General features: G+C 37.4%; 1 protein-coding gene and 1 long non-coding RNA gene across 2 annotated transcripts; both read left to right on the top strand.

The window, feature by feature from the left end:
• Positions 1-31100: 31100 nt before the first annotated feature.
• Positions 31101-46217, top strand: LOC133664268 (uncharacterized). Its single transcript, XR_009828564.1, has 3 exons — positions 31101-31208; positions 35619-35927; positions 46047-46217. It is a non-coding gene; the product is annotated as an uncharacterized LOC133664268 (long non-coding RNA).
• Positions 46218-56840: 10623 nt separating this feature from the next.
• Positions 56841-68298, top strand: spi1b (Spi-1 proto-oncogene b). Its single transcript, XM_062030879.1, has 5 exons — positions 56841-57181; positions 57634-57721; positions 59270-59466; positions 64257-64401; positions 66316-68298. The coding sequence occupies exons 1-5, from the start codon at positions 57140-57142 to the stop codon at positions 66627-66629; spliced, it is 786 nt and encodes a 261-aa protein (XP_061886863.1). The 5' UTR covers positions 56841-57139; the 3' UTR covers positions 66630-68298.
• The last annotated feature ends 3791 nt before the right edge of the window (positions 68299-72089 follow it).

Below are 72089 nucleotides of genomic sequence, written 5' to 3'. Positions count from 1 at the left end.
GCAGAGGAGAAAAGAAAAGAAACGTCAGATCAACTGGTCTAAAAAGGGAGTCTATTTAAAGGCTAGAGTATACAAATGAGTTTTAAGATGGGACTTAAATGCTTCTACTGAGGTAGCATCTCTAACTGTTACCGGGAGGGCATTCCATAGTATTGGAGCCCGAATAGAAAACGCTCTATAGCCCGCAGACTTTTTTTGGGCTCTGGGAATCACTAATAAGCCGGAGTTCTTTGAACGCAGATTTCTTGTCTTGTCTTGACTTAGACTTTAACATCAATGACTTGTGACTTCACTTGGACTTGAGCCTTTTGACTTGACATGACTTGCTACTTTCCCCCAAACCCAAAGATTAAAAAGTTATTCAGGAGCGCTCCGTTCCTTTCATTTTGTACGTGTCTGTCTATCTATCAGCGTGTGTGCTGCTTGTTAGCGTGTGTGCTCGCAGTACAATAGCCAATCAAATTAGATCGACGTTGTTTTCGTCCCACAGCATTCATCCAATCAAATTGCAGGACAACCACCGAACTAGAGTTGTCAAACAACGCGGCAGTGAAAAAAATGTATACCAAAGTTTCTTTCGTTCGGGTATAAAAACTATGACTTGGTCAACAAAAAACAAATTGCAGTATGCTAAACATGCAGTTTGAATATTACATGCGGAGACGTAACAATTTCCAACTTTGTTTGATATTTGAAGATGCACAAAGAAGAGTAAGTTTTCAATGTAAGCTAACGTTTATTGGCTAAGTAACGTGACTTTTATTTGCTGTGTAGTTAAATCAGTGAGGCTGTAAACTCACGCTAACTTTATAACCATAGACATCTTATAAGTAGACGCAGCATCGAGTGCTAGTGCCTACTGGCGCTGACGAGTCGTAGGGCCGCCATCTTGGAGTGGTGATCCGCTCCATTCAGTGCAATTCATTTGGCAGGAGCAATGAACTGTCAGCGCATTTAATTCATTTTACCTCACTGAATACCACTAATTTTCAAGCGTTTTTTTTGTTATACGTGTAGCTATGATAAAAGACACATGTTTTGGTGTGTTTTATTATTAAGATTAAGATTAAAGATTAAAGTACCAATGATTGTCACACACACTAGATGTGGTGAAATTTGTCCTCTGCATTTGTCCCATCCCCTTGGGGAGCAGTGGGCAGCAGCGGCGCCACGCCCGGGAATCATTTTGGTGATTTAACCCCCAACTCCAACCCTTTGTTGCTGAGTGCCAAGCAGGGAGGTTATGGGTCCCATTTTTATAGTCTTTGGTATGACTCGGCTGGGATTTGAACTCCAACCTACCGATCTCAGGGCGGACACTCTAACCACTCATAGTTTGCTTAACAGTAATAGAATAATCTTATATGCTATAAGTGACCAGACGTCCGAGATCAAAACTGGGAATATAATCCCAGAGAGGGGGAAAAAAACGGTCAGCTATTTTTAAATTGAAGAAACAATATGATTAGGTTATATATACATGCGTATATCCTACATAAACAATGTACAAATACATTAGATATCTATATATCTTAGGGACATATAGACTGTATTTCTGTTGCTGCAGCAGCAGAGAGTTTATTCTGTCTTGACACTTTGTATTGATATTTTGTATTACATTCTTCCCTTAAATGATAATGTTTACAGTGATTGTTTTATATGTATTTTTTATGTATGTCGCTTTGGATAAAAGCGTCTGCCAAATGCTTAAACATAAACATATATAAACACCTGGAAGTCTTTATATCAGCTAAAACCACCAATCTGTTTCACTGGATTCAGAATAAAACCAAATTCTGTCTTACCCAACAATGTTAGTATTTGAATATTGTTACTTGAAGACTTATTCCTGGTTACAATTATTTTGTCTTATATTTTGCCTAAAATGAGAATGCATCATAATCAGTGGCGGCTGGTGAATTTTGTTTTAGGTGGGGCTGAAAGTTTGTAAACCAAACCCCTTTAGGGGCGTCATCCTCCCCAAGAAGATTTATTTGTGATTTTCACATACAAATATTGAAGATCTTTGCTCCTTCTCAACTCGGTGGTAGTATTCTTTTCACAAAATACGAACAATAGTACGTTAATGTTAAATCTTACTTGTGAAAAGTAATCCCCTGATTCCTATTTTCAACAGTCCGCTCATTTGAGCAGGAAAACGCTGAACACCATCTTTGTTTTCTACCTGTCAACTGTCAGTTTAGGCTGCTCGCCGGCTCCTCATCACCACTTCAAGATGGCGGCCAAATTGCTCCCGTCACAGCAGCCAATGCTGCGTCTACTTATAAGATGTCTATGGTTATAACGTCATTGCAAACACGGCAATCTGTTGCGTCCACTGCAGTTCGCTACCTTATTCATACTTTTTGCCAAGTGATTTTTTAAGCAGGGTTGCATGAGGTACCTTTACATAACATTACGTTAGTCAATGTATCACACACAGTAACGTAACGTTAGACGGCGGTCAGCAGCACCGTGTATTTTAGCCACCTACAAAAAGACAAACATAGTCAAATAAAGGTCAGTTAAAATGTATACTATATTAAGAACATGTGTACATATTGCATAGGGCCCTGACATCTAAAAAGTGCAACTCTGTTCATTGTTATGTTCATGTATTTATTATGTTTTTCATGTGTACGCACACATCAACACACATACAGTATGAGATGAGATCAATGAGATAAGGTAAGAACAAGATAGAAACTGCTGTGGAACCATTTACAATGCAATATGCTATGGAAATACAATGTTAACACTTTTGTGCAAATAAGTACAGTTGCACTTGTTTTTGCAAATGTATTTATTCTGTAAAGGAATGAGTTAAATGTTTAAAATGACTGGTTAATAATGCTATTGTGAAGTGCAATGTCAGCACTATTTTTTTTCCCTGCAATTTCAAATGCACTTGTTTTAATAAATAAATACTGCGTTTTAAAAGCATACACAATCTGTGTAAATATATTAGTCTGTGGTTAAAATGACTTGAAAGGACTCGAAACTTAAAATGCAGGACTTGGGACTTGACTTTTCAATCTTGACTTTAGACTTGACTCGGGACTTGCCTGTCTTGACTCGGGACTTGACTCGAGACTTAAGGGCAAAGACTTGAGACTTACTTGTGACTTGCAAAACAATGACTTGGTCCCACCTCTGCTAATTTACATGTTAATAAGCAACTAATTAATGATGAATATGTGTTCCCCATACTAAAGTGTTGCCAAAAAATCTTACGGTACATTAAACATATCTTTCTTATTGCAAGTTTGTCCTTAATAATGAACATACATGACAACTTGTCTTTTATAAGTAAGTAAGCAAACAAAGGCTCCTAATTTAGTCTGCTGACATATGCAGTAACATATTGTGTCATTTTCCATTCTACTATTTTGTCAAAATTATTAAGGACAAATGGTAGAAAATGAATTATTAATCTACTTGTTTATTTACTGTTAATATCTGCTTAATTTTTCTTTTAACATATTCTATCTACACTTCTGTTAAAATGTAATAATCACTTATTCTTCTGTTGTTTGATACTTTACATTAGTTTTGGGTATCAATCCGATACCAAGTTGCTACAGGATCATACATTGGTCATATTCAAAGTCCTCATGTGTCCAGGTACATATTTCCTGAATTTATAAACATAATTTTAATATAAAAAAAAAAAAGAAGATGTTGTGATGGCAAAATATATTGACGTAATCATGGTAGTATCGACTAGATACACTACTGTGTTTGGTATCATTACAGTGGATGTTAGGTGTAGATCCACCTATGGCGTTTGTTTACATTTTGACACCGGTGAGCTACGGTGTGTAGTGAAGCATGTTTAGCTATTCCTCGTCCTGCAGGGATGATACTCATACTTGCCAACCCTCCCGAGTTTTCCGGGAGACTCCCGAATTTCAGTGCCTCTCCTGAAAATCTCTCTGGACAACCATTCTCCAGAATTTCTCCCGATTTCCAGCCGGACTTAAGGCACGCCCCCTCCAGGTCGGTGCGGACCTACGTAAGGACAGCCTGTCGTCACGTCCGCTTGGCCAACCAAAAAGTAACCACATAACACTATAGTGTTCTGTGGTTACTTTTTGGTTGGCCAACGGTTTACGTTGTATTGCGCACCCTGACGGCAAGTGTGGGAGTCGGTTCTGAAGTATGAAGTAAAGAAACGTAACTTCATCACCTCGCCTGGTTATTGACTCTAACCCAGAATATTACACTGCCCATACCTGCGCTCCTTCAAAGGCTGTGCTACTGGCTGCAAAGCATTGCACATTCAAATACAACGATGAGTAGAGGAGTGTTATGTGTGTGTATATGTGTAAATAAATGAACACTGAAATTCAATTATTTCTTTTATATATATATACATATATATATATATATAAATATATATATATATATATATATATATATATATATATATATATATATATATATATATATATATATATATATATATATATATATATATATATATATATATATATATATATATATATATATATACAGGTATATAGCTAGAATTAACTGAAAGTCAAGTATTTATTTTATATATGTATATATATATATATATATATATATATATATATATATATATAAATTACTTAAATTTCAGTGAATTCTAGCTATAAATATACTCCTCTCCCCTTAACCCCGCCCCCCCGACAAGCTGTGCAGTAATCAGTTGACATACTCTTACACTTTTCCACCACCGCAGTAATGACAATATCAAACAAACAGAAGAATTATTAAGCTAAAGTCAAAGTTTAAGCGCAAAAAATATGACTGAAATGGTAAAGCTGCATTCTCATTTGCACTTAAATTTTGACCATTAATTAAAAAAAATATATATTATTATTATTATTAATTTAGTTAGACTATATTTATGTAACACTGCGTAATTGTATGTAAATTTACTTTTCATCAGATTTTATGACTATTTTCTTTTGGTTTCATGGTTCATTGGCAACACTAAATTGGCCCTAGTGTGTGAATGTGAGTGTGAATGTTGTCTGTCTATCTGTGTTGGCCCTGCGATGAGGTGGCGACTTGTCCAGGGTGTACGCCGCCTTCCGCCCGAATGCAGCTGAGATAGGCTCCAGGGACCCCCCGCGACCCCGAAAGGGACAAGCGGTAGAAAATGGATGGATGGATGGGTTCATGGATTCTTATCATTTGACGTGGTTTATCCTGTTGAAGTGTAAGTACTATAGGTTAGATATAATTATGGAATACGATTAAAATCAAGAGTAAAATTACTAATTCAGTGTTAATATTTTAGTGGGCCTCGGGACCCTCCAGTGGAAAACTTGGGCCCTGAGGTCAAAAATGTTCAAAACCTCTGATGTAGGCCACAAGGAAGTGTTATAAATGTAGAAAAAAAAATCATACAATGACCCCGTTAAATATAAATCTTAGCTGCTCAACGCAACATAATAAATACAAACATATTTCTTTAACAGAAGTCTGTCCTACTTAACTTAACCCTTGTGTGGTGTTCTTATTGTTGTTACTCAGCCAGTGTTTGTGGGTCTGATGGACCCGTTGCATTTTGTGGCTTTTAATGCCTCACAATCAAACATTTTTATGTTAAAATACTGACTTATCCCAAAAAACATCTGTAATGAAGTGCTTCGAGAGGCTGGTAAAGGAATACATTGTCTCCGGACTTCCCCCCACATTCAACCCATACCAGTTTGTGTATCGCCCTAACCGCTCCACAGAGGACGCCATCTCCTAGAGAGCCTGCTGACCAACAGCATCTCTGTCTGGACTGGAGCCTGCAGTGCCTCAGACTGGAAGTCTCTCCAGAGAGTGGTGAGGACGGCGGAAAAGATCATCAAGACTCCTCTTCCTCCCATCCAGGAGATCGCAAAAAGCCGCTGCCTGACCAGGGCTCAGAAAATCTGCAAAGACTCCTCCCACCCCCACCAAGGACTGTTTTCACTGCTGGACTCTAGAAAGAGGTCCGCAGCCTCCGTAGCAGAACCTCCAGGTTCTGTAACAGCTTCTTCCCTCAGGCCGTAAGACTCTTGAACGCATCATAATAATCCCCTCAATTCCCCCCAAAAATGGATGAACTCGCTGGAATATAAAGACAATATAACATACATCCATAAACATGGATGCATATGTAAAAGTGCAATATATTTATCTTTACAGTAATCTATTTATTTATATCTGCACCTCATTGCTTTTTTATCCTGCACTGCCAACCAGCTAATGCAACGAAATTTCGTTCTTATCTGTACTATAAAGTTCAAATTTGAACTACAATAAAAAGTAAGTCTAAGTCTAAGACCCACAAACACTGGCTGAGTAACAACAATATGAACGTTGCATGGAAATTTCTCTGCCAGTTTCTGCATCCCACAGGGATTCTTCTTTTGTGTTTCTGCACCTGCGGTTCCCACACAAGGTTGCAACATTGTTTGTCAACACTGTCTGCTCTCATTTTGTCGCACATTTGACCCTCTGATGTTCTGTGTAGTGAAGTGAAGTGAATTACATTTATATAGCGCTTTTTCTCAAGTGACTCAAAGCGCTTAACATAGTGAAACCCAATATCTAAGTTACATTCAAACCAGTGTGGGTGGCACTGGGAGCAGGTGGGTAAAGTGTCTTGCCCAAGGACACAACGGCAGTGACTAGGATGGCGGAAGCGGGGATCGAACCTGCAACCCTCAAGTTGCTGGCACGGCCGCTCTACCAACCGAGCTATACCGCCCCCACAGACAGAGTGTACCTACACTCTGTCCTCCCCGTCTAAGCCTGCTGTGTGTGTGTGCGTGTGTGTGTGTGTGTGTGTGTGTGTGTGTGTGTGCGCGTGCGTGTGCGTGTGCGTGCGCGTGTGGTACACAGAACATCAATTTCCACACTTCTATTAGCCCCGGGTCCAGTGGACCCCGGACATCTTATATGTAATAGAAATGTGTAGGGGGGGTGTATGGTGTGTGTTCATTAAATATGTATTCTGATATATGTTCTTCACAGAAAATGAGCCAAAGCCAGTGAGTCTCAGTTTGAAAAATTAATTAATTGTATCATTTTTCTTTTAATAAAAATCGAAAACGGGTCCCACAGACCCGAACACCACACAAGGGTTAAAACAGTATAAATTGAGTGTGTAGCTTTATGAGAGAGCAGCAGGTCTCCAACGTTCATTACTATGAGAATTACTTTGGCAAAAAGAGAGGTACGATATTTCCCAGCAGGGACAAAACATTGATCCAACGTTGATTATACGTACATGTCCTTTAAAAGTGACTTTAAAACAACATTGACAAATAGTTGTATTTGTAAATTGAGACAACGTTGATGTCCAACATTGGATCCACGTTGTTGGTTGTGAAATTACCAAATTTCAATGGTCAAATCAACGTTACAACCTGACATTGACAAAACGTTGTCAAAAAGCATGTTTTTCCAACGTTGTATTTGTGTCGTAGAATATTGGTTGGGAAATGACCAAAATTCAGTGGTCAAATCAACGTCAGAAACCAACATTGATTAAACGTCGTCAAAAAGCATGTTTTTTCAACGTAATGTTTGAGTTGCTCAATGTCAGGACCTAATTCAACAAGTTCTCAATATTGTTTTAATGTCTTGTTCCTGCTGGGTTGTGTTAAGCCCAATTACTCTTTTTGGCCACAACTCTTTTCCTCTGATCCTCTGTGTTAGATCAGGAGTGCCCAAACGTTATGCCTCCAAGGACCAAACTGACGAGATCTGGGTTTGAATCTCCATTTGGACTGTGAGGAGTTTGCATTTTCTCTCTGTACTTGCCAAGGTTTTGTCCGGGTACTTCCTTCAACATTCTGAAATCATGCATGTTAATTGGAGACCCAAAATTGTCCATAGGCATTAATGTGAGTGTGAGTGGTTGTTTGTCTATACCAGGGGTCGGCAACCTTTACCACTCAAAGAGCCATTTTGACCCGTTTCACAAATTCAAGAAAACAATGGGAGCCGCAAAACTCTTTTGAAATTTAAAATGAAATAACACTGCATACAAAGTTTTTTTTTGCTTTGTGCTACGTATAAACCAGACACGCGACCCACTGTGAACCCACACATAACAAGAATGACAAACACATTTCGGGAGAACATCCGCACTGTAACACAACATAAACACAACAGAACAAATACCCAGAATCCCATGCAGCCCTAACTCTTCCGGGCTACATTATACACCCCGCCCCCCTCACACATCAACACCCCCCCGTGCATCGGTTGGGGGGGGGCGGGTTTGGTGGTAGCAGGGTTGTATAATGTAGCCCGGAAGAGTTAGGGCTGCATGGGATTCTGGGTATTTGTTCTGTTGTGTTTATGTTGTATTACAGTGCGGATGTTCTCCCGAAATGTGTTTGTCATTCTTGTTTGTTGTGGGTTCACAGTGTGGCGCATATTAGTAATAGTGTTAAAGTTGTTCTATACGGCCACCGTCAGTGTGACCTGTATGGCTGTTGACCAAGTATGCCTTGCTGTCACTTACGTGTGTAGGGTAGAGCCGGCATACATCATGTGACTGGGCCAGCACGCAGACGCGACGACAGGTTGTAGAGGGCGCTAAATGCACTGCCATCACGGCATGCCCTCAATATTGTTGCCCGGGTGAAAATCGGAGAATGGTTGTCCCGGGAGATTTTCGGGAGAGGCACTGAAATACTGTAGTCTCCCGGAAAAATCGGGAGGGTCAGCAAGTATGCAGCTGAGCCGCATCAGAGTGATCAAAGAGCCACGGGTTGCTGACCCCATGGTCTATACAGTATGTGCACTGCGATGAGCTGGTAATGAGTCAAGGGTAGCCCAAAGTCAGCTGAAAAGCAGTTGTACCAACTTCAAAGTCAGAAAAGTAGTTATTTGCTGTCATAAAAGTCGCTAGATTACCTCATTTGCATAATTGATTGCAATGGACACCATTGAAAAGATGAATAAATTATTGAGAGAGAAAAAAAAAAAGTCAGGAGTGGACTTACCATTTGGTAAACAAAGTGAGTTGCTTGGGGACCAAAAAAATTTCTATATATTAATGAAGTTTTCTTCTATTTAAAAGAAAATCTGTATATTTCGTCTTAATTTGTGTGCTTCAAAATATGTATCAATCATGATCAGTTTCGACAACTCCTCCCCTCCATCTCACAGAATGGACTATTCCATGCTACTGCACGTGCACAGACTTAATTCTGGAAGACAGACCAAAACAAACCTGTTGGGGTGGTTATGAGAGGTTTTTTCTCAAGACAAGGAGAAGTGGAGCGCAAAAGAGGCGAAGGCGAGAAGAAAGCAAATGTTTTTTTATTAAAACTTCCTAGGCATGTAAAGAAAATTTCATATCACAGGTATTGTTGTGTACAGGGAAAGGGAAGGAGGCGACACCAAGGCAGAACTGCGGTTTACCAGGTTTATTGAAACCTTTGATGAGTGTGTGGAGTGTCTATGCTACTTCAAGTGAATGAGTGTGGACGATGTGTAGAATTAACCATGTAAGTATTACCAGGGTTTGTTGTCTGTGTGTGTTGGATGAATCTTTCGTTGAATCAAGGGGGCAAGGCGAAGAGGCAGTCCGAAGGGAGGCAAGCAGTTGAAGAGAGGCAACGATATCCGTGTCCAAGCAGGGGTCGAGGATCGAGGAAGGCAGTGAGAGATCCGGATGGAGGTCATGAGGCAACACACAATCACAGACAACGGGGAAGACACTGCGGAAGACACAAGGGACATAAACTCGGGAACAAGGAAAATCACAGAGAAGGCGAGCAAGGAACGAGGGAGGGGTGCCAGACGTGATGCTTACTGTGAAGATTGACCACGTTCTGGCAAAGGTTCCTTGGGTCCGCTGGTCTTTATGCCGCTCCCTCTCGTTAGACCCAGGTGCGCTGATTCCCGGTTGCCTGCAGTCTTGTCGCTGCGTGGGCGTGCTGCACCCAGCGCGAGCAGGGGCGGGTCTGGGCGTGTCTGGGCGTGTCTGGGCGCGCTGCAAGCGAAGGTGCTGGCAGGCCCAGCTGCCGGGTAAAAGCGGGTTCGAGCCTGCGCCGTGACAGGTATAGTGACTAAAATTGTCATGGTTGTCATTATTTCTGTGGTATTTTTGAATGTGCTCAAAAAGTTTTTATACACACACTGAAATCTTTAGATTTTTCAAAGTATCTAAAACAAATAGAACCACTGTGAGAAAGGCAACTATTTTGAATGATTTGTGTTTCTTATGCTTCACTGTGTTCTGGGGTTTGTGGTGTCTTACTCTTTTCAGTCGTCCTTGAACGCACCACAAAAAGACCTCTGTGTCATATTCCTCCGAGTATATATCGATCACTCTTTTCTAAGAGAGCAAAGCTCACAGATTCAATGTGTACAATTGAATCTGTGGATAGAAATCTGCGTTCAAAGAACTCCGGCTTATTAGTGATTCCCAGAGCCCAAAAAAAGTCTGCGGGCTATAGAGCGTTTTCTATTCGGGCTCCAATATTATGGAATGCCCTCCCGGTAAAAGTTAGAGATGCTACCTCAGTAGAAGCATTTAAGTCTCATCTTAAAACTCATTTGTATACTCTAGCCTTTAAATAGACTCCCTTTTTAGACCAGTTGATCTGCCGTTTCTTTTCTTTTCTACTCTGCTCCGGGATGGACCGCTAGCCTGTTCATCGGATGGGGACATCTCTACGCTGCTGACCCGTCTCCGCTCGGGATGGTTCTTGCTGGCCCCACCATGGACTGGACTTTCGCTGATGTGTTGGACTTTCACAATATTATGTCAGACCCACTCGACATCCATTGCTTTCGGTCTCCCCTAGAGGGGGTGGGGGGTTACCCACATATGTGGTCCTCTCCAAGGTTTCTCATAGTCATTCACATTGACGTCCCACTGGGGTGAGTTTTCCTTGCCCGTATGTGGGCTCTGTACCGAGGATGTCGTTGTGGCTTGTACAGCCCTTTGAGACACTTGTGATTTAGGGCTATATAAATGAACATTGATTGATTGATTGATTCTTAATGGGGAATGTCGTTAATGCCTGTTGTTTACATGATAGCGTTTAAGGTTGCGAGCTAGAGCCAGTCAGTCCATGAGTTTATCAATTCATCAGTTTAAAAATCACTGTTTTTCCGATAATTTAATTTAAAACGGTCATACTAACCTATTTTTACCACAATTATCAGTATTACTGTTTATCGTTATATCTCTAAAACTACCCAACCTATTTCTCAATGACACCAAAATAAGTGATCCACACAGCAAGAGCTACAGCATGTCAGTGCAGGATGCAAGTGGAGAGTGACGCTTTTAATCTCAAATATGTGTGCGGTATTAAAGTGCTCAAAACGGTCAACTATTTTTAACTGAGGATCTGCAGGCTTGGCTTGTAGGAACTCTAGAGGCACTTGTTTAATGAGCACAACTTAGATTAGCACTATTTTCCCCACCAGTCACACACTTCCAGCCTTCACAAGAATAGCACTATGTGTCAAATCCTGTCCAATTGCGCTAACAAAATCATGATCTCTGACCCAAAAAGGACAAGTGGTAGAAAATGGATGGATGGATAAATGTTGATTAATGTTCCTAACTAGATAGAAATTCCAAATCAATGTTCCTCAATAATGTGACACAGGAGGAAATGGTTAAAATCGTGAAAAAATTTAAAACTAAGACTTCAATCAATTGTAATGAAATTGATATGGAAACGATAAAAAAAGGTTATTGAAGAGATCTCAGGACCATTAATGTATATCAGTAACCAATCATTTCAAACAGGCAAATTCCCAAACAAAATGAAATTAGCTAAAGTAACAACGATTTATAAGACTGGAGACAAACACCAATTTGCAAATTATAGACCTGTTTCTTCATTTCCACAATTTTCTAAAATCATTGAAAAACTGTTCAATAATAGATTGGAGAGTTTCACAAACAAAAATAGAATACTCGAAGAAAAACCAATATGGATACAGAGCTAATATTTCAACTTCGGTGGCTTTAATTGAAATTACAGAATCAATTACCAATGCAATAGATAGTAAAAAATGTGCAGCAGCAGTGTTTATGGATCTAACAAAGCATTTGACATGATTAATCATAATATTTTAATCAAAACATTTGAACAGTATGGCATCAGAGGGTTGGTCTTGAACTGGATTAGAAGTTACTTAACCAACAGGTAACAATACGTAAAGCTAGGCAAACACACTTCTACAACGCTAAATATATCCTGTGGTGTACCCCAGGGATCAATGCTAGGATCAAAAATGGTTCAATCTCTATATAAATGACATTTGTAAAGTTACAAAAGATTTAAAGTTAGTATTATTCGCAGATGATACAACAGTGTTTTGTTCAGGAGAGAACACACAGAAGCTAATACAAATAATAACAGAAGAAATTAACAAATTAAAAAGATGGTTTGAGAAAAACAGACTATCCTTAAACCTCAGTAAAACTAAAATAATGCTATTCGGTAACAGTAGAAGGGAAAGTCAAATGCGATTACAAATACACGGAGTAAAAATTGAAAGAGTAAATGAAACCAAATTTATAGGTATAATAATTGATGATAAAATTAACTGGAAATCTCATATAAAAATATACAAAATAAAGTGGCAAGAAACACGTCAATAATGAATAAAGCAAAAGATGTTCCAGACCAAAAATATTATCTACTGTTCGCTAATGTTACCATATCTGAGTTATTGTGCAGAAATATGGGGACATAACTACAAAAGTACACTTCATTAACCGTGTTACAAAAAAGATCAGTTAGAATAATAAATAATGTTGCATATAGAGAACATTCAAACCCTTTATTCATTGAATCGAAAATACTGAAATTCCACGACATAGTGAATTTGCAAACAGCTAAAATGGTGCACAAAGCAAACTACAATCTGCTACCCAAGAATATACAACAATTCTTCTCAACAAAAGAGGAGAAATATAATCTTAGAGAAAAATGTGTTTTACAACATTTGTACGCACGTACAGCACTTAAGACCTTCAGTATATAAGTATGTGGAATTCAATTATGGAATGGATTAAAGGCCTACTGAAATTATTTTTTTAAATTTAAACGGGGATAGCAGATCTATTCTATGTGTCATACTTGATCATTTCGCGATATTGGCATATTTTTGCTGAAAGGATTTAGTAGAGAACAACGACGATAAAGATTGCAACTTTTGGTATCTGACAAAAAAAAGCCTTGCCTGTACCGAAAGTAGCGTGACGTAGTCAGTTGAACATTTCCGCAAAGTTCCCTATTGTTTACAGTGATGGCGGCCAGAAGTGAGAGCGATTCGGACCGAGAAAGCGACTATTTCCCCATTAATTTGAGTGAGGATGAAATATTTGTGGATGAGGAAAGTGCAAGTGAAGGACTAATGGGGAGTGGAAGCGATTCAGATAGGGAAGATGCTGTGAGAGGCGGGTGGGACCTGATATTCAGCTGGGAATGACTAAAACAGTAAATAAACACAATACATATATATACTCTATTAGCCACAACACAACCAGGCTTATATTTAATATGCCACAAATTAATCCCGCATAACAAACACCTAGGTGTTTGTTATGCTAGCTCCTAGCTCCCGTCCATATAACCCGCCAATACAATTCAAACACCTGCACAACACACACAATCACTCAGCCCAAAGGACAGTTCACCTAACCCAAGGTTCATAAAGCTTATATATTTAACCAAAGTTACGTACGTGACACGCACGTACGGGCAAGCGATCAAATGTTTGGAAGCGCAGCTGCGTACTCACGGTACCACGTCTGTGTATCCAAATCAAAGTAATCCTGGTAAGAGTCTGTGTTGTCCCAGTTCTCTACAGGCGTCTGTGTATCAAAGTCAAAGTCCTCCTGGTAAGAGTCTCTGTTGTCCGAGTTCTTCGATCTTGACTGCATCTTTCGGGAATGTAAACAATGAAACACCTGCTGTGTTGTGTTGCCGACTTCCCTCGCAAAATACTCCGCTTCGCACCGACAACTTTCTTCTTTGCTTGCTCAGCTTCTTTCTCCATAATGCAATGAACACATTGCAACAGATTCGCCAACACAGATGTCCAGAATCATGTGGAATTTTGCGATGAAAACTGACGACTTTAAGCTGGCCGCGAAGCTTGACTAAAATGTCCTGTCTAACCCGTGACGTCACATTCGCAGCGTCATCATACCAAGACGTTTTCAGCAGATATTTCGCGGGAAATTTAAAATTGCACTTTAGTAAACTAACCCGGCCGTATTGGTATCTGTTGCAATGTTAAGATTTCATCATTGATATATAAACTATCAGACTGCGTGGTCGGTAGTAGTGGGTTTCAGTAGGCCTTTAAGCAAAGCAATCAAACAATGTACTAATATGATCCACGTCAAGAAACTCTTCAAACTTAAAGTGTTTACAAAGTACAAAGAAGAACCATGATAAACATTCTGAATTTATTTCATCAATCCATTCATTTTCTAGACAATCTTACTTATCTCACCATATGAAATACAACTTACTTCACTAATTATTATTTATTTATTTTTATTATTATTACTTATGGCGTTTATTGTGAATACATTGAGAACAGGAAGTGAACAAAAGTTTTAGCAACTGCTATGTAAAGGAAAAGGGGTAGGATTAAATAAGCTCTGCATCTTCCTACTCCTTTTCGAACATGTTGAATAGAGAAATTGCGATGTATCATGTTGCATGCATGCATGTTCGAAATAAACTCAAACTCAACTCAGCTCAACTCCTTTCTATTACACTAAAATCATTGGGATCAGTGATACTCATCGTGCAGATCACTAAAATGTAATGTAAAGATCGCATAATAGTTTCTAACAAAAGGGTACGTTTGTTTTTGTTATGTGGAGAGCCCCAATGACTAGGCTTGACTTGCCTCTGTCTTCAACTGTCTCCTGGCTGTATTAGATCATTTGTGGGTGTGGTCGGTGGGAGGATAGACATTATAGGGAGAGATGTGTTTAAGGTTTAGAGATTTCTAGGAAAATGCTATTTCTGTGGACGTTATCGTGCTATATGGCTATGACAGAAGCTTTGTCACTGAAAAGCAATTTGATGTAGAAAACTGCAACGTTGACTACACTACCGAGGAATCTAGTTACCTATAACGCCGCTAATGCCCAACACTGCTAATGATCATGACTATGAGAGTGTGTCTTAAAAAGGTGGTGCCTGTTGAGTGACTGTGACATGACTTCTTAGACTTAGACTTAGACCTAGACAAACTTTATTGATCCACAAGTGCAAGCAAGAGTGGAGTTCGCAGCTCACAGTTAGCAGTCTGTGAGCGTGACTGGCATTAGATGCATCCGACTGTAGCTCCTGTTAAATGTGTATGTTATAGGGCTGTCTTCGACTAGGGACTTTCATAATTAAATCTGGTTTGTTAGATTTTGCCCATCTTTGACAATCGACACACAAATTGTGTTGTTTTTAAGAGAATTAAATAGATGATGATATGTAGTAATTTATACTGACTGGTCATTAGGTGTCAGTAACGTCACATGGAAGTGCTGTCACACTTAAGTTAATCAAAGGTTCTTATAAAAGCAATACAGTCTTTCATTAAAATGGTCAAACCAGAGCTCTAATTTGTGACGTTTTCCACCTCGAAAAAAGGGTAGACCACAGTTTGTGAGGTCAATTTCCAGCGAACCGTCCCACCAAGACAGACGGCGGAATTAAGCCCACTAGAGGTGGTTCAGACGAGCCTCAATCATGGACCCATGTAGAAACACAGCTTCCTAACAGTATTAGTAAAATATTTGTGTGTGCAGACAAGTCGTTTTTAAATAATATGGAATAATAAGGCCAGATGGTATTTTTAGACGTGGCGTCACACCAGGAAGCAGCTACCATTCTGAAGAAGGCTGAAGTGAGAGCCGAAACTAAGATTTATACCTTACTCTCTAAAAACCACTTGTCTGTACACAATAATATTTTCTAATATTTATGTCAGACATGATGAACGCAATTAATTCATCCTCCCAACACACCTACTGTATGCAAGGTGCCTATGTATTAAATGACCTTCCTCCCACAGAGGAACTGTGAGATAAACAGTCGAATCAGACTCCTCCAAATCAAATAGTCGAATCTTTGACTATTTGAAGACAGCACTAGTGTGTAAATAAAGCGATCGGACGTATTTCGGTGGCAGTTTCTCTCCTTGACCACTGGTTATCACTGATTGAATAAACATACATGTTTTTGGACTGTAAGAGGAAGCAGAATTTAAGAGGAAAAGGGAAAAAAATACAGTCTCTACAGAGAGAGAGCTGCCTCAACCTTTTGTGGAACCTACAACACCACCACTGTGAGGCAGCAACCACATACAGCACTTTCCTCATGCAACCATTGCACAGGGACAAAACATTGTAGGAGTATCGTTTACCTCAAGGGTGTCCAAACTTTTTCCACTGAGGGCCGCACACTGAAAAATCAAAGCAAGCGGGGGCCATTTTCCTATTTTTTATTTTAAAAACCAATACAATATATGTACAAAAAAGATACATTTAGGCCTCCACTCAGACTTGATCCCGGGGACCCCAAAAGGTTTTGGTCAAAAAAAATATTACAAATGTGTCATTATTTAGTATTATTATTATTATTCAAGGTTTAAATCTCTAGATCAACATTAGGTCTATCTGTCAATATAACGCTTTTAAAGATTTAAGTTATATGCCATTTTTTTCAAAGAAAACCGTTTTTTTTTATGGAAAAAAACACAAAATATGCAACATTTTCCCCCAGTAAAATTTTAAAGTGGATTATTTGAGATTATATAATAATATAATAATATAACTCATAACAACATTGATTTTAATTCATTATTGTTTTGAGCAATGACACTTAAAAAAAAAAAAGTCCCACTAAAATTATTGGGGATCCAAAATGGTACTGCTCAGTAAAGTTTAAAAAAATAAATCCAACATTTTTTTAAACTTTTACCACAATAGTCTCAAGATCAACTTCAGATCTATCCGTCAATTATAAGTTTTATTGTTCTTTATGTTTTTTGTTTGTTTGTTTTAGGTCCTTCTTTAAAAAACTTTGTTTTTTAAATGGCAACCAAAAAATATGCAACATTTTCCTCCCAAAATATCTCAAAGTGGAATATTTAATGTGAAGTAAATGGAGCCTTGAATAGGTCAATAATTCATAATGACATTGATTTTGATTCATGATTATTTTTTAAAGAAAGAAACAGCCTGCATGGCAGCTTTGTGTTATTAGAGTAAATAATGCAACATTTTCTTGTTACATTTCACCTGTTTGCTCTTTTATACCACTTTTTATGTTTTTTTTTTTTTTTTTCATCATATTTTTAGAATGTGCCGTGGGGCCGTTATAAAATTACCTGCGGGCCGCAAATGGCCCCCGGGCCGCACTTTGGACACCCCTGGTTTACCTCTAGGCGCCGATCTACATTTCTGCCAGTGGGTGCTTGGTGTGTGTGTATTAAAAAAAAAAAAGACGTTCAGCAAAGTTAATATCCCATATGATTTGTGACTTTATTATTTTGTAAAACGGACCAAACTCGCCACAAAATAAACAACAACAAGATTTATTTTTCCAAAATGATTTTAAAGATTGAAAGTTGCCATCAATCCCACGTGGTTGCTCGGCATTGTCCGTGGGTGCTTGGGCCCCGAAGCACCCACGGGATACTGTTTACTCAACGCCTTACATAAAAATGTTTTTGGTCTTTTCATGTGTGGGGGATTTTAATGTAATATCACTACCGCTGTGTTTGGATGTTTATCCATCAGACATGCCTGACATAGTGTTGGCGGTTAGGTATCAGAAGACAGCGGTTGAGATAGATATAGCAATCTTGAGTGATAGCAACATCTGTAAAAAAAAACTCAAGTAAACTGGCTGAAGGAAGTGCTGGAGATAATGTGTCAGTAGGGATCGGAGCACTGGGGGAAGTCACCCCCCCAAGCTGGGTGGACGGCTCCAGCAGATACCAGGAACATCATCTGACCTTTCTGTCCAGAAGTGTGCAATAGTGGGAACAGCTAATCTTCTTAGGACCCTCAATCTCCCACACTTCTACTGTAGAACCATGCTTAAAGGAGATACCGCCTGGGTGGACGAGAAAACTATATATATATGTATTTATTTATTAATGTATATATACTGTATGTATATATATATATATATATATATATATATATATATATATATATATATATATATATATATATATATATATATATATATATATATATATATATATACACAGTACAGGCCGAACGTTCGGACACACCTTCTCATTGCGTTTTTATTTATTTACATTGAAGATTGTCACTGAAGGCATCAAAACTATGAATGAACACATGTGGAGTTATGTACTTAACAAAAAAAGGTGAATTAACTGAAAACATGTTTTATAATATAGTTTCTTCAAAACAGCCACCCTTTGCTCAGATTACTGCTTTGCACACTCTTGGCATTCTCTCGATGAGCTTCAAGAGGCAGAGGTGGGACCAAGTCATTGCTTTGCAAGTCACAAGTAAGTCTCAAGTCTTTGCCCTCAAGTCTCGAGTCAAGTCCCGAGTCAAGACAGGCAAGTCCCGAGTCAAGTCCAAAGTCAAGACTGGAAAGTCTCAAGTCAAGTCACAAGTCCTGCATTTTGAGTAACGAGTCCTTTGAGTCCTTTCAAGTCCTTTTGACCACAGACTAATATTTTTACACAGATTGTGTATGCTTTTAAACCGCTGTATTTATTTATTAAAACAAGTGCATTTGAAATAGCAGGAAAGAAAATAGTACTGACACTGCAATTCATAATAGCACTATTAACCAGTCATTTTAATAGTTTAAACAATTTTAAACATTTAACTCATTCTTTTACAGAATAAACACATTTGCAAAAACAAGTGCAACTGTACTTATTTGTACAAAAGTGTTAACGGCGTGGCGAAGCTGGTAGAGTGGCTGTGCCAGCAATCGGAGTGTTGCTGGTTACTGGGGTTCAATCCCCACCTTCTACCTTCCTAGTCACGTCCGTTGTGTCCTTGGGCAAGACACTTCACACTTTGCCTCTGATGGCTGCTGGTTAGCGCCTTGCATGGCAGCTCCCGCCATCAGTGTGTGAATGTGTGTGTGAATGGGTGAATGTGGAAATACTGTCAAAGCGCTTTGAGTACCTTGAAGGTAGAAAAGCGCTATACAAGTATAACACATTTATCATTTATTTATAACATTGTATTTCCATGGCATATTGCATTGTAAATAGTTCCACAGCAGTTTGTATTCTGTTCTTACCTTATCTCATTGATCTCATCTCATACTGTATGTGTGTTGATGTGTGCGTACACATGAAAAACATAACAAATACATGAACATAACAATGAACAGAGTTGTACTTTTTAGATGTCAGGGCCCTATGCAATATGTACACATATTCTTAATATAGTATATATTTTAACCGACCTTTATTTGACTACGTTTGTATTTTTGTAGGTGGCTAAAATACGCGGTGCTGCTGACCGCCGTCTAACGTTATGTTACTGTGTGTGATACATTGACTAACGTAACGTTAAGTATAGGTACCTCATGCAACCCTGCTTAAAAAATCACTTGACAAAAAGTATGAATAAGGTAGCAAACTGCAGTGGAAGCAACATATTGCCGTGTTTGAAATTACGTTATAACCATAAACATCTTATAAGTAGACGCAATATTGGTTGCTGTGACGCGAGCAATTTGCATCTTGAAGTGGTGATGAGGAGCCGGCGAGTAGCCTAAACTGACAGTTGACAGGTAGAAAACAAAGATGCCGGGCTGGGGTTCAGCGTTTTCCTGCTCAAATGAGCGGACTGTTGAAAATAGGAATCGGGGGATTACTTTTCACAAGTAAGATTTAAAATTAATGTACTATTGGTTGTATTTTATGAAAATAACATTACCACAGAGTTGAGAAGGAGCAAAGATCTTCAATATTTGTATGTGGAAATCACAAATAAATCTTCTGGGGGAGGATGACGCCCCTACAGGGGTTTGGTTTACAAACTTTCTGCCCCACCTAAAACAAAATTCACCAGCCGCCATTGATTATAATGCATTCTCATTTTAGGCAAAATATAAGACAATACTTTCTTAACAGTATAATTGTAACCAGGAATAAGTCTTCAAGTAACAATATTCAAATACTAACATTGTTGGGTAAAACAGAATTTGGTTTTATTCTGAATCCAGTGAAACACATTGGTGGTTTTAGCTGATATAAAGACTTTCAGGTGTTTATATATGTTTAAGTATTTGGCAGACGCTTTTATCCAAAGCGACATACATAAAAAATACATATATAACAATCACTGTAAACATGATCATTTAAGGGAAGAATGTAATACAAAATATCAATACAAAGTGTCAAGACAGAATAAACTCTCTGCTGCTGCAGCAACAGAGATACGGTCTATAAGATATATAGATATCTAATGTATTCATACATTGTTTATGTAGCATAGTAACGTAATCATATTGTTTCTTCAATTTAAAAATAGCTGACCGTTTTTTTCCCCCTTCTCTGGGATTATATTCCCAGTTTTAATCTCGGACGTCTGGTCACTTATAGCGTATAAGAATATTCTATTACTGTTAAGCAAACTATGAATAATAAAACATGTGTCCGTTATCATAGCTACACGTATGACAAAAAAGCGCGTGAAAATGAGTGGTATTCAGTGAGGTAAAATGAATTAAATGCGTTGACAGTTCATTGCTCCTGCCAAATGAATTGCACTGAGTGGAGCGGATCACCACTCCAAGATGGCGGCCCCGCGTCTCGTCTGCGCCAGTAGGCAGTAGCGCTCGATGCTGTGTACCCTTATAAGATGTCTATGGTTATGCCGTTAGCAGTGAGTTTACAGCCTCACTGATTTAACTACACAGCAAATAAAAGTCATGTTACTTAGCCAATAAACGTTATCTTACATTCAAAACTTACCCTTCTTTGTGCAACTTCAAATGTCGAACGAAGTTGGAAGTTGTTGCGTCTCCCTCTGTAATATTCGAACTGCGTGATTTGCATACGGCAATTCGTTGACCAAGTCGTAGTTTTTATACCCGAACGAAACCAACTTTGGTATAAATCTTTCTCACTGGCGCGTTGTTTGACAACTCTTGTTCATTGGTTGTCCTGCAATTTGATTGGATCAATGCTGTGTGATGAAAACAATGTAGATCTAATTTGATTGGCTGTTGTACTGAGAGCACACACGCTGACAGGCAGCACACACGCTGATAGACAGAAAAATGAAAGCTACGGAGCGCTCCCAAATAACTTTTTAAGCTTTAGGTTTTGGGGAAAGTAGCAAGTCATGTCAAGTCAAAAGGCTCAAGTCCAAGTGAAGTCACAAGTCATTGATGTTAAAGTCTAAGTCGAGTTGCAAGTCTCTTTACATTTTGTCAAGTCGAGTCTAAAGTCATCAAATTCATGACTCGAGTCTGACTCGAGTCCAAGTCATGTGACTCGAGTCCACACCTCTGTCAAGAGGTAGTCACCTGAAATGGCTTTCACTTCACAGGTGTCATAGTTTTGATGACTTCAGTGACAATCTACAATGTAAATAGTCATGAAAATAAAGAAAAACACATTGAAATGAGAAGGTGTGTCCAAACGTTTGGCCTGTACTGTATACATTTTCAGATACAGTATGTGTGTTTGTTTGTTGTGTTTTTGCTATTGTTTTGGTGTTACATACCCAGGAAATAAGTCATTGGACACAGGAGGGCAAAAGCCAAATTATTTGATTGAAACGAATACTATAGTAGTTTTTGCTTTTGTTTTCCTGTTTCCTGTTTTCCTGGGGTTATTATTATGTAATAAAAAGGAATAAGGTAAATATTGCGTAGATATTTTGTTGTATTTAAATATTTGTATTAGGGCTGTCAACATTAACACGTAACGCATGTGATTAATGAAAACATAATTGAAATTAAAAAATAATCCATTTGTTATGACTGGGTATAAACCCAGAGGTTTGCGCCTATTGTTTCATGGTGCAACAGTCTGTGAGGAGAGGCGGCCAATTTCACTTCAGAACAAACTCCGGTAGAACTTTCGATTAAACTGAGGTAATTTGTTGGCATTGCAGCGACATACTTTTTTGTCATCGGTCCACAACAAGTTTAAAATAGCATCTTAAAGCAATGCACATACAGAGTTTCCGCGGGGCATTAAATGTCATTAAATGAATTTAACAAGAATCAAGGCCTTAAATGGCATTTAAAAGCATTACATTTGATGTCTAGAGGCATTAAAAAATTGTATACAATTGTAGGACTGCTACTTACATATACAATACTAAACGGTCTATCTCCATGCTATCTTGCTGATTGTATTGTACCATATGTCCCAGCAAGAAATCTGCGTTCCAAGAACTCCGGCTTATTAGTGATTCCCAGAGCCCCAACAAAGTCTATTTGGGCTCCAGTACTCTGGAATGGGGAAGCCCGGTGGCACATGGGTTAGTGCATGTGCCTCACAATACGAAGGTCCTGAGTTCAATCCCGAGCTCGGGATCTTTCTGTGTAGAGTTTGCATGTTCTCCCCGTGACTGCGTGGGTTCCCTCCGGGTACTCTGGCTTCCTACCAGCTCCAAAAACATGCACCTGGGGATAGGTTGATTGGCAACACTAAATTGGCCCTAGTGTGTGAATGTGAGTGTGAATGTTGTCTGTCTATCTGTGTTGGCCCTGCGATGACGTGGCAACTAGTCCAGTTTGTACCCCGCCTTCCGCCCGAATGCAGCTGAGATAGGCTCCAGCACCACCTGCGACCCCAAACGGGACAAGCTGTAGAAAAAGGATGGATACTCTGGAATGCCCTCCCGGTAACACTTAGAGATGCTACCTCAGTAGAAGCAGTGGTGTTTGTAAGTCCCTTCATAAAACTCATTTGTATACGCTAGCCTTTAAATAGACCCGCCTTTTAGACCAGTTGATCTGCCGTCTCTTTTCTGCTCTGCCCGTCTCTAATGCGTGGAGAGGTTATTAGGTGACCACAGATGAAGCGCTAGCTGTTTAAAGTCGGGACTCGGGTGGACCACTCCTCCCTGCATCAGTTGGGGACGTCTCTGCGCTGCTGACTTGTCTCCACTCAAGATGATCTCCTGCTGGCCCCACTATGGAGTGGACTCTCACACTATTAACTAGATCCACTCGACATCCATTACACCGGTCGCCCAGGGGGTGGGGGGGTTGAGTTTTTTCTTACCCTGATGTGGAATCTGAGCCGAGGATGTCGTTGTGGCTTGTGCAGCTCTTTGAGACACTTGTGATTAAGGGCTATATGAATAAACTTTGATTGATTGATTGATTGACTGTGCGGACAGTGGTAAGTCAATCATCGGTAAATGAAAATGAACTCAATAACTGCCGTCATTGCTTCATGGGTCTCTGTTTGTTTTCTTTGGCTGCGGCTTGCATACTGGATACAAAAGGTCTTGTAAGGTTTTAAAGCTTGAAAAGAGCTGCCTCCAGATGGCAAATGAAACGGTTCTGGGAGCCCAAACTTTGCCATTCTTTGGTGACTGTGGGCGTGTAGTCCTTAACTGTGACACCATGTCATGTTAATGAGGAAGCCTAGCTTGATTCATGCACGACTCCCTCAGCCGTCTCCACTTCAAAACGCATGAGATAACTTCGCTTACGTTAGCAGGTCTGGTGACACACCTCATGTGACCTACGGTGGCCTTGGGTGGACTAACAAGACAATTCTCACAATAGACACAACTTGTATTCTCTGACATTCCCACAGTAAATGAATTGGAGTTCCTTCAGCTGTCCGACACTTTATATATAACTTGCTATCCACTGGACCCATTTTAAACAATTGAGAGGGTGTAAAACACAATCTATTCAAGATGTTTAATTGACTCAGCTTATTTTTAATACATTTAAAGGATGCAAATATTATTCTATGATGTGTCTTTTTTTAAAAGACAAAGGAAATGCAGATTTAAATACTGCACAATACAAAGTTGTTTATGGGTGTGTTTACTATCTGTACCTTATAGTGTTGTCCCGATACCAATAAAGGGGACCACAAAAAAATTGCATTATTGGCTTTATTTTAACAAACAATCTTACGGTACATTAAACATATGTTTCTTATTGCAAGTTTGTCCTTAAATAAAATAGTGAACATACAAGACAACGTACACTACCGTTCAAAAGTTTGGGGTCACATTGAAATGTCCTTATTTTTGAAGGAAAAGCACTGTACTTTTCAATGAAGATAACTTTAAACTAGTCTTAACTTTAAAGAAATACACTCTATACATTGCTAATGTGGTAAATGACTATTCTAGCTGCAAATGTCTGGTTTTTGGTGCAATATCTACATAGGTGTATAGAGGCCCATTTCCAGCAACTATCACTCTAGTGTTCTAATGGTACAATGTGTTTGCTCATTGGCTCAGAAGGCTAATTGATGATTAGAAAACCCTTGTGCAATCATGTTCACACATCGGAAAACAGTTTAGCTCGTTACAGAAGCTACAAAACTGACCTTCCTTTGAGCAGATTGAGTTTCTGGAGCATCACATTTGTGGGGTCAATTAAACACTCAAAATGGCCAGAAAAAGAGAACTTTCATCTGAAACTTGACAGTCTATTCTTGTTCTTAGAAATGAAGGCTATTCCACAAAATTGTTTGGGTGACCCCAAACTTTTGAACGGTAGTGTATCTTTTATTAGTAAGTAAGCAAACAAAGACTCCTAATTTAGCTGCTGACGTATGCAGTAACATATTGTGTCATTTTGCATTCTATTATTTTGTCAAAATTATTCAGGACAAGTGGTAGAAAATGAATGATTACTCTACTTGTTCATTTACTGTTAATATCCGCTTACTTTCTTTTTTAACATGTTCTATCTACACTTCTGTTAAAATGTAATAATCATTTATTCTTCTGTTGTTTTTTTACATTAGTTTTGGATGATACCACAAATTTGGGTATCAATCCGATACCAAGTCGTAACAGGATCATACATTGGTCATACTGCACAATGTCTGCTCTCACTGGGATGTCGACTGATGGGATGTTGTATCTTTTAGCACGAGGCTGGAGTTCTCTGTTTGTGTGATGAACTCAACATAACCCCCACTCCTCAGGTAAAAAATGCTGGGATGAAACAAACATCTTGTCACGTCTTACTAGCGATGTCTTCGGGTTTAAGTTGAATTTCAAAGTTTACCAAGTTCTCACCTTCTACTATGCAGGGGAGAGGCATTATTTATAATCTAGCACAAACTTATATTCATCAGCAGCTCAATAGCTCAGTAGCTAGCTTACTTATAATCTTCTTATAATAACTGTGTCGTCGTATCTTGGTTAATATCAAAGGTGGGTAGAGTAGCCAGAAATTGTACTCAAGTAAGGGTACTGTTACTTTAGAGATTTATTACTCAAGTAAAAGTAAGGAGTAGTCACCCAAATATTTACTTGAGTAAAAGTAAAAAGTACGTTGTGAAAAAACTACTCAAGTACTGAGTAACTGATGAGTAACCTGTTCGTTTAATGATGACGGCAACAAATAATGCACAAAAACATAAAAATAGCACTGAGCAAATTCATAGCCAGGAATATCTCTTAAGCAACCAAAACAATAATATATATTAAATAATAATACATTAAAATAAATTTTTTTTAAGGCAAATTGAGCCACAATAACTTAACAGCACCATAGGCCCAATAGGCATTCATTGATTGATTGATTGAAACTTGTAGTAGTAGATTGCACAGTACAGTACATATTCCGTACAATTGACCACTAAATGGTAACACCCCAATAAGTTTTTCAACATTAATCAATTACTTAATAAATGACCAAGTCGAGGTGATCTACCTCATATATACATAGACATACACACACATATCATATATATATATATATATATATATATATATATATATATATATATATATATATATATATATATATATATATATATATATATATATATATATATATACTTACATTTACATATACAGTATATAATTTATATTTATTTATTTTGCCGTTTTTGTTTACATGTTAAAGGTGTTTTAATGAATATACATGCATGTTTAACATATAGATTCCTTTCTTTCATGAAGACAAGAATATAAGTTGGTGTATTACCTGATTCTGATGACTTGCATTGATTGGAATCAGACAGTAGTGCTGATAACGTCCACGTTTTCAAATGGAGGAGAAAAAAAGTTCCTCCTTTCTGTCTAATACCACATGAAAGTGGTTGGTTTTTGGCATCTTATTTGTCCAGCTTCCATATTCGTTTTTTTATACACTTTACAAGAAATACATTGGCGGCAAACTCCGTAGCTTGCTAGCTTGTTTGCGCTGGCTTTTGCAGACTCTTATTTTGTTAGCGCAGGCGCGATGGAGCGGCACTTTTATTGTGAAGACAGGAACTGTGCGGTCAGTCTTTAGGCTTTTGAGAGAGGTACGGTTAAAATAAAAAAGTGTCTTTTTTCTTTCACACTTTTGATTGATTGATTGAAACTTTTATTAGTAGATTGTACAGTACAGTACATATTCCATACAATTGACCACTAAATGGTAACACCCGAATACGTTTTTCAATTTGTTTAAGTCGGGGTCCACGTGTGACGGTCATGTGACCGCCTGGCTCTGTTTGATTGGTCCAACATCACCAGTGACTGCATCTGATTGGTGAAACGGAGTCAAACGTCACCAGTGACTGCATCTGATTGGTGAAACGCAGGCATGCATAGATCCTACTTTGAAGGTCTGTCTGATAACCAAAACAAACAAAACGTACATTAACAGTTCGATAAAAATCAGTATCGAGTAGCGAGCTGAATGAGTAAAAGTAGCGTTTCTTCTTTATAAATATACTCAAGTAAAAGTATGTGGCATTAAAACTACTCTTACAAAACAAAAAACTCTACAATTTATCCCAAAAGTTACTCAAGTAGATGTAACGGAGTAAATGTAGCGCGTTACTACCCACCTCTGGTTAAAATGCAGGTCACGGTATTTAAATGAAGTACTTTTGTCCTTTTTTGAATGTTTTTAGAGGGCTTTATAGGCAGAATGGATGAATCCCATTGCTATCAGTGGTGGGCCGTCAACCAGAAATCATGATCATAATTAAAGATAAAAGTATTTTTTACTTTACTTTCCCTAACTATCTAAAAGTATTCCTATTCTCTTCATGCATATTATGCATATAGTTTAGAGTTTGTATCCAATCAGAATTCAGCTAGCTTATGTTGCCATGCTGTACTAAATCTGCCCGGGGCCTTCAGAATCACAATGCAGGTGTCTATACACTTTTAGTGAACGGGCACATACAGGTGATAGATAGTTGCAATAGCCAATCAGATCACGAGTTGTTGTCAGTAAGGCCTTCTAGAAGGCCTTACTGACATAAGGCCTTACGTTGAACGTGACATTTACGCGTCCTGTGATTGGATACTCACCGGGACCGTTAGAGGATGCATTTGAGGACACATAGAGTTGATAGACAGTTGCGATAGCCAATCAGATTACAAGTTGTTGACAGTAGCCTATCTAGGTAGCCTGATGTTAACGAGACTGTAATTGGATACTCACTTAGCAGGAAGCAGGAAGTGTTGACCCACAAAGAAGGAGAACAAAACGTTGATTAGGTTATATATTTGCAAGGCCATTTTCAAAAAGGATATTTAAAGAGAAACTACATCTTGTGATACGATGTCGGCGATGAAATGGGGAAATGCCTGCCATTTCCACTCGAATCGACGAGTGGTACCGCTGGCTTATACGGTGTCCAATGGGTGCTACAAATTGTGAGTTCAAATATTTTATTTCTTTATTTTTTCAAGTTTAATATGTTTTTTGCAATTTTAATTTTTACAGTACCACATAAGATATGTTTTAATTGCTAATGCGGGTTTATTGATTTTTAAATGCGGCAGAAAATAACCCATTTTCTCTACAATGCCCAGTAGTGCATAAATGTGTTTCTGTATAGTATTTCTCCAGCATAAATGATGGTATTTTGAGAGGTAATCATTTAAGTCGTACATCACTGAAGGCCTAGGTGGGAAACTCATGGCCCGCCACTGATTGTGAGCCACCTCATACTAGCAGGTTTGTTTTTACAATCTATACTGCACAGAAAAGAGAAACACATTTATTGCAATTGTTCTTGTCTCACATAGGGATTTCCAATTTTATACAAAATTCCAAAAGAAGTGCAGTTCCTGTTTTAGTTATCAGGGAGTGAGTTAAAATCACACAGCCAAGATAGCTCACATTTGTTGCATACGCACGTATTTCGGCTCCTCCTCAGTTCATACCATACATTAAATATATAAATTGCTAATATGTTCAAAAAAGAACATAAACAACATGGTTCTTACCAATCCACATAGTTTTCTTAGTCAAACGGAATTTTTTTATATATCTAGCTTACCTATCTAACTTCTCTTATTTTAAAAATAGATAACTGTGCCTGTGGCAAACTCGGTCTAGTGCGATATCAAGATAACAACAGTGAAAAAAACAAAACATGATTAATATCTGCACTGAGTCATCTTTGTCTGGCTTAAGCAATGCAAAAAAAAAAAAGAGGAACTTGGTTTGGAAGAATAGGCCCTGAAAAATCCTTATATGGATATTAAATTCTCACTGTGCATTTGTTTAGTTGTTGCACATGAAACATCCAGTATGAGTTTAAAAAAAATCATATTTGTGCTGTACATTACTTTAGGCTTTAAGTGTCCATTTTTGGAGCATCTCTTTTTGTGTGCAAGTTACTGATCACGCTTGTCCATGCGCTTAGTGATTCAGCCTCGTCTAATAATACTTACAGCCTCGGCTGAGGGGGTTGGTGTCATGGAGTCAGAAGAAAATGAGGAATCAGGAATAAGAAGTGAGAGAACTGGATGTCCCCTGCACGCATGCAGGCAACTGTTGGATGTCATTGTGAAACACATGATGGCCACTGAAACCTCTGCCGACTGTCAGTCAGGAAACAATGTCCTTCTTTGTGCATTGTGCACTGTCCACCCACACAAATTAAATACAGTACGGTGTCGATATTAGTTAGAAAAATCTGTTCCAAAAACTCAGATGACAATGAAAGAATTAATGTGAATCCAATAAACCCTTTCCAGACACCCAAAATATATATATTTTAAATTTTTTTTATAATGAATAGTTACTGTATACTTTTACAGTCGTCCTTCTCCACATTAATCTTATAACATTGCAACTTGAGGATTTTCTATATTCTACATTTGTGTCCTAAATTAAGCGTTTTTAGGCATACAAAAGCCTATATTAACTAAAAATATCAATAATATATTAGTATTGGCTACTAGAGGAGACCAAACCAATCAGATTGTGTTGTTCAGTATCGTGGCCACTGATTGGCTCAGCCTCAGGCAGCATTACCATATTTGACTAAAAGAGTGTAAAGGGTGACTAAATTATATTATTTCATGTCTACAGAGCGCTCTCATAAGGTTGACAATTTTATGTAGAAAGTAGTACACAGTTTTTTTTATAAATTCTCCAGCTACAAAATGTATAATTAATTATTTATACTTCAGGGATATAAACCAGGTATTACTGTACATCAGTCCTTCTCATATAGTGGGGCGCCCCCCCCCCTGGATAACCTTATGCCCTTTGTGACACTTGTGATTTAGGGCTATATAAATAAACATTGATTGATTGATTGATATTTTGGATGAGCTACAAGTTTTAGAAGCTGAGTGATAAGCAGATCCAGCAAGTAGCATTATTGCTAATGGTTAAACAAGAAATACAAACTGGGAACTTGATAAAACAATCACTTACTGCACAATGTCTGCTCTCACTGGGATGTCGACTAATGGGATGTTGTATCTTTCAGCACGAGGCTTGAGTTCTCCGTTTATATGATGAATTCAACAAAACACAGTTTTTTATAAATTCTCCAGCTATAAAATGTATAATTAATGATTCATACTTCAGGGATATAAACCAGGTATTACTGTACATCAGTCCTTCTCATATAGTAAAGCGCGCCCCCCTGGAGGAGCGCGTGTGACCTCAGAGAACATGCTTTTTTTTTGCCATACCAGAATATGACGAAGCGTATGTAGCACTTGGCTTTACCGTAACTACAGTAGGAGAAAAGGAAATACCAGTGTGTTGTTTCCTTTCGTGTTAATACATTTACAATGTTATGCAGAGGCATAGTCATAACAATTTTATTAAAAAAATTGTACTATTTATATTCACGGTGGAGAGAGGGGGTGGCGCAAAATATTTTCATTTTCCTAGGGGAGGTGCAACAGGGAATATTTGAGAAGCACTGCTGTACATGCAGTAAACAATGTGAAATACATATAAACACATATGAATGATATTAATAATTTAAGACTCTTTCTTGAATTCAATTGTGTTTCTTACCTTCTTTTTTGAAGTGTACCTCACAACTTTATTTGTCCCCAAAATGCATTTTGCCGCCCTATGCTATAAAAAAATAAAGCCCAGAGACTGAGTCACCAACGTGGGAAATTCTTTGTTTGGGTAATTGATTCTACGGACTGATAAGCGGGCAAACGGGCATGTTTTGCCTGTATGATAACCAAGACTGTTACGAAAAACATTTGGGTGATATTTTTGCTGAAAATCAAATCATACAAAAAGTGGGGCTTTCAAAACCCGGGGAACACCTATATTTATCCTAATGTGAGGGCAATGATTTTTTTGGTTCAGAATATCCTGCTTTAAAAAAAAAAAAAAAAATATATATATATATATATATATATATATATATATATATATATATATATATATATATATATATATATATATATATATATATATATATATTATAAATGTGGTATTACATATTGCAGTTGCTCTACAAAAATCTATCCATAATGCACATCTATCTGTCTATCTAGGTTGCGTTGAAAAACACATTCTGTAGGAAGTTTGTCACCTTCTTGTTTTTAATAAGGAAGAAGAAAATAGGAGAAGAAGAAGCTTTATGGTACCCAACCTAAATTGGCAGAATTAAGGAAGCTTTTAGTTCCCCTGCTAATTCACAGATATATAGAAAGCTGCATTTATCAACCATCTTTGACAATTTGCTTCCAGCAGTTAACGGATGGACTTTTGTGGGAACATACGTGCGTGTCCGTGGAGGATTTAAACAACATGATGGTAAGACCAAAGAGCTTTTGCTTCTCGGGTGACTGTGGGCGTTACCTGAGCGGGACACACTAGTGTTAGTTTTAGTGTTACTTTGTCTATGTTCAGTTGTCGACTGTCAAATGTGTTAGTGACTTTACACACTAAATTGGTGAAATGACAATTATTTGCAAAGTACACAAATTGTTGACAGTTGACCACTTCTTGCTTTTACTACTTTAGTTGTGTTGAGCAGTAATTTTCTTAATTGCAAGCGACTTTAATTAAATTTCTATATTTTTCAAACAGTCAGTTTTCAAACAGTACATCACTATTAATTAATTTTCAACTTATTGCAATAAACCATTTGCACCTGATTTCAAGTATTTTGTATGCATTTTGATTTTAATGGACTTAAAATCTTGATGATTTGATTTTTGATTGTTTTCATGTTTTTATTTCACTGCTTGTTTCTGTAAAACAGTTTAAAATGCTTTGCGGACAAATTGTACTCTAAAATAAGCTTGCCTTGTTTTATTTCCAATTGTTTTTTAATCATTATTTATTCATTTATTAGTAACAGTGTATATATTTTCTTTAATCAATTTAATTTACCTCATAATTTCTGTTATTTTTATCTATTAAATTTACTTATATTGATTTTCTTAGAATTCAATCAATTACTTGAAATCATGCTTTAAAATTGATGACCCAAAAAAATGGATAATAGAGCCAAATGACTGTATTACTCAAAAGACACATCACAGTGTTGGATAGGATTAGTCTAGTTTTACATATTCAAATTGGAACAGGAAATTCACAAAGTGTGTATTAAAAAGAATAAGACAAAGTTGTCTTAAAGTCGCAAATTTAAGAAGGAACTGCATGGGGTTCAGTTTAATTATTGTTTATTTGTGGTGTATAAACAAGTTTAAGCATGCTTATTCGTAGCAAGTTCATTTGTAAATCACAATTCACACACAAGGCAATTTAGAGATTTTTACATATTTGTAAATTTGCAAGACAGCGAATAAAATCATCAATAAAAATCAAATCAAGATAAAAATAATAATTAATGAATTCAATTAAAAACCAAAGAGTGTAGATACAATACTTTGTTGTCATATCCATAGTTAAATATGTTTCGTAGTGTAATTAATCCCTACTGAAATGTCAATGCAATAACATTTTTCAAAGCATGTTTAAAAAGTGAATGATGGACACTGTTACACAGGAGTTAAATATGTGTGTGTGTATATATATATATATATATATATATATATATATATATATATATATATATATATATATATATATATATATATATATATATATATATATATATATATATATATATATATACAGACCCCCCCGCGACCCCGAAGGGAATAAGCGGTAGAAAATGGATGGATGGATATATATATATATATATATATATATATATATATATATATATATATATATATATATATATATATATATATATATATATATATATATATATATATATATATATATATATATATATATATATATATATATATATATATATATTTATTTTCAATTTTTATTTGTTTCAATAAATACATGTCTATGTTAACTGTTAATAAGGGGGTATTTTACCAAAGATTTAACAAACTTTTTTTTGCAACTTTATTTCTCAACTATCTCAGAAGAAATGTTGAGCGAAGGTGATTGCGAAATATGCACGCTACCACAGGAGTTACAGCTATGTGGACATAGCCCGGCACTCAGTCTGGCCAAACTGATGTTCTGCAGAGGAGGAGCGCAACACTTCCTGTTGCGACGTAGCCTGTATCCTGTTTTCCACAGTCAGTGGTCATGCGTGTCATTCCCCTCTGCAGGCCTGCGTGGGCACAATCTTGTGACCCTGTGTGCTGTGAGTGTGAAACGCCGACACGAGAGACTCTAAATGTCAGCAAAAAGGTGTTTTGCAACACAACAAATTGTCAGTTGACAATTAGAACGTGTCAGTTGTGTCAGGCAGCAGTTTTATCTTTCGGGGCCGACATGGAACCAAATAGGTGAAAATTGATGTATATTCAAATCGAACTTTGACATGCTTTACCCTTTTTGTTGTCCAACTTGCCTCAGCCACTTTCCTCTTACTTTCAGTTGTTAATTGAAACAGACACAGCTTAGATCAACACAAAGGTTACAGGTACCAAAATATGCTCAACACTAAGGCAAAAACACAAATTGTGTGTATGACTTCATGTGTTGCGAGATCATCTCAGTGTGTGCAAGGTTCGCAGAAGCTCTGATATGACTGCTAATATTAATATTACAACTAGGGCTGTCAATCATCAAGTTTTATGTCAGATTGATCACAACATTGACGTGGATTAATTTAAGATAAATCACGGTTTATACCAATCCATTTTAAGAAGCTTCCAAGCACAAGCCTGGGCTTTTGTAAGGTTGTTTCCCCGGTAATTTTAATATATACATGATAAAAATAATGATGATGATATCATCATTATTGATAATGATATCATAAATGTTAATATCAAATAAATATAGTATAAAAATAACTTATAGAAAATACAAAATGGTTCGTTCTACCTAGCGAAAACCCAGCATGTAACACTTCACTCACCACAGACATCATAAAGTCATCAAAGCTCACTTATATAAGCGTTCGGCACAAAGCACCGACATTTTGGAACAAGGATGGGGTGATAGAAAAAAGGTACAATTGTAATAAATCTATCTGTGGCAACATAGGATAAAGTTATGTTTAGGTTTCACTTTTGCATCTCGTTGCACATAACTGTGGTGCGTTCATAGACCCTTGAATAAAGCTAAAAACTGAGGTGTCACTAGGTTTAAAAGACAGTGGTAGACTTAACCCCGAGGAGATGCACTACTAATAATATAATTATAATAATAACGATGTACTATTATGATTCATATTATCCAACGTGAATGGATATTAGTTAAAATAACTGTGTAAAAAAGGGAGGAATCAAAAAGCTTATACTTCTTCCCATTACCTTTTTGAGATATGTTTAATTTAATTTAATTGTATTTTCTTAATTACATTTTCTTTCCTGTTTTGTGAAATAATAATATTGCCATTGAGCACATAACTGTTCAATGGAGATATGTATGTATATTATGTACTACATGTATGATGTGGAGCTGACTATGACATACTCAATAAACAAAACAAAAACAAAAAAACAACAATCAGCTAATCTCTACTCTATGCACTGAAGTAAAGGGAATTTGACATATTTATTATCATATTTAAGTACATAACGACACATTATATGAATATTTAAAATCATTCTGGCCACTTTATATTAAATTTGTTGGCACTTGTTTGTTAAAAAAACATGTGTTGTTTTTTTCAACAAAGTCAAAGTATTTAGGGTGGCTTATCTAGGTATGTTAATCCCATCTTTAAAAAAGTAAAATGTCTCATCAAAGTTTTTGTATGTCTTTTAAAAAGATGGTTTCAACCAAGTCAATGCAATAATTACAGTAGTTTTTTTTTTGTGCGTGTAAACCTACCAAGAGTGTTGTAACATTAGGTTTAGTGTGGGATGGCGGGCCCTTCAGGAGTCTTCTTTATCGGGTGCTACAGCTCTGTTTATTACTAATGTTCTGTTTCAATGGTTATCGTTATTGGGCTTCTTGATGCCGCCTTGTGCAAACGCCTTAAGATGCAACTTGTAAACCCTTTAAAAAGTCTGTGTCCTAACATTTAATTAATCAGGCTGCAGTTTTTTGCAATCTATTTGTCCGTTGACAGCGGCATAGTGATTAAGGGCCCGGGGCTTTCGTGAGGGTGTTTGGAATCAATCAAATGATGTATTTTGTTCTTGGTGGCACATAAAGGGTACATTCACATTAGTGTTCACATTATTAAATAACTAAAAAAAAGACGATCGAGGTGATTGGGCCTACCGATGTAACATGATACTCAAAACTTTGTTAAAAAAGTATGACCCCTGTTTTTTGACGGAAAATGGCAGACGGAAAACAAGAGGGCTGACTTCCTGTTTGTTTTCAGTTATGGATTCTTCAGAGTTTTATGTACGTCCCCATGATGGACGTCTCTGCCGATTTTTGTGTCGATTCGTGAAACTGGTATGTAGACTATATATATTTTACCAATTTTATAGGTGGCACTGGAGAGTCAATTTAAAAAATTTCATTTTTGGGAACCCCAAAATATAAAATTTTAGTGACTTTTAGTGTACGTTAAGTGTCTCAAAAAAGTGTAAAAACCATAAAAATACCACTGCTACTAATAATAAAAACCACAGCAATTTCAATAGGGCCTTGCACTGCACCTTGCATTGCACCTGTGGTGCTTGCTCCGCTGCTCGGGCCCTAATAACACATGACATGACACAAAACGAGGGATCATCTAAAACTACACTCTCATTTACAAGTATTCCTATTTTGCAGGGTGAGGAGCTCAGTGATCCGGGAGGAGCTCAGAGTAGAGCTGCTGCTCCTTCACATCGAAAAGAGCCAGTTGAGGTGGATCGGGCATCTAGTTCGGATGCCTCCTGGACGTCTCCCTAGTCAGATGCTCCAGGCATGCCCAGCCAGAAGGAGGGATTATGTCTCGCCTGGGAACGCCTCGGCCCAATCCCGGAACTGGAAGAGATGTCAGGGCTTCCCTACTGGGACTGCTATCCGGATCCGGAAATGCTGAAGAACATGGATGGATGTATGGATTCCCATTTTGGGCTGGTGGATTGTCACGAGATTGTAAGTAGGGCATCAAATGCAAAAAAAGAAAAGAAAAAAACAGGGAACGAAACAAAAGCAAGAGACCAAAGAAACCTAGCCAAAAGAGCTTTCTGTCTTTGAAGGCGGTAGGATTATTTAACTGCACCACCAAGGCCTTTTGCAATTGCTGATTTTACACATTTCTTAAAATGTAAAATGTTTGTCCAATTTTTTGTCCACTTGGACAAAAATACCATGTGGTATTTTACATAACTCAGGCCCCAAAACCGCCCAATAACCACCAGATGGCATCTGCCAAGGAAGGACTTTGTGCAGTGTCAGCAGTTGGTGGCATATTCTATTTAATTATCATATCCCATACATTTTATACTCCAGGAAGTGTAATATACTTAATGTAGTTGGCTTTGGAGTACTTCAGTAGGATTTTGAGTCACAGTGTTCAAAGGTTGGCGGTATGTGCATAAGTGTATATATATATATATATATATATATATATATATATATATATATATGTATATATATATATATATATATATATATATATATATATATATATATATATATATATATATATATATATATATATTAGTAAATGCATGGTATTTTACATGCTTAACAATGCATGTGATCAAGTACTATGATTTTGACAGAGACTCTAGAGTCCTTTCTTGTGTTTCTTTATCTCAAGATTTTTTAAACTTTTTTTTTCTCTCTATTTGACGTGTACAAAGTGAATGTGGAAACTGTAGGCATAATAAGCTTTTAGCTTCAGGCTATACCTTGTTGGTCAGGATATGTAAACCAATACTTTTATTTATTTATCTGCTATGCACTTGAGGTTGTACTGTTTATATCAGGAGTCCCCAAACTACAGCCCGCGGGCCGTATCCGGCCCCCCAGCATCCAAAATCCGGCCCACAGGAAGTCCCAAGTTAAAAAAAAAAAAAAAAAAAAAAAGAATTTTATTTCAGTTTTATTTATTTATTTTTTAAATCTTTCCTTTCTTATCCATTTTCTACCGCTTGTTACTCTTGGTGTCTCCTAGTTGCTCAGGCAAATAATATTGTCTAAAAATGAATTTTCCCATCGATAACGTGACAATGTTAAATGTTGATGAAGATCAATGTTAATTGATGTTAAATGACAAAACGGATAATAAAGACAATGTATATAAGTATATATATATATATATATATATATATATATATATATATATATATATATATATATATATATATATATATATATATATATATATATATATATATATATATATATATATATATATATATATATACACAGCCTGGCCCCCGGCCAAATTTTTTTAACCCAGTGCGGCCCCCGAGTCAAAAAGGTTGGGGACACCTGGTTTATATGAACCGATGACCAAATAAAAAACATTTAATTGAAATTTAATTTAATTGACGGTTCAATCAAATTAATCACGCAAACGAACTACTCGGGATTAATGCATTCATTTTGACACCTGAAATTACTGCATAATAGGGATGGGCAGAATGGCCTAAAATCTATATCGAGATATATATTGCAGCCCCCTGCGTGGAAAATAATCAGAAACGATTATTATTGGATACTTTTTGATTGATATTATTACTTGTGAATGGAAGTCAACTTTTAATATGATGTGATTACTTGCATTTGCACCTTAGATATATATTATTTGATAATGGAAGCATTTATTAAAACAGATTACAAAGGCTCCTAATTTAGCTGCTGACCTATGCAGTAAAATATTGTGTTATTTTCAGTTGTTTTATTTTGTAAAAAATATTACTAATTTATTTGCTATTTTACTGTTAATAATTGGTTACTTTCTCTTGTAACATGGTTCTATCTACATTTTTGTTAAAATGTAATAAACACTTATTCTAATGTAGAATACTTTAGTTTTGGATAATACTACAAATGTGGGTATGGATCAAATACCAAGTAGTTACAGGGGAAGTATCGACCATACCAATGCTAATACGTTAACTTTTTAAGATACATTAATGTTAACATTTTATATCACAATTATAATTACACAAAAACAAAGGATGGCAATGTAACAATATCAATTAAATATTAAAATTACTTCTAACTATTGGCTTTGATTTAAATCCTTTGGTTTTTGCCCTTAAAGTCCTCCTTTTGTAAACAATAACAAAAACGACGAATGATTTTGTCGTAGCAAAAAAAAATAATCTAACCACTATTGTATCAAGTCTAAAGAATGTGTCATCAACATGCATTATCACGATATAACGGTAGTATTAAAAGCTCCATCATCGGTCAAATGTATATAATTTATATATATCACACAACCCAACTGTATTACCCCAAGACAAGGTGGCGCGAGGAAACAAATACATGTATATATTTTTTTATTACATTAACACCTCTATATGCTGCAAAAAAACATTATAAATGTTTGCATGACATAACTATCGAAGATGATAATCTTTTGACTGTAATTGGACAGAAAACTGAGAAGTGGAAAATGACACCCTGATGTGAGAGCACACAAGAATAATGCTTTGTCACAGCTCACAATTTTGTGCAGGAGTGTAGTACTTATACCAAAATACACATTTTATGTCAATACAGTTTCTATAGCTACGGGCTAGAATAATTGAATAATGTAGGGTCATTTTTTTAATTTAATTGTTCATAACATTTTGTTCAATATCAAAACTGAGCATTATTAACTTAGTAACGACATACTTTTTGATACATGCACTGCATTGACTGAATGATTGAAATGTACAATTTAAAGAAGAGAGACGTTGGCTGCTTTTAAAATGTCTTCCCCCCTTCTTGCTTTCACCAACATATAGCCTCTGTCCTCCTCAGATGGAGGAAGGGTGTGGGGTGCGGGTTCTCTTTTGATGTACCCATTTGTCCTGGGTTGCCATGACAACGCTTCCTATACTGGTTGTAAGCCACTGGATCTTGTGCTTTCCCCCCCCCGGCTCATAAACATCCTTGTGTTATGGTTGACTGTAATGCGTGCAACGCTTGGCTTGACTATTAAAAACATTAAATAATAACAATAATGTATGAGTATGCTCGCAAATGTGTGCAGTTAGCATGGAAACGAAAAACAAATACAGTAGCGTGTACCTCAACTTACGAGTTTGGAACTAAGAAAAAACATGTATCTCAATGTTTTTTCTCAATCAAATATATATAAATAAAAATATCTCAATCAAAACAACACCATTTTAAACATGTAATCTGCCTTTTAAAAAGAAAAATCTACTTTAAAATAAGAAATATTGCATGACAAAAGAAAATGTACTGCAAACAGCTACTGTAGTATTCTCAAGTAATGTAATAATGTACAATTACCTCTTAGGGCAGCCGCGGACCGCGACAATTTACTCCTTCTCCATATTTTCATGGATAAATGTCTGCCGTTTGAATACTATTTAATCGTTCTTGGCTGGCACAAATCCGAGATACTGTTTCAGTAGGGTGTCAAGTCTGCCGACACACTTGAACGGCTTCACACTGCCATTACAGTTGTTGGCCACTAGGTTGGTTATGTTTTTATCCCTCCATCCATCCATCCATTTTCTACCACTTGTCCCTTTTGCTGGAGCCTATCTCAGCTGCATTCGGGCGGTAGGCGGGGTACACCCTGGACAAGTCGCCACGTCATCGCAGGGCCAACACAGATAGACAAACAACATTCACACTCACATTCACACACTACGGCCAATTTAGTGTTGCCAATCAACCTATCCCAAGGTGCATGTTTTTGGAGGTGGGAGGAAGCCGGAGTACCCGGAGGGAACCCACTCAGTCATGGGGAGAACATGCAAACTACAACAGAAAGATCCCGAGCCCAGGATCGAACCCAGGACCTTCGTATTGTGAGGCACACGCACTAATAACCCCTGTTCCACCGTGCCGTTTTTAATTATTTCCTAATTTAAATTAATATTATCCACTTCTTCTTGTCAGCACTGTCCTCCACACTCACTTTTTTCTTTCCCAAGGTTGGAAAACAAAGTTATGTCAATCTCGAGCTATAAACTGATGCTGGCTAGTAAGACCAACATTTCAATCAATCAATCAATCAATGTTTATTTATATAGCCCTAAATCACAAGTGTCTCAAAGGGCTGCACAAGCCACAACGACACCCTCGATTCGGAGCCCACATAAGGGCAAGGAAAAACTCACAACCCAGTGGGACGTCGATGTGAATGACTATGAGAAACCTTGGAGAGGACCGCAGATGTGGGTGCCTAGAGGGCGCCAGCTTTCCAACATGTTTTAAGTATTGTGTCCCACCCTCTTCCACACCTAATGACGTAACTACACCTGTGCGTAACACGCGCTTACAATTAGAGGTGGGGGAAATATTCGATTTTAGATGCATCGCAATTTGGACAATTATAAAATCGATTAGTAAACGTCAATAATCAATTTATTTATTGTAAATAAAGTATTGCAGACAATTTTTTAAGATTTGTCTGACTGCAGCCAAGAGATCTGACCAGCTCCTGTGTTTTAGGGCACTTATGTTCCAGTTTTGCACACATTTCCATACATTTTATAATTTAATAATTTTTAAACGTTGCAAGTGATAAACGCGTATTTAGTGATACGAAAAATACATGTAAAACTGCATCGGTATACATGAATTAAAGATGCATCAATAATCGACTTTCAATCGCCTCGTGTATCTCCTGAATCGTAATCTTAATCGCATCGGGAGGTCGCCAAAGATTCCGACCTCTACTCACCATTGGTTTTGAGTGTAGTCAGCTAATGATAGCGATTTGGCTAACTAACATGAACTATTTTCGAATGTTCGTGCATTCTATCTTAACAACAACATGAGCTGCTTCTCTTGGAATGCTTTTGTGTATGTGCACGCGATCCGAGCTCAAGCAATTTTTGTTTAATATATTTCGTAATTGTGAAAAATATGAATGCTTAAAAAAAAAAGAACAGACACACCTTCACATTTCAATGCATTTTCTTTATTTTTATGACTATTTACTTTGTAGATTGTCACTGAAGGCATCAAAACTATGACACCTGTGAAGTGAAAACCATTTCAGGTGACTACCTCTCGAAGCTCATCGAGAGAATGCCAAGAGTGTGCAAAGCAGTAATCAGAGCAAAGGGTGCCTATTTTGAAGAAACTAGAATATAAAACATGTTTTCAGTTATTTCACCTTTTTTTTGTTAAGTACATAACTCCACATGTGTTCATTCATAGTTTTGATGCCTTCAGTGACAATCTACAATGTAAATAGTCATGGAAATAAAGAAACCGCAATGAATGAGAAGGTGTGTCCACACTTTTGGCCTGTACTGCATATAATTGTACTGTGAGTAAGTTGCAAAAATCCGCTTTGAGGTTTATTCCGAAGTGTAATTTTTCAACTCAATTGTTATCATTTAGATGAGTTCCATTTCAAGTGTTCTTTTTCTTCTCGTAATTAATAAAGTCATGTAAATGGTGGTACATTTAAAAATTGTTGAACTATTGCTGCATGTTAATGTATCTGCAACACCGTCATTGAATTGTTGACATGACTAAAGGACAGTAAGATCAGTTCTTGGTGTTATTTTCAGTTTTTCTTTGTTCAGTCTTCTCAGTAAGTGTGATTGCATAACTTAAAAAGAAACATTTTGATTTATAATATTACTCGTGAATTGAAATTATCTTTTGATATGATGTAGTTACTGGTATTTTGCAACAGTAGAAATACCCTAAACAATAGTTATTACAATTGGGATCATCCCATGAATGCTACATGTATATATGTCCATTTTAAGACATTCATAGAACTGAATCCGGAAGACAAGTTTCCACTTCCTCTTTTGACATTTGTGCTTGTAATACTGTAGTTTGTATGCTGCACTTTTCTTTTTTTTTTTTACGCCACCGAGATGCATAAAATTGCAATAGAAACAATTTATTTAAGACACAGTTATCAATAAAAATGTACTGTGTTGCATCACATGCAATTATTGATCATTTATGTGTCTTAGTATATGGAAACATATATGTATTATATTTAGTACCGTATATTTCAATAATTGTACTTTCCAGTCCTCTTTTTTTATAAAAAATATTTTTAATTGAACACATCTGTAAGAATATGTGTGTATTTAGAGTACTTTTCAATTATAGTAATAAAATACAATACAATAATAATATACAATGATGTGTGTTTGTTTTTTGTTATGTATATATATATATATATATATATATATATATATATATATATATATATATATATATATATATATATATATATATATATATATATATATATATATATATATATATATATATATATATATATATATATATATATATATATATATATAATTGTGTAGTGCATTAGAGTATCTGCATTTCTTTTTTTAAATTATATTTTATTCAAAGCGGACATACAGTTGCACTCAAAATTATTCAAATGGGTAAACTGCATAAATCGACATAAACAAATAGCTCAACACATCTAATATTACAAAACGGTCTCTTTTTTTTGTTTACCATTAATGAAAGTTTGTACAATTTGAAAATACGTGTAATATACAATAAGGGGTTGAGTGATTTTGAGTGACTCATATTTGTCAACACCGAACAAATAGAAATCTTCCATGACAGAGCCTGATGCTTCATAGAACTTGTCATGTGACAACTCATGCAGTCAAATGATCTCATTCGATGTGTGCTTATCTGGTTAGATTTGTTCAAGTCTACTATCATTTCATTGATTTTTAGAACGTTTGATCTATCATCAGTTCTTATTGTAAGAATGACTTATCAATTGCCAGTTGTGAGAAAACAACCTAAAAAAATGACCATTCTTAACATGTCATTGTTGGTGTTAATACTTGTCCTCGCATCACACAAATAGAAACGACAAGAAATAAGGAGCAAAAAAAAAAAATCATACTTTAATTAATTTAAAAAAATATATATATAATTGTGCAATATTTATTTTCGCACAATACTTACATTTATTGGGATGTACTTGTATAATTAGACTTTATGCTAATTTGCATTGTCGACTATATACTGTATAGTATGTATATGTATATATTTTGACCTACATTAAATTGGTCTCAAAATGTATCAAATTAGCCCCTTACATCATTTCATTTTTCTTTATGCGCCATATCTTTGGACAACCCTCATCTATCCAAACAGAAAATGTGTATCTTTAAAACTGGGTTTTCAAAAATCTGTAGATTGGACCACTTTTGTCATCAATTCAAAAATTAAGCGTGCAGCTAAGTGTACTGTACAGTTGTCCCTCGCTACATCAAGCATTGCGGCTTGACAATTTTGCAGAGAAAAAAAATAAAATGATAAAAAAATTCAAGCATATTCTGCCTGTTAATCTTAATCACGAAAGACTCAAGTTGATCAACTTTTGGCAGAACAACATTGTGACAGACTTCATCGTCAACGCCTGCCTCATCAATAACACATATCCACATGGTGAGCATTTAATGCGAGTGAAGTCAAAATACAACAACTGGACGTAGCATCCCCCCTCCACATCCCACCTCCCCGGATTGTAAATAATCAAATGTATATACTTGTTCTTATGCTTTCTGAGCTAACTATGTTGTTGTACATATCCTACGAAGTCAGCTCTACACTGTTTCAATGTCCATTTCTCAGATGATGCAATTGTTGATGACTGAAGTGCTGATATCAACCAAACCTAACCCCCCCACCCCAACCCCCTCCACATACCACCCCCCGGATTGTAAATAATGTAAATAATTCAATGTATATACTCTGATGATTAACTTGTGTGATGACTGTATTATGCTGATAGTATATATTTGTACCATGAATTGATTAACGTGGACCCCGACTTAAACAAGTTGAACAACTTATTCGGGTGTTAACATTTAGTGGTCAATTGTACGGAATATGTACTGTACTGTGCAATCTGCTAATACAAGTTTCAATCAATCAATCAATCAATCGGACAATCGGTGCAACATTTCAGGTTAATTAACTATCAGGAGATCAACTCTCATCTTAAATCAAGATGCACTTCTTCTTTGACATCAGCTTTGGCACGAGCGATGTGGAATGACAACGCAGCACAATGCTAACAAGGCAGAATGCTAACAAGTAACATCACAGCTGCGACTGTTGACCAAGCTTTTTGCAGAACAATTTACTCCCGTCGTTTTTAACAATTGGAAGCCAAGTTCTAATTTAGAGGAATGACCCAAGATGTGACAAAGTATTTCCAGGTTGTGGCCGTGTTGTAGTGGCCGGGTGACAGCCATGGCAATAACGCTTACACTAACGATTTAACATCAGTTCTTATCGTAAGTATGACGTATCAACATACTTGCCAACGCTCCCGATTTTCCCGGGAGACTCCCGAATTTCAGTGCCCCTCCCGACAATCTCCGGGGCGAGCATTCTCCGGAATTTCTCCCGATTTCCACCAAGACAACAATATTGGGGGCGTGCCTTAAAGGCACTGCCTTTAGCGTCCTCTCTCACCTGAAAAGGAGACTATTATATATGTCTCCGTTATCCATAGGTTTATCTATAACCCATAAAGTAGGCAGGCACGGAGCTATTTCTCAGCGTGTGTTTATTCCAGCCGGCACGTTAATACACAACATCCGGATTCCCATCATGCATTGCTTCAAAACTACGGCAAGTAGTAATGTCCCAAAACATAACAGAGACGAAGCAGAAGAAAGAAGAAGGGACATGGCAACGACGAGTAAGAAGAAGTACGCTTGAAAGTTCCAAAATGATTGGAAAAAATAATTTCAGTTCATCCAGGACTGCTCGAAGGGGAAGGGGTATGCTGCCTGCACATTTTTTAGATCAGACTTTTATGTGTGTATATGTGTATATAAATGAACACTGCAATTCAAGTATTTATAAGGTCCTGAGTAGTCGTGAGATCAATCCCGGCCTCTGGATCTTTCTGTGTGGAGTTTGCATGTTCTCCCCGTGACTGCGTGGGTTCCCTCCGGGTACTCCGGCTCCCTCCCACCTCCAAAGACATGCACCTGGGGATAGGTTGATTGGCAACACTAAATTGGCCCTAGTGTGTGAATGTGAGTGTGAATGTTGTCTGTCTATCTGTGTTGGCCCTGCGATGAGGTGGCGACTTGTCCAGGGTGTACCCCACCTTCCGCCCGATTGTAGCTGACATAGGCTCCAGCGCCCCCCGCGACCCTGAAGGGAATAAGCGGTAGAAAATGGATGGATGGATATATATATATATGTATATATATATATATATATATATATATATATATATATATATATATATATATATATATATATATATATATATATATATATATATATATATATATATATATATATATATATATATATATGCTGTATATATATATATACATATATATATATATATATATATATATATATATATATATATATATATATATATATATATATATATATATATATATATATATATATATATATATATATATATATATATATATATATATATATATATAGCTAGAATTCACTGAAAGTCAAATATTTCTTTTAATTTATATACAGTATATATACAGTGGGGCAAAAAAGTATTTAGTCAGCCACCCACTGATTGTCAATGGGTGGCTGACTAAATACTTTTTTGCCCCACTGTATGTATATATATATATATATATATATATATATATATATATATATATATATATATATATATATATATATATATATATATTTATATATATAAGAAATACTTGAATTTCAGTGAATTCTAGCTATAAATATACTCCTCCCCCCTTAACCCCGACCCCGCCCACCTCAACACATCTCAGTCATCCAATCACAGGTCTCCTTATGCGCATCAATTATCTATATGTCAAATGCAACCATATTTTAATCTGAATAATTGCACTTTTAAATTTAGATTAATCATAATTAATCATGGGTTATTGCTCACTGTGGGGGGAGGGTTTGATCAGCGCGCTACAGGAGCAAAGGTCACCGCCTCTGTCAGTGGTGTTGAGGGCGGAGCACCATCGACTAGGGGCGGGGCATGTGCGGGACGGCGAGACACAGCTGGCAGGTGGTTAGATTTCGCAGGTGGTACGTGTTAATCTAATCAGCTGTTGTCTTTAACAGTGAGCGGCCAGCGGAGGAGAGAGGTGGGAGAAACTGGAGAGACAGACATCTGAAAATATTGTACTGAAAAGATTGTTCTTGGCATCGCATGTGTATTAAAACTCTGTTAAACGGCACGCCTGACTCCTGTGACGTGGTATCCGTGGAACGGGTAGGGAACAACCTCTACACTCACCTTGCAGGTTTAAATGAACTTAAGCCCAATATTTTGAGGCAAATACAATTTTATCGACATAATGTCCTACAGGAATTTTTAAACAAATGTTTTACTTGTATGTACTTCATTTACTTGTTCAAAACTTGCTGACAGTTTTATCGGCATGACATGACCACTGACCGTACGACAACACACCTTTGAGGTAACCATCAACAATTAAGACAAAAAAACCATCATGCCCGGTGGGGACAATACATTGCCTGATTAATTTGTGTTAATACATGAATAATGAGATCATTTCGTTTGTGGTTTCCAAAATCTGCAATTGCGTCATTCATCAAAAGTTTTGAGGAAGCGAGCATGTCATGTCTACAAAAGCAAAATGTTTATTTCAAAACCAAAAGACCTCCCAAGAAGTTAAGCAGGCCTTTTTGCCACAGAATCCCAGTCCACACTGTGCTTGACTATATGGGACAGATGGCATGCACACAGCTTGAATGGCATTGGGTTGGCAAGGATCTGGACACTATTGCTGTCAGCTGAAAACATTCCAGTTCCTTCATGATCTGTGCACTCATCTGACATTACCTTTAGGATGCTTTGGATTCATTGTTTCTTGCCAATGTCCAACAACGGCATTGAGTTGCAGTCCAATCACATACGTGGTTTTCATAACATATTGACAAGTTCTTAGCCCTCCCCTCTAATACGATTTAATTCTGTGTATAATGAAGTTGTTTCTTCAAACTTTGCATTTAAACGTGGCTTTTTTTACTGCAAGCAGTCCGAATATTTAAATATTACGCTGCAATGCAGTCTGCTGAAAATGATGGAAAGTGCCACTTTACATAGCAGCTGACTGTCATGATCCGTGGTCGGGATCATGTTTTCGTTATGTTCTGTTATTTTGACTCCATAGTTCCTGTTTTTTGTGCACTCTTGTTTGTTTTGGTTGCCATGGTTGCGTATTAATTTCACCTGCCTCTTGTGTTCGGGACGCTCACCTGGCTCTAATCAAGAGACATTATTTAAGCCTGCCTTTGTCAGTCAGTCGGCCTGGTGTCATTGTTTGTGTCATGCAATGCCATAGTTTATGCTAAGTGTTTACCTCATGCCTTGCCAAGTAAATGGTAAATGGTAAATGGGTTGTACTTGAATAGCGCTTTTCTACCTTTTTTAAGGAACTCAAAGCGCTTTGACACTATTTCCACATTCACCCATTCACACACACATTCACACACTGATGGCGGGAGCTGCCATGCAAGGCGCTAACCAGGATCCATCAGGAGTAAGGGTGAAGGGAAGTAAGTCGTGTTTGTTTCATGCCACAGTTGCGTGTTTGTTCCACGCCATAGTTTATGCTGTTTGTTTCATGCCACAGTTGCGTGTTTGTTCCACGCCATAGTTTATGCTGTTTGTTTCATGCCACAGTTTCGTGTTTGTTCCACGCCATAGTTTATGCTGTTTGTTTACCTCATGCCCTGCCAAGATTTCTTGAGAAGATAAATATATGTTCCTACCTACAAGTCCTGTCCGGAGTGATCCGTTTGCATCCCGGGGAAACAAACCTCGCAGCAAGCTGCGACCCCCCCCCCCTCCCGTCGTGACACTGACACAGTGGTCAAAGTTGGAATTGCCACAAAACGCATTTTAAGATATTCAACACTTGACTGTTGTCTGACGGCTAAAGTGGGTAATGCTGCCCCAACCAGTTTGCCAGTGTCCTCTGCAGTGGACACTTGTGTTTTGCATAACTGGGCTACAGCAGTAACTTAAATGATGAGCCTAATTGGTTCTGTGCGCTTAACTAAAAACACTCAAATCAACATCACCCATAAATTTAACCGGTGCTTGCCCCCCGCCCTCACACACTAAAAAAACACACCTATTTTACATGTAAAATGCCTTTTGAAAAGGAAAAACAAATGTATAGATAATAATTATTTTATTAAAAATTATACAGAAGAATGTACTAAAAACAACTATAGTAGTTTTATGAAGTAATGTAATAATAACGTAGAGAAATTACCTATACAGTCGGTATAGCTCGGTTGGTAGAGTGGCCGTGCCAGCAACTTGAGGGTTCCAGGTTCAATCCCCGCTTCCACCATCCTAGTCACTGCCGTTGTGTCCTTGGGGAAGATACTTTACCCACCTGCTCCCAGTGCCACCCACACTGGTTTAAAAATGTAACTTAGATATTGGGTTTCACTATGTAAAGCGCTTTGAGTCACTAGAGAAAAGCGCTATATAAATATAATTCACTAATTCACTACCTTGGAGAGTGGACTTCTACGGTACCCCCTTTCAGCTGCTTCTTCGTCAAACACACCATCAGTAGCTTTTTCATATTTTCATGGATACATGTCTTGGCTGGCGTTATTGACTTCTTCTGCTTCACTATGTTGCAGACTAGCAGTTATTTAGCATGTTTTTGATCATTTTGGTGTTTAATTCAATGAATATTATTGTTTTTCTCAGCACTGTGCCTCACACTCACTTTCTTCCTTCTTATGCTTGGAAAACAAAGTTTTGTCGCTCTTTAGCTACAGTATAAGCTAATGCTAGTGAGTAAGACCCGGTGTTTCGGGTGGATTTTACGGGGATCACTGTGACATTTGCTACACCAACTAATGGCGGAGATGTTTGTAACTCTAAGTTCTTGCTTGCAACTTAGAGTAGAGAAGGGATTCATACGGCTCTATTCATAGGTGGATCTCGCTTGAGAGGAATGTGGCGGTTTGTCATTTTGCAATTCCATCTGCTGAAAATGATGGAAAGTGCCACTCTACAAAGTTGGAATTGCCACGAAACACATTTTAATATACTTAAAACTTACGACACTTAACTGCCGTCTGACGGCTAAAGCGGGTAGTGCTGCCCCAACCAATTTGTCACGTTGCATGTGTCAGGTATACCGCGACAAATGGGGCCTATGTTTCCCCTTTTTACTGTAAAGCATAACAATTAGCCAAGAAATAGCTCTTTTCTCAAAACACTCTTTAAGTTGGTCCACTCTTAAGTTGAGGTACCACTATATTTCCCCACTAACTTTATAACTCTCTCAAAAAAATAGTACTAAAAGAATTACCGCTATTTAATGATGAATTCATTTTATTTTTAGAATATGCCAAGGGAAAAAAAGGCACTGCAAAAATATGATCGATATCATCATTTACTATACTCTACTTTTGTCTCGATTCTAGAAAGGGATTATCTTCTCATGACATTTCTGAAATATCAAATCATGCAGACCTAAGGAATATAATACCACAAGTAAATGCTGTGTTCATGCAACATTATTTCACTAACCCCTTTGCCGGAATTTCCAAAACGCCTTTCTGTGTTTATCAGAATATCCAAAAGTGATACTGTATCCTCATCTTATCTTCCAGCTGCATGTGTGTATGAGTGTGATTGTACAGTATGTCCCCGCGTTATCTTTAGCTAGAAAAGCCATTAAAGTTAAAAGCTAATGCAGTTGAGGATATGTCAGATTGATGGTTGGGACCAAGGTTTTATTTGGTTATTAGCTGGAACTGACTTAGCATATGTTAAGGACGACGATGCATTGATTGTATTGAGACAGTAAAGCATGAAAACATGAAAACAGACAGTAAGAAACACCCAAATGTCGGATAAAATATCACTTTTTTTGCAAAACTTTGTCATATAAAGTTTGCTTTCTTGATTCTCTTTGTCATACAAATCCCCACCCTGCTTTGTACCAAAGACTTGGTGAAACTGTGACACAGTACCTTGGATTACCCTGAAGATGGACTGTTTATCACTGGAAAGCAAGGGGCCACTTGTTTCTATATTATCATTCTGATGGGGCAAATGGCTCAAGACTAAAGGGAGTTTAAAGATAGAATTACAAATCCTGTCAACTGCGACAGTTTCGGTGCTGAAGTATTAAAATAGAATAATGCAATGACGAGTACAATACCATATTAGGATACCATTATGAGAATCAGAATTGATTTGAAGACTTATAAAGAGAACTGCTGTATTTAGAGTTCACTACAGAATGTAAATTGTGTTACAAGATGAGAACAGGTAGTGAACATATGTTTAAAGGCCTACTAAAACCCACTACTACCGACCACGCAGTCTGATAGTTTATATATCAATGATGAAATCTTAACATTGCAACACATGCCAATACGGCCGGGTTAACTTATAAAGTGCAATTTTAAATTTCCCGCGAAACTTCCGGTTGAAAACGTCTATGTATGATGACGTATGCGCGTGATGTCAATGGTTGAAACGGAAGTATTCGGACACATTGTATCCAATACAAAAAGCTCTGTTTTCATGGCAAAATTCCACAGTAGTCTGGACATCGGTAGGTTGGAGTTCAAATCCCAGCCGAGTTATACCAAAGACTATAAAAATGGGACCCATAACCTTCCTGCTTGGCACTCAGCAACAAAGGGTTGGAGTTGGGGGTTAAATCACCAAAATGATTCCCGGGCGCGGCGCCGATGCTGCGCACTGCTCCCCAAGGGGATGGGACAAATGCAGAGGACAAATTTCGCCACATCTAGTGTGTGTGTGACAATCATTGGTACTTTAATCTTTAATCTTTAATCTTAATCTGTGTTGGTGAATCTTTTGCAATTTGTTTAATGAACAATGGAGACTGCAAAGAAGAAAGCTGTAGGTAGGATCGGTGTATTAGCGGCGGACTACAGCAACACAACCAGTAGGACTTTGACTTGGATAGCAGACGCGCTATCCGACGCTAGCCGCCGACCGCATCGATGATCGGGTGAAGTCCTTCGTCGCTCCGTCGATCGCTGGAACGCAGGTGAGCACGGGTGGTGATGAGCAGATGAGGGCTGGCTGGCGTAGGTGGATAGCTAATGTTTTTAGCATAGCTCTGTGAGGTCCCGTAGCTAAGTTAGCTTCAATGGCGTCGTTAGCAACAGCATTGTTAAGCTTCGCCAGCCTGGAAAGCATTAACCGTGTAGTTACATGTCCATGGTTTAATAGTATTGTTGATTTTCTGTCTATCCTTCCAGTCAGGAGTTTATTTCTTTTGTTTCTATCTGCAGTTAAGCCCGATGCTATCACGTTGGCTCCGTAGCTAAAGTGCTTCACCGATGTATTGTCGTGGAGATAAAAGTCACTGTGAATGCCCATTTCGCGTTCTCGACTCTCATTTTCAAGAGGATATAGTATCCGAGGTGGTTTAAAATACAAACCCGTGATGCACAATAGAAAAAGGAGAAAGTGTAGAATCCAATGAGCCCTTTTACCTAAGTTACGGTCAGAGCGAAAAAAGATACGTCCTGCACTGCACTCTAGTCCTTCACTCTCACATTCCTCATCCACAAATATTTCATCCTTGCTCAAAATAATGGGGTAATCATCGCTTTCTCGGTCCGAATCGCTCTCGCTGCTGGTATAAACAATCGGGAAATGTGAGGAGCCTTTCAACCTGCGACGTCACGCTACTTCCGGTACAGGCAAGGCTTTTTTAATCAGCGACCAAAAGTTGCGAACTTTATCGCTGATGTTCTCTACTAAATCCTTTCAGCAAAAATATGGCAATATCGCAAAATGATCAAGTATGACACATAGAATGGATCTGCTATCCCCGTTTAAATAAAAAAAAAAAATTTCAGTAGGCCTTTAAGAAATGGATATGAAGTGGGAAAGAAGTAGGATTAAATAAGCCTTGCTTCTTCTTACTCCTTTTCGGACATGTTGTGAAGAGAAATTGGTTATTTGCAAGTTATATGATGTATCACATGTAAATGTATGCATGTTTGAAATAAATCTGAGAGATAATCCTGATACGGTAGTGTCACATGTTACTGATATAATGATCAAATACATGACACATGCACACAAATTAAACTGAATTTGAAACATAATTTTCCAAAACAGATGGCATGCCTTGCACACACCAATAACAATGTGTGGTGGTGGGCGGATCGATCCACAAATGGATAGCACCGATACCAAGGATTGTATCTCAGATTCCAGATGGAAATGAACTAAAATAATTGTTTCCATATGAATAATGTGAAATACACACTGTCTTTTCACTCATTGAAATAAATATCAGTATCTGCTCAATACCGGTCGTATGAAATCAATATTTTTTAGTTGTATTCTATGTTTATTTTCACAATTGTGTGTTATTTTCATGTTGATCCATTTTTTATACAATGTGTTTGTTATAGTTATACTGTATATCTTTGTATTGTACATTATACTGAGAGCCAGTGTCCTCTGCAGTGGACATTTTGTCAGAAAAATTTAATCTTCGGTTGTGTAGAACCCAAATGTTCACTGTAGTGGATGCTTGATTAAGGAGGTTGTTCAAAGAATCAGCATTCTCTGCTGTAGCCATTTTTTGGGGGGGAAAAAGTCATTTTTTGCAGAACACAATTGTTGATTGCAGTGGACACCAGATCCCAGAAGGAGTGTCATCTGCAGTGGACATTTGTTTTTGGTCTATTACTTTATTTCAGAAAAGGAAGCCTTGTTCTGTAAAACACAAATGTCCACTGCAACGGTGTAGTGGACGCTTTATTTAAGAGGTTGTTCAACGAACCTGCGTCATCCGCAGTGGGCATTTTTTTTTTGTGTGTTTCTTTTGTTAGAGTAACACATTTTAACAAAAAATAGCCCTGTTATACAAAACTCAAATATCCACTGCAGTGGACGCTGGCTCTCAGGAAGCTGTCCTGAGAATGAACTTCCTCTGCAGTGAACACTTTTTTGGGTCCTTTGGTCTATTTCCTTTGTCATAATCATACATTTTTGAAAAAAAAAACAGCCCTGTTATGCAGAATATAAATGTCCACTACAAAGGGCGCTGTATATCAGGATGGTGTCCTGAGAACCAGCATCCTCTGCATTGCACAGGTGTTCTATTTCTTTGGTCAGAGTTATACATTTTAGAAAATGTCCATTACTGAGGAAATCCAGCTTCCTCTGTAGTGGACTTTTTTTGTGTGTGTTTATTTATTTGGTAGGAGTTACACATTTTGGAAGAAAAAAAAAACGTCCTGTTATGCAGAACACACATGTCCACTGCAGTGGACGCTGGATTTCAGGAGGTTGTCCAGAGATCCAGCGTCCTCTGCAATGGACATTTGTTTTTGGGCTATTTCTTTTGTCAGAGTTACACATTTTGGAAAACAAGTCCTCTTATGCAGGACACATGTCAACTGCAATCTAACAAACAAACAAACAATACACTTTTTTTTCTCAGGAGGTTTTTCTGAGAACCAGCTTCCTCTGCAGTGGACGTTTGTCTTTGGAGCGGCCATCCTATTCACTGTTGTTGTGTCCTTGGGCAAGATACTTTACCCAACCTGCTCCCAGTGCCACCCACACTAGTTTAAATGCAACTTAGATAATGGGTTTCACTATGTAAAGCGCTTTCAGTCACTAGAGAAAAAGTGCTATATAAATATACTGTAATTCACCTCACTTCACTTTTGGTCTGTTTTTTTAGTTACACGTTTCAGAAAAGAAAGCCCTGTTCTGTAAAACACAAATGTCCACTGTAGTTGACGCTGGGTCTCAGGATTTTACCCTGACAACCAGTGTCCTCTGCATAGGACATTTGTTTTTAGTCTATTTTTTTTGTCAGAGTAACACATTTTGAAAAATAAATAACCCAAAGATGCGATACGCTGGATCTCGGGAGGTTGTCTTAACCAGCGTCATCTGCAGTGGATATTTGTTGTATGTCTATTTCTAACACATTTATAAAAAAAAGGAAAAAAAAGGCCCTGTTATGCAAAACACTAATGTCCACTGCAGTGGACACTGACTCTTACACAAAACTCATCTCAGGGAATACATTCTTGAACATAGGAGGGCGATTGTTATTTTTCTCACTCATGATTTTATTTTACTCAAACAATTCTATGTTATTAAAAGGAATAATTACATAATTTTATTGATATTGTTACGTTTTTTTAAACCAGGGGTGTCTAACAAATGTTCGCTGAGGGCCACATCACAGTTATGGCTGCCATACGAGGGCGGCTTGGAACTGTCAAAAATGCATGAAAATAAATGTATAGCTCTTAATATTATTATACAATTGTCTATGGGAAAAAAAATCTTCAGATTTTGCAGCAAAAAAACTGGTAGCTCAGTTGCCACAATTTTATGTTAATTTTTGCAACGTATTACTGTAAATGGAAAAACGGTACTATAGTTTTTTTTACAGTAATATTCTGGCGACTGAGCTGCCAGTTTTTTTACCCTAAAAATGTATTAATTAAGACTTAATTTAGAGTTATTTGGACACTAGGGGAACGTATCAGGGTTAGGGTTAGGGTTAGGGTTACTAATAAGCAATAATTCTGAGGTTATTGAGGGAACACTCTTAGTTAATGGCTTACTGGTTGTATAATAAGGCCATGCAGAATAAGGCATTAATAAGTACTTAACAATGACTAAATAAGAGCCAATATGTTACTAATTAGCATGTTAATAAGCAACTAATTAATGGTGAATATGTATTCCCCGTACTAAAGTGTTACCGGTAATTTTTGCAACATATTGGAAACATTTAAATGTATGATAGTACTATATTTGTTGCATTATCAGATGATATTAAAAGGCCACATCACAGTTATGGCTGCCCTAAGAGGGCCGCTTGGAACTGTCAAAAATGTATGAATATAAATGTATAGCTCATAATATCATTATACAATTGCCTATGTAAAAAATCTTTAGATTTTGCAGTAAATAAACTGTTAGCTCAATTGCCACAATTTTACCGTAAAATGTATGGTAATTTGGTAACACTTTAGTATGGAGAATATATTCACTACTAATTAGTTGCTTATTAAAGTAACAGAGACTTAATTTAGAGTTATTTGGACAACTAGGGGAACATATCAGGGTTAGGGTTAGGGTTAGGGTTAGGGTTACTAATAAGCAATAATTCTGAGGTTATTGAGGGAACACTCTTAGTTAATGGCTTACTGGTTGTATAATAAGGCCATGTAGAATAAGGCATTAATAAGTACTTAATAATGACTAATTAAGAGCCAATATGTTACTAATTTGCATGTTAATAAGCAACTAATTATTGGTGAAAATGTATTCCCCATACTAAAGTGTTACCGGTAGTTTTTTCAACATATTACTATAAATGGAAAAACGGTACTGTAGTTTTTTTACAGTAAAATTCTGGCGACTGAACTGCCAGTTTTTTAACCCTAAAATGTTTTGTCCTTTTTTGCAGTGTACAATCTGAGGGATAACTTGCTTCAAAATCATAGGTCAAACACACATTTATTGATATTATTTTTTTATTTTAACTTAAAAAAAAGTTTGAATTGTATGATAGTACTATATTTGTTGCATTATCAGATGATATTAAAAGGCCACATCACAGTTATGGCTGCCCTAAGAGGGCCGCCTGGAACTGTCAAAAATGTATGAATATAAATGTATAGCTCATAATATTATTATACAATTGCCTATGTAAAAAATCTTTAGATTTTGCAGTAAATAAACTGGTAGCTCAGTTGCCACAATTTTACCGTAAAATGTATGTTAATTTGGTAACACTTTAGTATGGGGAACATATTCACCATTAATTAGTTGCTTATTTAAGTAACAGAGACTTAATTTAGAGTTATTTGGACACTAGGGGAACAAATAAGGGTTAGGGTTAGGGTTAGGGTTACTAATAAGCAATAATTCTGAGGTTATTGAGGGAACACTCTTAGTTAATGGCTTACTGGTTGTATAATAAGGCCATGCAGAATAAGGCATTAATAAGTACTTAATGATGACTAATTAAGAGCCAATATGTTACTAATTTGGATGTTAATAAGCAACTAATTAATGGTGAATATGTGTTCCCCATACTAAAGTGTTACCGGTAATTTTTGCAACATGTTACTGTAAATGGAAAAACGGTACTATAGTGTTTTTACAGTAAAATTCTGGCAACTGAGCTGCCAGTTTTTTACTCTAAAATATATATCATTTTTTGCAGTGTACAATTAGAGGGATAACTTGCTTCAAAATTATAAGTCAAACACACATTTATTAATATTATTATTTATTTTAACTTAAAAAAAGTTTGAAATGTATGATAGTACTATATTTGTTGCGTTATTCAATGATATTAATGTGCAATTGCATGCAATACATATATTTTTTTCTGTCAAAATGGAAGGAACAAATACATTTTGTATGAAAAGATAAAGTACTTTATTGACACATATTACTTCGGGCCACATTAAATGGCGGGCCTTGAGTTTGACACCTGTGTTTTAAACTATTTTTAGGCTGATTATAGGCATGATATACAAAATAAAGGGCAACATTACACAATGATCCGGAACAATTTCAAACTAAAAGCAATACAGGCCCTGTTTTTCATCGATATCGCACCGATATTAAAAAAATGGAGTATCGCCCACCTCTTCAGTTCATGGTACAGGTTTAGACGTGACATCATTTGTGCCACAAAAGAGCATTAGAAAAAAAACAAAGACATTTCAGAAGTTATTTTCTTGTATGTGACGATGAAGTGGCCCGTGAATGTGGGATGTTTTTAGTGGAAACGCTTGCTGACGATTGGCCGCTAAGGGAGGTGACAATATAGAGACGGTGATAAATGTGACGTTTCTCAAGCAGTAGACACACTCTGGTGCTTCCAGCCACACATATTTACAGAAGTTCAAAGTTCTTCTTTTGTTCCACAGCTGAACCGTGGGCCTTGTGTCTTTTCCATTTGATTATCACTGAAGGCCTCTCGGACTTGTCGAGGCCACAAGAGTTAAAACTACACAATAAGAGACTCCACGGATGGACGGTTTTGGTTATCGTTGAGCGAGAGGAAATTTTGAAACGTTGTGCAATGGTGCTGCAAAAATTTTGAAAGGTTGTGAGACGCATTCGGTTTGCAAAGCTGTTTGGAAAAGAAGCCTCCATGTTGCATCCCTACAGAATGGAGACCTACCTCATTCCACCTGTAAGTATTATTGTGTTTTTTTTATTGGCATTGTATTGCCAAGATGTATCATTTATCACAGTTATTTTGTAATATGCAACGTTAACAAGAAACACATTCACAAGGTGAAGAATATACATCTTGTAAACATCATATTCCATAGACTACAGTGAGTTCTACTTGATTTATAACAGGATGCCAACTGTTACAGTCCTTTATACCATGGGCGACATGAAAATGAAACTCTGAATTTTTTCAGAGTTTCAGAATAGCAGTGGCATGGAAATTACATGAAATATGTACTCCATGTAAATATATATACAGTTTATAGTCTGACATTTTTTTTTGTAGAAATCTCTGCATAGAATGATAATCCCTGTCTAGATTATAATGTTTATTGTTCATATCCTATCGGAAAATATTTTCATTTGTGAAAATGTATGATTTTCCTTTGTGTTTGTGTGCCGCTGCAGCCCTCAGAGGAAATCTACGACCCTGAGATGTACATACAGATACCAGATTATTATAATTCATATGTTCTGGATGCAGAGATGCAGCCAGGTCAGTAAAACTCCAGCATTCATTTGGATTTTCATGTCTTCAGATTATCGAACACACACATTTATTATCAAAAACAAAAATCCTTATTAGTAATATGCAGTAATATTACTATCAACTGTGTGTTATTATAAGTGATAAAAATAGTAAATGACATTTATAAAATCAAGTAAAACATAGGGAAATAAATGTGAATGTAATTACACACGGGAGCATATTTTCAATACCACTCAACATTAGTACAACATTAGAATGATACTAGAATGAAATATAGAAAATAAAATAAATATTTTTTGGTGTAATTCTTGAGGTCTTAAGGAGCCCACAGTGCATGCAGCTGGAGCTCGCACAGGAAACAGATGCTATTTCTTTCGGCCGCTGCAATTACATACATAGAACAACTTTTGCCCCATGGGGTTTTATTGATGCACACAACTTTCTTTTAGAAGCAACTGCTTTGAATATTCCACCAAAACAAACTTAATGGGAAAATATGTGATAATTTGGCTGTAGGTTTTTCCCTTGGACTACTACAGTATACACATTTTTTTTTTTAACTTAATTTTCTTAGCCTTTTTTATTCGCATTTCATTATTCTATTTATTTTGTTGTAACTTCAGCCAATGTCCTGTATACTGCATACAGTGTTTCTGTTATTGGAGCCTAAAAAGCACAGGGGTCATGAAACTCAAGGCCCGGGGGCAACATCTGGCCCGCCAGATTATTGTTTTATGGCCCGCAAACATGTGCGACAATAAGGCGTTTCGTAATTTTTTGCAAAATGTGTTTCATTTTTTGACAGAAAAAAAATGTTGTTTAGTTTTTTATTTATTTAAATTATTCAATGCAAAAATATATTCCAATTCTTTTTTTTCTTCAGTGAAACCCTTTTTGGAATTCATTTATAATCTGCTTGTCACCTTGACTTCTAATTGTAGTAATACTTATTTCATTTATTTCGTTTATTTTATTTATTTATTTTTTGTATTTATTTTTTTATTTAATTATTTACAGACAAACATAGTTTTATATTTCATTATTGTTTCTTTTGTTAATATCAGAGTCCGTTCTGCAAAAAGGTCATCTGTAGAAGCACAGCTTATGGACAGGGACCCACAGTTAAAATATACATCATCATATAATATCTTGTGGCGATTTTACATTTACCGTATCTGGTTTAAAGGGGCCAGTTCAGGGCAGCCGTAACTGCGACAAATGAAAATGCCATACTGATAAAAAAAAAGTTCAATTTCATTCAAAAATGAACAACAGATAAGTGCAGCTTTGAATTTTTGTTGTTGGCCATGAGTAAAACTTGGAGATTTTTAAATGGAAATAAAATATGCCTGAATATATTTTGATTTTGATCTTAAAGTTAGTAGAGCGATGGGTATTCTAGGCTTTTATTTACATTTTGCAGTTAAATAATCTAATACAGCAGGTAAATATCCAAAAAGCAACTAGAAAAATTCACTACGAGTGAGATCTTTGTCTTCCATTTCAACAACTGAGCGTGACTTGACCCCATGTTTCATTGCCATGTCTATTTAGATCATTGGGACTATCGCACTCACCCTCATGGACACCCAGTGGAGTTCGACAACCTCCAGGAAACAAACTTCACCGAGTTGCAGAGTGTGCAGTCGCTGCACCCGCCCAGCCTGATCCGACATGACACCATGCGCTACGACGCAGAGAGTCTGCTGGAGCCAAATCTGGGGGCACATTCTCACATGTTGCAACAACATGTAAGTGCCTCTGTCACTACTCACAAGTCATGTCATTAGGTGGAGACACTATTCAACTGGCGGCCTCCGACTTCAGTTGAGGAAAACATTTTTGCAGCAATTTCCTGAAAAACACTGGGGTCCAAACTTGTGATTTACATAACTGAGGCGTTCCCCAAGGCACCCCCTTGAGTCCTCTCCTTTTTGGCAGTTACACATTTGTTTGTAACTGTAGCTTGTTTACTTCAGATGCAGTCAGGAGTCATTCGTTCAACTTATTTAGTTATACTAGTAGTGTTCCATTTTAGGTCCTCTCTTTTTCATCATTTGGGCTATTCAACCCACACGTTCTGTTCAAAAAACTTGTGAGAGACTCACATTTTTACAGCAGATTCTTAAAAACACTAGATGGCTGTCATAGAGATGATATTTGACTAATTGCCACCGGTCGGAAATGAGGCCCCCAAAACATTTCAATTGAATATCCCTGTAATACTGTAAATACATATATTTACATTTACATTTACACATGCGAAAGGTTAGAATTGAGGCACACAGTACATGATGAAAGGACAAATAACTTAACCTCTAAAGGCCTTAGTGGCCACATGCGTGGACAGCACCTTTTAGCTCTTATTTCCAAAATTGTGTACACTACTGAATTGGGGTCTTATGCCGACATATGGACACTTATACTGCTATCTGGTGGTGTCAGAAGAGTATAACATACAATGAAATTTGGGAAAAAAAGTGTAAAAATAAAAATGTGCATGTCACTTACACATGAAGTACACGTTTGTGCACTTATGGACTAAGTACATCATATTAAAAGATGATTTTTAGTTTTTATTCTAATTAGGGTCCAATAAGCCCAAATAGCAAAGAGAAATAAAAAAAAAGCATGTAAACAAACAACTTGGGCCTTAAGAGGTTAATAAAAGGGGCCAACTTGTTCATTTATAAATCTAAGCTCATATAAACCATTCGATACAATACAATACAAATAGGGCTGGGTACCTTTCATAATCGAACCGATACGGTACGATTCCTGGTACCTGGAAATCGATACTGGTTCTTAAAGGGGAACTGCACTATTTAGCATGTTTTGTGTTGCTTATGCTTCACTGATAGTATTAGTTCTTAGTATTTTATCTCTTTTAATAGCTAAACTGTTATTGTTTTACATATTGCTTTGTAAGGTAGCACTTTGAGATTATTTAAAGGAAAAGTGCGTAACAAATAAAATATATCATTGTTTATTTTTTATGCTGGGCGTTTTACTCCTTTGTTGTCCTACTCTTTTCAGCGGTCATTGAACGCACCGTAAAAAATACAGTCTCGTAGTATTCTGTGCCATGACAGGTTCAAGTGGACACTTGTATGTCTTAGTTGTTCAAACAGCAATGTCTTTATACACGTTTGGATTGAGGTATGTGGTTTCTAAATGGGAAAATAAGTTAAAGTTTTCATGTTAGCATTTAAGATGGCAAGCTAGCGCCACTCAGTCCATGAGTTTATCAAAGTGCAATTTGCAATCACGGTTTTTCGCTTATTTAAATTTAAAACATTAATACAACCATCAGGAGTTTTACTACGGTTATCATTTAAAAAGGTTTATTGCTACATCCCCGCAGTAGTTAGAGCCAACTGAGTCTGCAACTGGACGAGACGTCATGCGCAACTCAGGTACCGAAACAAGGCACCGGTGAATTTTGGGTGAAACGGTAGGATAGGCAAGGATCGGTCGGTACCAAAAAAGTACTGAATTCGGTGCCCAAACTAGATACAATACAATACATGTTTTCCGGTTTGTGTTTAAAATGTACAGCACATTGCATAACAATAAAAAAACAATACCAATTTAAGTAACGGAGCTGTGCTAACCCCCTCAAGTCATTGTTGAAATATCACTGAATAATGAGAAAAAAATTAACCAGTGAACTTTTTTATTACCTTCCTGCCACAAGTGGTGGAAAAGTATATTGCAACTGAGTATCATTGCAGCCCGTCCAGACCACTGCTGAGAAATAAACACATTTTTTGGCGGCCCTCCAGGACGCGCTCGCGGTCAAAAAATGGGCCCCCGGCCCCATGGTTAAGAAACACTGATCTAAGTTGACCAAGGGACTTTTGGAATATTCCACATTTGAGGGGTGTAATGATTTAGGGTAACAAGACTGAGAGAAAACCCAGGGACAACATGTAAAATTATTATTGTTCTTTTTTTAATAATATATACTTAAAGTATAGTTAGGAAGTTGGGATAAGGAGAAACCTAAATATGAAAATGATATAGCATTTTTGGTTTTATTACATGATAAAGTCCTTGTGGAGGTCTTGCTCCTCCGGGTTCTCTGGACCACCAATGACGGACATGACAGCCGTGTTCATCTTTGCGAACAATGATTTATTTTGCAATAAGTTGTGCTTTTCAGCCATGTTCAAGTTTCTCTCGCTCGTTCTCCACCATCAACAACCACCTCTCCTTCCCGACTGCTGCCTTTAACAGAGCGACAGGGGATCAGACAAACACTCACAGCTGTGTCATCTACGCACCTGTCACTAATCTCGAAGCCGAACCTGACACACCCTGCTTCGCTGCAGGTCCGCAGGCCACGCCCCCCCAATCCCCCCCCACAGTCTTTTTTTGGGAAAAGGGGACAGACAGTTAGTAGTTCCACTTAATATTTTACATTTTATTTATTACCTTCTCTAGGGTGTAATGTATTTTTTGTCGTTGGTTTGTCTGTTAGTTAATAGTTACAAACATAACCTAAAAAAACTTGCCATTTAAAAAAAAAAAGTTTTAAATGGAATAACGAACAACCGATTAGAGTTTGGGCTTGATCTGACTCATTTCTACTTTGTTACCTTATGTTTACGCTACAAGCTTTAACTTCTGTGTGTGTGTGTGTTGTGTGTGTGTGTGTGTGTTTCGGTGCTGGAGACCCGCCTCCACCCACAGAGACAAAGACAGCGGGAGACTGACAAGAGGCTTTACTGCGTGTCTTTCGTTCCGGGTTCCGCTATAGATCGTTCAAAAAGTTACAGGGAAATTTTCTTCAAACTTTCAGGAAATGTATCAAATGTCATAAAGGACAAGTGATTACACTTTGGGGCCGATTCGTATGATTTCTATTGTGTTACCTTACGTTACAAGCTTCAGCTTCTGTGTGTATGCATTTGATCTCCCGCCACCTTCTACCATCCTAGTCACGGCCGTTGTGTCCTTGGGCAAGACACTTCACCCTTGCTCCTGATGGCTGCTGGTTAGCGCCTTGCATGGCAGCTCCCGCCATCAGTGTGTGAATGTGTGTGTGAATGGGTGAATGTGGAAATACTGTCAAAGCGCTTTGAGTACCTTGAAGGTAGAAAAGCGCTATACAAGTATAACCCATTTATCATTTATTTATAAAGACAGTGGAAGACTGACAAGAGGTTTTACTCTGTTTCTTTCATTCCACTATAGATCAAAAAGTTATGAGTGGATTTTGATGCCACTATTAGGAAATGTTAGTAATGGAATAAGGAACAAGTGATTACATTTTGGGGGTGAACCGGATCAACATCTAGATTTAGGACTTTTTTTTGTTTTACCATTGAGAGATAGGTAGGAGAGAAAGTATCTCCTTTAGTGTTTTTTTGTAGTTATACTGTATATGCAGTCAGATCAATGTGTAAGACACTTTGCTTGATAAAAACAATGTTACAGTTGATTTTATCGTGCATTTATACATTTTAAATCCTGGGGACACAAATAGTACTGATTTGTATGTGATTGAAGCACATATGTATTGCTCAGTATTGTTGACAAATTCAGGGCCTAATTAAACTTCTAAGCCTTTTAACATTTTTACAGAAACACCACAAGCAATTTAAAAACTACATTTTAAATTGTCTTTTTGTCACAAATAATTTCAAATCTGTGTTGAAAAATATTTCAGTGAACATTTTGGGATTTGGTGGCATTTTTGAGTTGTTTCTACAAAATCAGGAAGTGATCATTTGTGTTTGATACACCGTTTTTTTTCAAGCGCATGTTTGGAATCCATAGTAGTTCAGTGAAGCATTACACACTTTTCACAAGTCCATTCAACTCTTAGAAAAATGACATTCATATGAAGCAATTGTATTGTTAACCTCCATCCATCCATTTTCTACCGCTTATTCTTTGGGGTCGTGGGGGGCGCTGGAGCCTATCTCAGCTACAATCGGGCGGAAGGCGGGGTACACTCTGAACAAGTCACCACCTCATCGCAGGGCCAACACAGATAGACAGACAACATTCACACTCACATTCACACACTAGGGCCAATTTAGTGTTGCCAATCAACCTATCCCCAGGTGCATGTCTTTGGAAGTGGGAGGAAGCCGGAGTACCCGGAGGGAACCCACGCAGTCACGGGGAGAACATGCAAACTCCACACAGAAAGATCCCGAGGCCGGGATTGAACCCAAGACTACTCAGACCTTCGTATTGTGAGGCAGACGCACTAACCCCTCTGCCACAGTGATGCCCTATTGTTAACCTGTTGCACATAATTTAAAAATGTAAAAAAAATAAAAATAGAAATAAAAAAAACTAGGTTTAAAATGACATAAACAAACACTCAGTGATATTCTAAATGATATATAACAGTTGAACACAAATGATTAAAAAAACTGACATCTCAGTCAATAAAGTAAACCTTTGATGAATGGATTGACACTCATAGTACTCACGTGTTGAAAGCCTGACCAGATGAATTCATCTGTGTTTTGATTAAATATAACTTCTCATAGGTCAATAACTAAAACTTTGTATTTTGTAGATTTTCCCACGGACTCTGTATTCAACACATACGTCCCAGCGCAGCACTGATGATGACGAGCATGGAGGTCAAAGTCCCCCCTTGGAGGTCTCTGATGAGGAGTGTCTCAGAGATCAAATCCCTTATGTTTCACACGGAGAGATGGGTAAGACAACTCATTTATCGCTCAGGTAGTAGATAGGACAGTCTCAGTCTTTGTCAATTCATGCTCAAAGCCTAGATAGGACAGCTCTAGTCGAATCTTAGACATTATCAATACATGCTCAAAGACCATATGGGACATTTCTAGTCTTGTCTCAAGCTTCACCGGTTAATGCTGATAGCCTAGATGAGACAGCTCTAGTGTAGTCTCAGGCTTCATCAGTTCATGCGCAGAGACAAGACATGACAGCTCCAGTCTAGTCTACATTCACGATTCATCGGTTCATGCTCAGGGACTCGATAGGACAGCACTAGTCTAGTCTTGTCTCAGGGTTCATTAGTTTATGCTCAGAGACTAGATAGGACCGTTCTAGTTGAGTTTTAGGCTTCATCGTTTCATGCTCACAGAGTAGATGGGACAACTCTACTCGAGGCTCATGCTCAAACCCTTAATAGTCTAGTCTCAAGCTTCACCAGTTAATGCTTAGAGCGTTGATAGGACAGTGCTAATCTAGTTTAGTATTAGGGTTCTTTGATTCATGTCAAAGGCCAGTCGGGACAACCCTTGTCTAGGATGGGTCAGTTCTAGTTCTAGACAAGACTTGACTAGAGCCGTCCTATCTAGACTCTTGAGTATGAACTGATGCAGCCTGCCCATATGAGAGTCAAATGTCTTCTAAGACAACCTGAACAGTCCAGTTAGAATCAATGCACTGAGGTCGCACTCTTTATCTAATGAGAGGCATTATTAGAGCTGTAATGCTCCCTCCAACTAGATTTTGCAGACAAAATTATGCTAATGACTAACACTTATTATAGCTGGTTATGGTTATAGTTTATTGGTTTCAAGTCTGTTTAACACATTACATTAAGGAACACAGGCAGTTCATATAAAGTTTCTCAATAGCGATCACTTCTCGCAAGTTTCTAATGATAACGGACACAATTCATAACATAAATAAATACAAATCCACTATGGATACACCCCCAAATAAAAACACTTGGAATAACAATCAGAGAGTTGACATAAAAGCATTTAGAATTTTGGAGAACGGGTAGATGTTGGCTCATGTCAAAGTACTAGTATCCTTTACGTCACAGCACACACCATTTTGGGAGTTGCACAATGTGACATTTTGGAATTTTTAGGCAAAAAATAAATGTCCAGTTCAGGAGGTTAACTTCTCAAACATTATTTCACTCAGAATACCCATTATGAATCAGTATGCTTTGGCTAAAACTGTCAGACGGTGAAAAACATAATGAACATATTCCTTGGAACTTGCATGCGCTTCTTCCAAAAATCACCTCAAAATTATTTTGCATTTAAGATTACATAATTAATGCGAACGTATTCCCATTCTGCTACCTCTTATTGGTCGCTATGAATGACATGACTCTTCCAGGTACAGTACATGTACAAATAGATTAGAAACAGCGAGCTAATTAGGCAAGATGTTGCATAGACATGGTATTTGTCATGTTCTTGACTCTTGAACGCATCTCTTTGACGGCCACGTCTGGCCCATGTACTTGAAACACAAGAAAGTTTATAATAAATAAGCCCCTCAATTCCCACCAAATACGGATTAACTCGCTGGAATATTAAGACAATACAACATACATCCATAAACGTGGATGCATATGCAAAAGTGCAATATATTTATCTGTACAGTAATCTATTTATTTATATCTGCACCTTAATGCTCTTTTATCCTGCACTACAACGAGCTAATGCAACAAAATGCCGTTCTTATCTGTAATGTAAAGTTCAATGACAATAAAGGAAGTCTAAGTCTAAATCTAAGTCTAAAGCCTCTAAGTTCATGGTCCAAGAAGCAAAATGTGTACATTATGAACAGAATGAGCCATAAAAGTGCATAACAAATAACCTGAAACTTTTTGATCTTTCCAAAAGGCAACAAAAAAAAGATCCGTTTGTACCAGTTCCTGTTGGACCTTTTAAGGATCGGCGACATGAAGGAAAGCATCTGGTGGGTGGACAGAGACAAGGGAACCTTCCAGTTTTCGTCCAAACACAAGGAGGCTCTCGCACACCGCTGGGGAATCCAGAAGGGGAATCGCAAAAAAATGACCTATCAGAAAATGGCGAGGGCTTTGCGCAACTACGGCAAAACCGGAGAGGTGAAAAAGATCAAGAAGAAACTGACATACCAGTTCAGTGATGAGGTGCTTGGGAAGAGTCATTTTGAAAGAAAGCCATACATGTAGGCACAAGACTGGATCGTGCAAATGAGGTGACTTTTGAGTTCTGGTATCGGTGGTCACTTAAAGTTACCATTGTTTGTAAATAGCATTAAAAAACGTCAGGGAAAGTGAACAAAGGGAATGTGCAGGTTAATGATGGTTTCATGTAGAACATTTATACTCCCCTGCACACAAATACAGTATATGGACATGTGCTGTCTATCCGTCCATCCTTTTTCTATAGTCTTTATTTTGGCAGACTTACGGGAAAGCTTTAGTTTATCTCGGCTGACTTTAGCCAGTTTACTTCCAAAGGTGTAATGTTTATGTACACCAAGGCTATTTAACTGGCAGCCCAAGGGCCAAACCAGGCACTGGAATGACACCAGACAGTTCAATTCAAAACTCGGGAGACAAACATTTTTGCAGCAAATTCCTGAAACCACTAGCGTCCTCCAGTTGTATAGGTGAACTTGGACCGCTGTAAACTCATTGGCAGATCCTTGCATTGACACTTTAACCTTGCTAGCAAACGTAGGACACTGGGTTCCAAATGTGTTATTTACATAACTAAGGTGTTCCACAAGGCACCTCTGTAAGTCCCCATTTTTTTCGGCAGTGTACTTTTTTTGTAATGTGATTTATGTAACTTAGGTGTTGCTGTAGCTTGTTTACTTCAGATGGAGTAGTAGTCTCTTGTTCAACTTCTTTAGTTATACTAGTAGTGTTCCATTTTAGGTACTCTCTTTTTCTTCATTTGGGCTGGTCATCTGGTGGCCTGTAAGTTCAGTTAAAAAAACCTTATGAGAGACTAACATCTTTTCAGAAGGTCCTTAAAAACAGCATAACCAAAACATTTTGGATAAATATCCCTTATGGAGGCAGCACGGTGGAACAGGGGTTAGTGCATGTGCCTCACAATACGAAGGTCCTGAGTAGTCCTGAGTTCAATTCAATTACTTTTTGAATCATACATAGTTACTTTAACTAATATCCAGTTTCCTCTGAACCACGTTCATCTGGATCCACATAACTCAATTTGCCCATTACAATGTGCTTACAATTCTCAATATATCATCATACATTCATACTCATATTGAAAATAAGCTAGACCTCACTATACCGAACCAAAATATTAGATTTGTACAATTTCTTAAAATGCTCAATGTTTTAACAGTGATTGAGCCATCACTCAGGTTGTTCCATATTTTCACCCCACAGACTGAGACACAAAAACTTTTCCTTGTGCTAAGTGCAAAAGCGTGTTTATATTTTGCCGTTCCTCTGAGGTTATACCCCGCATCCCTTTCTATTAATAAACTTTGAATATTTGCCGGCAATTGATAACTTCTTGCTTTAAACGTTATAAACCCTGTCAAATATTCTACTAAATCAGGAAATTTTAACAGTTTTGACCTTAAAAATAAGCTATTTGTGTGCTCCTTGAACCCCACATTATGGATAATTCTAAGTACCTGTTTTTGTAAGATTGTTAAGCGGTGTATGTTGGTTTTATAATTATTTCCCCAAACTTCTGCACAGTAAATTAAGTTAGGATAAATGAGCGAATAGTAGATGGTTCGAGGGTGCATACTCATATGGGTACTGATGGTACACTGTGTTTTGCAATACAGTAAGCACACACTGAATGTGCAAACGTTCTTCAATATATCATTGTGTAACTTTTTTTTTTTTTAAAGAAAAGCTTATCCTCATTTTATAATTTTTCTGTTTTGAACTTGCAACTATTTATGCTGCCTTGGTTGATATACAATTTAACATACACAGCAGAGCCACAATAAACAACTGTAAGTATCTTGATGTCAGGTTGGGGTAAACCGGACTCTTTAATGCCTGTAAAGGAAACGGTGGAATTTTGGTTGCCTATTGTCTTAGGCTCCTGTATTGTACATATGTTGATGTGGTATTTAACCCAACCATGACGCAATAGCCAGTGGAGATTCTGTAAAGTTTACAATCCTTTAAAAACACCACTATTGATTTTGCCTAGGAACAAATGTTAACTGAAATTCTGAAAATGTATAGCTATTATTTAAGAGAATGACACATTATCAAATGTTTGTTTCTTGTCCTCTTGAACGATTGATTACAGCTTTGAAGGCAAGTATAAAAAATGAGGAACTGTGATGTGGAATGGATGTAGTTGTGTACACAATGTATGTAAAGAATGCCATGTATGTAAATGCAATTTTTCATCTGCTTCATATTATGTATTGATCTTGAATTAAAGTAAAGTTCTAAAGTAAATAGTTTGAAAATCAAAATAACAAAGAAAAATAAATAATTTCAAAACATGAAACTGCTTGTGGGAGTATTAAAGATGAGGATTGTTTTTGCCGAAGGATTTTCATAGTCGGATGAGGTTTGTTTGATTTTGCCCAATGTCGACGATCAGTCGAATCTATGGCTTTTTTTTTTTTTAAAGTATACATTTTGATGATATGTCCTTGTGCATACTGACTGGTCACTCAATGTCAACAACATCACATGGATGTAGATCTAGCCGCTATACATTGATTCTCCCAAAGTTGATGAAAGAAACTTATGAAAATAACACAGTCTTTTACAACCCCAAAAAAGCTAAACCACCATAAACACGATAGAGATTAGAAAGTTTAGTGAGGTCCTCCGCTCTGGCGCACGGACACGAAGACATCAGACATAAATAAAGAGAGGAAATAATGTAATGACGACGTTTGTGTTGTGAACCTGTGGAAATTACCTATGCCCATGGCCGTAATTGAGGACACTGAGGTCATGTCCTCTGTATTTTTTTAGGTGACAAAAGGATGACAATATGACTGACAGTAAATATACTTTGTCTTGGTCTAGCTCAGGGGTCGGTGACCCAAAACATTGAAGGAGGCATATTGGACCAAATATACAGAAAAAAAGCCTTATATAAGGGTTATAATGAAGGCAACACATGATGTAAGTGTCTATAATAGCTGTAATTGCCTACTCCCGGCCGAGTCATACCAAAGACTATAAAAATGGGAGCCATTACCTACCTGCTTGACACTCTGCATCAAGGGTTGGAATTGGTGGTTAAATCACCAAAAATGATTCCCGGGCGCGGCCACCGCTGCTGCTCACTGCTCCCCTCACCTCCCAGGGGGTGATCAAGGGTGATGGGTCAAATGCAGAGAATAATTTCGCCACACCTAGTTTGTGTGTGACAATCATTGGTACTTTAACTTTAACTTATCAAAGGCTGGCGCAAATCTTTGTTGACAGAAATGTTTAATTTAAATTTTTATTCTACACATTTTTGCAACATTGGAAATCATTAGTAAAATGGAGGCTTCTCACAGAATGAGATAAGTTCTGGAAATTACTGGCTCAGAATGGCCAAAGGTATAGATGTGTGTCCGAGTTAAAGAAAACGACAGGCTGTCTTCTTCTAATGGATTTGTTACAATCTTTGCGAGCTGGGTAACGTTTGCTGTGGTCTGGAACAACATGGCACACAGACAACACAAAAATGCAGGCAATATTACACACAGATAATGTGTCATGAGACATGCAAATATAAATTAAATAGACAGAGGACATAAGTAAACACAATTAAATGAGCAATAATGATGCAGTATGTACATACGGATAGCCTATATAGCATGTTAGCACCGATTAGCTTGCAGTCATGGATTGACCAAATATGCCTGATAAGCACTCCAGCAAATCAATAAAATCAACAAAACTCACCTTTGTGCATTCACGCACATCATAAAACATTTGGTGGACAAAATGAGACCAAGAAGGAGTGGCATAAAACATGTCTTTCTGTGGCAGCATCGGAGCAAGTTGTACATGTAAACAAACTACGATGAGTTCAAGGATCGCTGAAATTAGTAGGACAAAACGGTGCTTGCCAAATATTCTCATCAGTGATGCATGTATAACATAAACAGTGGGATTTCTAACAATTAGGAATGTGTGTGTCCTGTTTGTTTTTTTACAGAAAATATATAAAAATAAAAAATAAAAATTGTTCTTAATCTTTTTCCATTTTCACACTGAAAGAGGTCCATTGAGCCAGTAGGACGGCGCCCCATGCGCCTCTAGAGCTGCGGGTTGCTGACCCCCGGTCTTGGACATTGTGTGCGCTGTACATCACCATGCGTAGATTATCCTCAATACCATCAAAATACGATCTTTGGTCATGCACAGAGAGCTAAAACCCCAGCAACACGTATCGCAAAGAAGTCCAGTTTTACTTTAAACATTATCCAATCCGAAATGCATTGTCAACATAACGTTAACATTAAATCATACTGATGCAACTAATGTTGGTTTCACATTGATGTGACACGCTGTCAGTATAATGACGTCGTTGTGTCAGTCAGGTGCCACCCCGTCCTAAATACAGAACACGCGCTATGCGTAGGTCTTCATGATCAGTGGAGGTGGGGCATGTTGCCTGGAGAAGCACATTCAAATGTAAATTATTGAATGACAAGGCGCTTAATATAACATTTTACCCCATACATATTCCTGGCCACTGTCACTGATTAGAATATGAAAAAAAAATACTCCTTTATTTCCGGTGGCTCCGTGGTGGACGTCATTTGTACTTGCAATGCAAAGCAGAAGATCTTGGGTTCGATCCCTGGTTGTGATTCACCAGTTGGCATGTTTTAATGGTGTTAAAATGGTTTAATAAGCAAAAATTCAGGAAATTTCTAAAAAAATGCACTGTTACAAAATCATGTTGATTATCAAAGATGTTAGATGAGTGACAGATAGCTATAGATCAATTAAAGCTTTTGTTATTCTAGAAATTATGTTATTGTTATTATTCTGTTATTCTGGAAGCCTGCTCAGTGGGCTTGTGGTTAGAGTGTCCGCCCTGAGAACTCAAACCCCGGCCAAGTCATACCAAAGACTATAAAAATGGGACCCATTACCTCCCTGCTTGGCACTCAGCATCAAGGGTTGCAATTGGGGGTTAAATCACCAAAATGCTTCCCGAGCGCAGCCACCACTGCTGCTCACTGCTCCCCTCACCTCCCAGGGGGTGTAACAAGGGGATTGGTCAAATGCAGAGGGTAATTTCACCACACCTAATGTGTGTGTGACTATCAGTAGTACTTTAACTTTAAATACATTGTGTTGCTGAAGGTAATACAATTTATATAGTGCTGGTATACCCATCATTTCAGCTTTTCAAAGTTCCTCTTAGACAACCAATGTTTGACCTCGGTATTTGTCAAATCCTTGTTACGACCCTGCCTATGCCGAGGAGAGCTACACCTCTGGGGCGAGAATGCACATTCTACATGTAGAAAAATGCTCCCAACATTCTTGATTCTTGTGTACAGACAAATATGTTTTATAGAGTAAGAGATGTGGGAGGTTTGAACACCTCAAACTGTTAGACACCCCACAGCAGGAAGTAACGTCAGCTCTGAGGAAGTCTGAAGTGACAGCCCAAATTGTAAGTACCAGTTATCTTTTATTTTC

The sequence above is a fragment of the Entelurus aequoreus genome, linkage group LG02, assembly GCF_033978785.1.
Source record: "Entelurus aequoreus isolate RoL-2023_Sb linkage group LG02, RoL_Eaeq_v1.1, whole genome shotgun sequence".
Classification (NCBI taxonomy): Eukaryota; Metazoa; Chordata; class Actinopteri; order Syngnathiformes; family Syngnathidae; genus Entelurus; species Entelurus aequoreus.
The sequence above is the reverse complement of the archived record's forward strand: the minus strand, read 5'-3'. Positions and strand labels throughout refer to the sequence as shown.

What these genes read in the sequence shown, in the direction of transcription:
- spi1b (XM_062030879.1), top strand. Translation starts at nt 57,140, where the DNA reads ATGTTGCATCCCTACAGAATGGAGACCTACCTCATTCCACCT. An exon ending in AGACCTACCTCATTCCACCT is followed by an intron (nt 57,182 to 57,633) that starts GTAAGTATTATT and finishes GTGCCGCTGCAG; the next exon opens with CCCTCAGAGGAAATCTACGA. An exon ending in GGATGCAGAGATGCAGCCAG is followed by an intron (nt 57,722 to 59,269) that starts GTCAGTAAAACT and finishes ATGTCTATTTAG; the next exon opens with ATCATTGGGACTATCGCACT.